Below are 72,089 nucleotides of genomic sequence, written 5' to 3'. Positions count from 1 at the left end.
TGTGATTCAGCCTTCCTGATTATTGAGAAGTATTTTCGCAGGCAGTAATCTATTATGTGTTTGAAGTGAATTAATCAGAATCTCCCGATATGCTTTCCGTTGACACATTTGCCTGCTGGATTTTATGCCGCCCAACTTCAAATTCCGAGATGAAATGTCAAGTGGCAATCTGTTAATATAACAGGGGCACTGCAAAGTAAACAAGAGCACAAAAATCCCCTGAACGCCAGGTGCTTCCTGTTATTGCAACAGAGTAGCAAAACACGCAGAGGCTGTTCTGAGGCTCTGCAGACTAAGAGCTGCTTTTTTATACATTGGGAGTTTGTGTTATTCTTTCTTGATTCCAAGTGACCAGCTTTTATAACATATCCCCTTGCATGTTGAAAAGGGATACAGCTCCTCTCTTCCGGTACGCCTCAACCAAGGTGAAATTTGAGTCTTTCAGCCGAATAATTAATGTGTTTGTGTATTTTGCTTCTCTCCAACAGCCTCACTGAGGGTTCGAATTTCCTCATGTATTTGGCTGGTTGCCCTACCCATATCTGGTGTGTAATGCCGCAGCATTCAGCGAGGAACCGCTTAGACAGTCTGCAGCTGTACATTGGGCAAATAAAGCAAAACTGCACTAGAACATTATTGGTCCCGGTATTGCTGGTAAATATGATAATGGCAATCGAGGAGGCTGCCTTCTGCATTTGACTGGCGGCATTTAGCCAAGTTTGCCACAAAGGAGACAACTTCTAGGAATGACCAAGATTCAATTTGCCAGCCTCTTCAAAGATGTTAATCGATTTTGTTTGTCATTTTCATTACCTTCAGTTGCACCACACCTCTTGATTTATCCATTAAAACACTTTATTTAAAAGGCAAGCTACTTTAGTGCCTGCAAATCTGAAATGTTAACACAAAATGCAGGAACTATTTGACTGACCAAAATTATTTACTGAAAGAGAAATGGCCTTTGACTTTGCACGCCTATGACATCTAGACAAATTGTTGAGTTTTGACAGTGTTTAAGTAAGCGCAGGGGCAGAGAAAGGTCTGGAAGGAGAGGGTGCAGATGGTGAAGGAATTAAAAATATACCGTATAATTCTGCATGAGATGGTTAATAAAATGATGATTAAAGAGTAGGAATAGTAAAACGCAACTTGACAGAATTAAAAGGAGAGCAGTAGATCTGATCTGATTCATTTAAACTCGATGCTGATTTCGGAATTAATTAAATTGCATGAGCGAGAGATGAAGAGCTGTTTCTCCAACTGCCGATGAGCTAAATTCAAAATGTGTTGAAGGCCGTGAATACAGAGATCAGAGTGGCAGAGGGGCAGAGAACTATATCGGAAAGTGCTTGCAAGTTAGGGTGACAGTGGTGTAATTAGCAGAGGATCTCAAAAAAGCCATTTGTGAATGCATGCTTAATGCTTTCACTGAGTTCCATGAAGTCAGAGAAATGAATGCAATATCTGAAATTAAAGCAAGTAGAGGGAAAATACTAGTTTAGTTTGAAGGATTTATAATGGCACCGGCAATTGAAACAGGTGTTGCACCTTTGGCGCTTGCTTGGAAAGTTGGCATTACAAGGGGACTGGATGTTGATGATGGAAGAGGTGCAGAAAATACTTCCTTCGAAATGCTGGAATTGGAGAGGCTGAGAGAATTATTGATGGCATCGCGGCGCTGTAGGTGCCGGACGTGACTGAAATTGATTTATTGAATGTGCAGTGTGGTTACGTGGAATTTTATGCATCTTGGACCTTATCATGCTTAGCAGAAGAATGGGGAGTAGTGAGGTCAGGAATGTGTGCACCTGGATATACAATGTCTAGGTCCCCGACAACCGTGGAGCAAGTGGATCCACAGCGGCCTGAAAAGGAAGGCCTACTAGAAACGCTGGTGTTGAAGGTGACGTTATAAGAATAGAGGGGGAAGAGCTGGAGAATCTGAGAGTTTGGAAGAGAGTTCGTACAACAGCCAGGAGTGTAGAATTATATTCAAGGTACCTTTGGAATCATTTTTTCATTGGCAAATTTTTGCTCAACTTTGAATTGGAGTTACACTTCCAGTTCTTCCTCCAATTTGGTGTCCCATTCTCCCAATGTATCTTTTCCTGTCGCACCTGCCTTGGCGACGTCACCAGTGTATAGATCTTGCCTTGTTCTTCCCTTTCATAATTTTGAAAAGGTATTTTTCTCTGGATCGCTGTGGCCAGTTGCCTGGCATCTCTGTCACCGCTCCCTAGTTCCCTCTGATCATTCTTTTTGCGGAACTGCACTGCCTCTCTGAATGGAACAGCAAACCTGAAGTGAGAAAATGACATTGCTTTACTGAGCTGAGCTCCACTCATTTTCAAATATAAAGAACTAAGTAACAATAGTACAATAATTCGCTGTGCTGCGCACAAAATTTAATCAGTTTCATTACCACATTCAGCTTGCTCATTAAACGCCCCAGTTTGCCCTCAGAAATGCTAGTGATATATTTTAGTAGCTCTGGAGAATTTACTGCAATAATCCCCAAATTACTCATCTTATTTCACTGACGAATATGGCCTCGGATGCTGGAGGAATCGTGCAGTTATATCAAGGTTCGACACAAAATCGAAACCAAATATAAAACATTGTTACCGCAGTATGAAAACATTAGCAGCAGCATTCATTTTTGGTCCCAAATATAGCATATTAGGGACACCTCAAGTAATATCAGTTCTAAAGACAGGATTTAATGTTTTGCAGACTGGTCACAAATGGGCAGATACTGAGCGGACACACGTTATTGTGATTAATGAAGAAGTGATCAAATTTCAGAGAAACGACGTGGTGTGACGTTATTATGTTAATTGTACTATTTATCGAGCATGCAGGACACAGGTACGCGGGGTTAAATGTCTCTCATCCCTTGGAGGAGATAGGGCAAGTTGAGACAGTGCGTGAAATGAAATGTATGCGATTGTTAGTTTGTAAACAGGTACATTGGATGCAAATGTAAGGTAGTCAGGCTACAGCTTTACAATTCAATGTTTATGGGTGTGTCCATGCATTGTGTGTAATTATGTGCACTTTGCTTTTGGATGTATTTCAAGGTCCATGAAATGGGATAGAGGAAGTTTAGAAAGGACATAGCCTTGGCGAGGTAATTCAGTTGCCTACGGAGATTGCAGGAGTTCGTATCCTTCTCCGTCGGTGCAGACAAGCTTGCACGCGATTCACATGATTTATTCCAAATTCAGAGAAGTGCTGTTAGGTCACAATGAGGTAAATTATTGCCTCTCGGATGGGAGCCGGTAACCAGATTTTTTTGGTTTAACATAATTGCGAGAGGTCTAATGATGCGCGTTGGTTCATGCAGGGAATTGTTAAGATTTTGAAAGCCTGACCTTAAAGAGTAACAGCATCATTTTCTCGTGGAAATCTTCAACGGTAATTGAAGATGCATTTGGGGAGTCCTGATAGGCAAGCTTATGGAGAAGATCGGTGTATATGAGATAAATTGGACATCTCCTCCATAAAACTGAATCCAATGCCACCCACACCACCGCTCCCGCCTCCGCACATCCCACCCCCCTCTTCCACCCAGCACACCTACAATCTGTGCCTCTATGATCCTATGATGTTTATGTCATATCGGTGACTCATTTCCAATTCAGACTGTATAACGTCAATAGCTTCTCCGGACAGGGTAGTGGTTGGAAAATTCATTCATTGTATCCATTCATGGTCACATTAATTCTGATTGGTGCATTTTAACGGAACGCAATTCCGTTTTCAATAGTGTCAAATATATTTATTATATGTAAGGAATCACTGTTTTCTGCACTGAGTGATGTCAAGCAATCACATCTACAACATCCGGAGTATCAGAAGGCAGTGGATCGACAGCTCAGTATCTGCGACCATCATCCCGTTAATGTTCACGTCTTTTAGGTGTGACTGGCAGCACAAATGATGCTGCCATCCTTCCTCAGTTTGGTCCTATTCCAGCTTTTGAACTGTGAGTTATGGAATAAATTGAGTTACCTATTAATACGCTGAACTTTAGTCAGCTATGTGCATTAGTAAGATAATTATCAGTCTTTAGCACAGAACAAATTGAGATAATGTGGACCTACACGATGTCTTCTAACGTTTATAGTTCATTTTGTTTAATTCAGTGACATGTTAGAACTTGCCCCTTAATCGCATTCCTCCCACAGCATTTGCACAGATCGTAGTCTGGAGTTAAAATGTGATAGTGCTTTTCAAATTGAGTCTGTTAGAAATAGTGTACGACAGCCGGGGGAAACATGTTGTGCAGGTGCCCGGCGTCAAGTTATTGAAAATGATCGGTTTTATTCAATAATGTAATTCATTACAATCCAATTGTGTTGATATTCTGATGGATTACGTAATTTGCAGGATTTCACCTGATCCATATTTTGAATTCTTAGTTTCATGCTTCAATTGTTCTAACTGCAATTGGGAAATGATCCTCCTTTTCTGTTCAAAGTAACGTGCCTGTATTCATATCTCGGGGCTGCCGAACTCAGTGTTAGCCAAAGAGATTTACTTATTAAATAGGTACATTTTTGAAATACAATCGGTGCTGTGTCTGTATGAACCGCGGCAAAGGATGTACGCACAGCACGGCCCCATGAAGTCCGAGAAGGCGATGGGGCGCCCTCGTAATACATCATTCAAAAGAGACCATGTGCGAAAATGTACCACACCCTCAGCTTTGAAAAGAGAAGTCAGCCTAGGTTTTGTGCCTACGCCTCTGAACACGACTGGAACACACGACCTTAAGGTCAACAGGGGACAATGTTAGAAAGTGTGCCAAACGTGACAGGAAAATTATTTTGGTGAATTAATTGGACGGTTGAATATTTTGCATGTGTTTATACTTTAATATATATTCACCGTTTAGTCGTGTGGCAAATTTGGATATAAAACCGAAAGCAAACAGAAGTGCAGGGGCAGTTAGCTTCATTTTGTCCACTGTCGCTCTCCACAGAAACAGCAGATCAGGACTGTAATTGTCCTTCAAATAGTGGCTGCCAGAAGTAGTGTGTTGTCTTTGTTCGTTAAGCGTGCTTCTGATTCTGAATGTAAGTTAATTCAGTGTGTAGAACATCAGTGAAAGCAATATCGACTACACAACGATCCCGTACACACTTTTATGTCACAAATTCCTCATTGTAAATATTTATAAATTCCTTGTGGTACAGAACATGAGGCCAAAACTATTTTAGGCACTTGGTTCTCATAAAAGCGTTTTAAGTAGCACCTTAGCTAGATCTGGAACATCGTTCCAATGGATATTTCTGATTGTTATTATTATTTGGTCACCTCTTCAGAAGATGCTGTTGTTGAAATTTCCGAATCTATTACGGAATTAGCTCTTAAATGTAACTTAGTTCGAGAAGGCCGACCAAAGTAAGCACTTTAATAATTTTGAACACTTTTTCAATTCAAAGAAACATAGAAAATAGGAGCAGTAGCAGGTCATTCTGACCTTCGATCCCGCTCCGCCATCTAATGGAATCATGACTGATACTCTATCTCAGCTGCTTGCTCCACTTCACTCTCCAAACCTTTTGACACATTTAGAGTCCACACACCTAAGTATTCAGTGAACTGGCCTCCACAGTCTTTTGTGTCAGCGTATTCAACAGGTTCATCATCGTCTGGTTGAAGAATTTTCTCCTCATCTGTCATTTCTTCCATCGACAAATGAGCTTCTGCATATGATGAGGCTTTGTCCCCTTGTCCTCGATCCCTCAGACACAGGAAACATCATCCCTGAGCCCACTCTGTCCAGCCCTGTAAGAATTCATGTGTTTCCAAAAGGTCCCCTCTCCTTCATCGATACTACAATGAATGTAGTTCTATTCGGCCCAATCTCTCCTCATATGACATCCCTACCTTTCCAGGAAGCAGCCGGGTGCACGTTTGCTGCACTGCCCCTGTGGCAATTGTATTTGCCCTAAATTAAGAAGAACAAAACTGCACAAATGCTCCAGATGTGGCCTCAACAATGCTCAGTATTGCTGCGGTATGACATCCTTGATCCTGCACTCAAGTCGTCCCGCAAATCAGGTCGTCATAACATTTGCCGTTCTAACTGCTGGCTGCATCGGCCTGCTTGCTTTCAGTGATAGGCCCAAAAGTTCAACCAGGTCCCTTTGTGCGCCAACATTTCCCAACCTATCATCATTTGAATAATGCTCTGCCTTTCTGTTGTTTTTTAAACCGAAGTTTATAAGCTCACCATTATTTAAGTTATGCCGCATCCGTCGTGTATTTGACCACTCACTCAGACTTTTTAAATCGCCTTGAAACCCCTGAGCCACCACCTCACCAATGAAATACCCAGAAGTTTCATGTTGGCAGCAAACTTTGAAATAAGGCATTTGTTTCTCTCATTCATTTATTTACATGCTGTGAAAAACTGGGGTCCAAGTATTGATACCTGCGGCACTCGACATGTCACAGGCTGCCACCCTGAAAAAAGCCTCATTTAATCCTACCATCTATTTAATGCCTGATAAACAATTCTCACACAATGCCAATATATTGTTCCCAATCCCAGGCACTTTTAATTCACACAACATCCTCTTTTTATGGGAATTCTTCAAAAACCTTCTGAACATCCAAGGGCGCCAGAGCGATACTTTCTCTAGAGCGATACTTTCGCTATTTAGCGAATTATATTTCTATTAGTATCAACCAATTAAGTTGATATTTGAAGGATAATTGAAAAAACGTTCTCCTCGCTTTACATTCAATATATCAAACGGTTTGAGGCAACATTTCTGATGTTAGATATCTGCCATTAAAATGCCCATTTGAGTTCAGTCGGCAGCAGGTGTAGCTTTGGCTGGTGTAGACGCGCTGATTCAACAATCACGCCCGTCTCCAATACTCTCAGACCAACCCCGAGTAGCAGGCTGGATCTAAAGAAACTGCTCCTAATTTCACTTTCTTTCTGCTATGCCTGTACAAAAGCCGCAGAGGATGAAACTAAGCAAGCAGCCGAGGCATGTGCGTTGAATTGCAGTTTAAATCTATGTTTCGTGCCTGTAAGATTAGAATCGTACTTTTAAAATCAAATTTCAGGTATTCCAGTTTAAGGAAACGCTACTGAGAGCGAAATCAATCTTTAAATGTTTCTTGATTGATGTTGATTGATTTTGAAATCAAGGAACTCGAGGCATTTATAAAATGCGAATTATTTAAATTGCATATACCATTCATTTGTTACAGAAAAATATCAAACATTTAATAAAATAAGTATTTTTAAAAATACATTCCTATTGATCTGTTAGCATTGGGGGAGTATTCTGAGAGAGTAATGTAAATGCCGTGATGTATCCCGTAGAAATGCATATTTCGCACTGACTTGACTTTTATTTCCTATCAATGGGTTTGGTGATAAATCGAAATTTACAGCCGAAATGCATGATTTACTCAAATGTAGGATCGTACACAGGGGGTAGTTGAAACACATCGGTATGCAAATTTAACAATGGAACCATAGATTGTGTTATTTTATTTTAGGATCTCCAAATTCACGATGGTAAATACTTTTCATTTATGTTACAGTATATTAAAAATATAGGTTATATTTTATTTTGCCATTAAAATTTAATGAATCATCTTAGGTTATTTTCCTCAAGTTATAATTTATTATTTAAATTGAACTGGACCTATCACAGCGGCTTGTTTTCCATTGTTTGATAAGCCTCTGGATAAGTAGGAACGAAGCAGGCTGATGTCGAATTTTGAACGAGCAGCATTAACCGAGTCTGTTGGAAATACAGGGTGCTCAATGGGCGAATCGGGACTGTCACAGTCAGAACTGTAGAAGGCAATACCTGCACCTTCTACGGATTCAATGCACATTGAGATTTCTTTACGTGCAATTGCTTTGGCAGATATGTCTTGGGAGCAGGAATAGGCCATTCGGCCTTTCGAACCTGCTCCGCCATTCGATAGGATCATGGCTGATCCGGCTGTGGCCTCAAATCCATTTAACCCTGCATCACATAACCCTGGGCTCTCTTGTCATCAAAAAAAAACATCTATGACCAACTGGGTTTCCTGTTTAGTTAAATCCCATTCAGGAAGGTAAATTGCAGCCCAACGATATCCCTAACTTCTTTGCATTTCCTTCGTCTTGGCTGAGATTTTTTAAAATTACCCTCGAAGACACTCACATAAGTGGATGACTAAATTGAATCCTGCGGATGCTGGAAATCTGACATTAAAGAGATAATACTGTAAATACTCAACAGGCCTCTGGGCACCTGCGGAGTGAGTCCGTAGAACAAGATTCATATGGACTCGAGACGTTAGCTCCGTTTCCTTAAGCACAGATGCTGTTAGACCGACATATATAGGTGAATAAGACAAACGTATGCAATGAAATACATTGAAAAGTTGACCAAAATAACAACGGGAGCGGTTTAGAAAACTTGAGGGAAGAAACGGTAGAGAGCAAATTATTTTACATACAAGCGAAAAAAGTAGCTGGAAACATGAAATTAATGATCATTTAACAGAATTAATACAATAAAATTCCGAAGAATAGGCGAATATAAGAGTATCGTTTGTCGATTGTTGATGTTCTTTCAAAAACTTGTGCGTTGTTGCCTTGGCTTGAATTTATTGGCCAACCCTGATTATGTAGATAAGGTAGAGGTGGCTATTATTATTGAAAAACTGAATTCAGTGAAAAGGACCAGAGTGCTTGTTCTGAAAATAATGAAATGTTATCCCCTCTCATCTTGCATTGCGTTCCAGTAAAATGGTGAAAGTGATTTTGCTGAGTTTTAGCAGAGAGAATGTTGAGGCTCCAGAACATTAGCCAGTCACGTAATTTTTAACAATACAGAACCCAGGGCTGAAAGACTTCAATGCTTGTGGAACTGGATATCATTCAGAACTCACGGAAAGCACAGCTGATGACTAGTATCAGTATCCCATTGCATATTAAAAATCACTCGGTGATTGAAGAGGACAACGATAATGTTAAGAGACATTGTCACTAGGGGCAGCACTGAAAGGTCAGCGTTGTCTATTCGCTATAACGCGAAGATTAGAAAAGTACATGGAGATTTGTGAAGGGCTGCCTGGTCAAGGGATTGGGATCCAGTCAGCCTAAAAGCTGCATTTTTGGAAACAAATGTAGCAAAACGTATCCATTAAACGCAGGGATTGTTGATTTAAAAATATCAATATGTAAAAGGATGGAGCACGTCGGTGATGACTGGCTACAATACGATTCGTACGACAGAAAACTAACGACCTAAAGACAGTTCTGTGGATAGTCGTGAACCAATCTTACAGTTTGCTTTGCTTAGGGACTTATGAAATAAAGCCGCCACAAGCAAATCACTGTTATGCGTTCATAGAATCTTTCAATGTCCACCACGAATAATTTGTAGAAAAGGCAAACGCTCCAACATTGATCAAACAAATGCTGAATTTTTAATGTAATGTAAAGCATATTTTAGCATTCCATGATGAAAGTGGCTTCGGTATGCAAGAAATCCCCAAGGAATATCACTGAGAGAGTGATTGCTCTAAAAGACGCAGCAGTTTAAACACGGATTCATAAATATCCACTTCTCAGTGCAGCTACACACGGCTAAAAGACATTCAGATAATCGCCAGCGCACTTTTGATGGGTATGTGGGAAAGGAAGTTGGACTAATTGCACTCATCTTTCAAAGAGGGAGAATAGCCACCATGGACCGAATGGCGTAATTGTCTGTTGTTTCTTCCAAAGCTTCTCCAAAGAAGAGGACGATGGTCAGGGCATTTTTGCGATGGTGAAGCCTGGGTTCCGACGACCTATACAAAAATGGGAAAGTGTACCCAGGCGCCATTGAGTTTTGTGAAAACAATTTGAATAAGTTACTGAATTAGGCATCCTGCAGAAAAAAAATGGCTTATTTTCGCTGTTATAACGGGTGTCGAACTTAGGGTCCAAATGATTCGGAGGAAGTGTTGAATATACTATATCTGCTTAAATATGACAAGGCACCGGGACCGGACGGGATGCATTGAGGTATATTGTCTGAAGTGAGAGAGGAATTTCGGGGCACTGGCCATCATTTTTCTGTCTTCGCTAGACACAGGGAAGGTGCCAGAGGGCGGCCGAATTGCAAACATCATGTCCTTGTTCAAAAAACGCCCAGCATTTACAGACCGGTCAGTTTGATTTCAGTGGCGGGCAAGATTCTAGTAACAATTGTTCGGAACAAAGTTAGTTGTCACATGAAAAAGGATATGGAATGATATGTAGGAGCCAACATGGGTGTTTGAAGGGGAAATGGTCTTTACCAAGCTTGCTGGAGTTTCTTGAGGTATCAATAAAGGAAACATAATAGAATTGCGAGATAAGTTGTTGCTCATAGAATAAAAGTTGGAGGGAAACACGGAAGTAAAATTGCTTCAAAGGTAGGAAGCGGATAACAATGGTCAATGGATTTTTATTTTTCGTGTATAGGAAGGCTTGTAGTGTAGCTTCCAGAGTCTGGCATTTGGGCCATTCCTATTCCTGATATAGATTAATGTGCTGGATCTAGGTTTGCAGGGGATAATTCAAAGTTTGGGAATAATACGAAGCTTGGGAGTGCTGTAAACTGCGAGGAGGACAATTTATAACTTTAATAGGTAATGGACAAAATTGTTGGCATGGGCAGGTAAATAGCAGATGAAGTTTAATGGGCAGAAGCCTGGGAGGGGTGCATTATGGTTGAAGAACACGGACAGTAAAATAAAATAAAAAATATGGAGTGACATTTTGAAGGGGGTGCAGAAGCAGAATGACCTTGCTGTACTTGTACAAACGTCATTGAAGGTGACAGGACAGATGCAGACAGAAGTTAATAAAGAGTGCAGTGTACTGTGTTATATTAATAAGGGCATTGAATATACGTAGAAGGGCGTAATACAGGATTTATATACGACATTGGTTGGAACTGAGCTGAATTATTCTGTACAGTTCATGGCGACAAATTATAGGAAGGATGTGAACGTATTGGAGAGACTGCATAAGATATTTGCACGAATGGTTTTCAGGAGTGAGGAACTTCAGTTACGAAGATAGCTTGAAGAGTTTAGGACTGAGCTCATTGGAAAGCAAAAGCCTAGGAGGAGATTTGATAGATATGTTTAAAAGCATAAGGGGGCTGGACAGAGTGGCAGGTAACAGCTGCTCCCACTCCTAAAATGATCAAGAACGAGGGGTTAGAGATTAAAAATGATTTGCAGAAGAAGCACATGTTATGTAAAATCAAAACAAAAAACAACTATTTCGCACAACGAGTGGTTCTGGGCTGGAATGCAATGTCTGGCAGTGTGGTGGAGGGAGGGTCAATCCAGGCCGTCAAGAGCGCATTAGATGCTTATTTGAATTGAGACAATGTGCAGGGCTATGGGGAAAAGGTATGGCAATGGCGCTATTTCATAATGCTCATCTGGAGAGCTGGTGCAGACACGATGGTCTTATTGGCCCCCTGCCGTGCTATTAAAATTAAAAGGCTCGGTGAAATTGCATGTCACGATATAAACCAAAAAGCGCTCGAAGTTCGCAGCAAATCTGGTAGCATTTGTGGAGATACGCATGCTGTTAATATCTGGAGACCAATTTGAATTATCAGTGGAATTCAAGAGAGGAAGTACGGAGAGGTTTTATGTTGCTGCACACGGTGGTCGGATCATGTGAAGGCAAAAGGCGAGCTGAGGGATAGACTATAGAGCGAGGGAGTTTAAATTTAAAACATTTCAGGAAACGAAAGGCAAAGAGAGAGCGCGAATTGTAGGATTAAGTGAAGAAAGCATTGGTCCAGAGTAGATGCTCATTAGAAAAAAAGGTCAGCGCTACCTGAACGTAAAATATCCGAAAGTGTAAATAGTAGCATAAAGGTCTGTTCTGTTTAAAAACAAAAGATGTAAACAAGGCAGAGGCTGGGACCAGGGCAAAATAAATGGAGAAATAAATTTATGGTTAACAGTAAAATAAATATAAAATACTGAGGGTGCAGAGCTTAACAGTTAAATACTCCGGTAAACTCAAATGTTCAACGTCTCATTTCAGGCGGACCTGGAAACAGTCAGGCACCTGCATCAGGTAATCATCATTTTATTTCATAGGTTCGGCTTTCTCTACGAGTCCATCCTGTTAAATATGAATGCCGGTCAGATTATCAGTGCCTTTTGGGCGCCGGATAATACCAGTTAAAAGATTGCTGCTGTTTTCATAAAATATATATTGCTTGCTCTGAACCGAGATCATTTTATTACGATTTTCCGAGGCGATATATCGGTTCGTTTGGCCAATCTATCCTGAGCCCAATAGACAGCCGATCATTCCTCCGGCGCCCATGTACGGCCTCTGCATTTAAAATATATTGTCGCAACCTGCATTGCGTTGGACCAGTAGCTGTGATGCAATCTTCCCTCTGACTGGGAATTCTGACCCATTCTCTTTTACACCATTTGAAAAATATTAGTCCCATTCTTCTAGCCATTTAAAATAACAGCACTAGGTTTTATTGGAAGTCTGTTTGACAGCAGTTTTCCCTCACATCCCCCCATTTCAATTTGCAATGAGGCATTTGTGAGGCGGGAAACTGTGCGTATGTAATTTTTTGCGCATCTGTCCTGTAAATGTTTGATACATTTTCTGATGTTTTCACAGAGAAAGTGAGGCTGAGACTGGTGAATGGGGGCAGTCGTTGCGCTGGAAGAGTGGAGATTCATTACAAGAAAAAGTGGGGGACAGTGTATGCCGGCAGCTGGGACTTGCAGGATGCCACTGTCGTCTGTCGAGAGCTGGGCTGCGGGCCAGCGGTCTCTGCACCGGGTGGGGCTCACTTTGGTGAAGGCACTGGTCCCGTTGTGTTCCAGGCTGCTCAGTGCACGGGGACCGAAAGCGCCCTGCGGGAGTGTGCTTCATATGCATGGGGTCACCATTCCTGGTCGCATTCTTATGATGCCGGTGTCATCTGCTCAGGTGAAAAAAACCTTTCTGGTTCCTCCCTGCTGACGCCGGATAATCTTCGGGGGGTTCGGGGGAGGGGGTGGTGGGGGGGGGGGGGGGGGGGGGGGCGGGGGGGTACAATGTGGAAGTACAATAATCAGGGAAACTCTGAAGCTGAAAAGTGAAATGATAAATATTCCAGATTTCCTCAGTGATTATTAATATTCCATTAGCAATCGGATCAGGTTATGCCTTAATTGGTATCACTAGAATTTATTTTGATAAACACTATCCACCTGAAGGGGTAAAACACCAGTAATCCGTTAAGCGCCTGGCACTCATTGTATTTAAAATCTGAACATAAGACTGGCTGGGAGATCTGAGATTTTACACGGATTTTGATGCTGAGACTATTGGGGGCGTGGCGGCTGTGCTGCTGTGGGCGGGGTGGGTGACGGTGCCGGAGGGGATGAGGGGAGAGGGAGTGCGTGTTGGCAATACTTGCTCCTCGTGTTCCAGACTAAAAGTATGGATTGCTGGTGCTTGCACGGGCGTAAGTTGCAATCAAAGTTGCCACGGCTGACAGAGTGCCCCATTCGTTTGCAATTTTGACACATTTTAAAACAGCAAATGTGAGGATCTGATGGGAAAATAGTAATGAACTATTTAACAGATGCATGCATTCGGATGGAGCTCATCCAATCCAGCAGCATACATATTTCCTGTACCCCATCATAACAGATTCTTTAGCATATTGCAAAACCTTCTGTTTGTACTTTTTTGCTGATTGCAACATTGATTTTTCGTCGGAAATGTCCGCAATGAGTGGTTTTCACTGTTCCCACGGACTATTTTAGATTAATAATTCATATAAGGGAAGAGACATGTATCACACACTTGAATAATCCCAAGTATCTGATCATTCTGAAAATCCCATAGTCTCCATCGTGAGTTGCCTCAGGTCTTTTTCCATCCTCCCATTGAATTTGCAGAATCTGATGGCTTGGCCATTCCCGCGCCAGTTTACCTGCTCTCACATTTCCGCATTCAGGAGATAAGTCTTTTGCTTCAGCTATAAGTCCAACCTATCCACAATAAATAGACTTGTCTCTTTGTCGTGGCCATTATCATTTGAGTTATTTTTTTTTCCTTATCTATGCACATTATGTTTTGTTCCCTCGAATAAGTTTCCAACCGAAAGCCAGAAAATAGATAGGAGCACTTACAATAATAAACATCTCAAGACACATGACGAGACGATAGAAATTTTTAACAGAATCGAATTTCATACATGTAGCCTTAACATGTTCCCAGTTCTTAATGGGTGTGACCTGACTGGGGCATTTTCTTATAATGAGCTTGCTGAAATTCTCACAATTTCATAAGATAAAGCCGTCACATGCTCACTGCCTATTGAAATATATTTCCCAGAAAGTGCCAAACCCAGATTGATGAATGGAAGCAGTCCCTGTGCGGGGAGGCTGGAGATTTACTCGAGTGGATCTTGGGCAACAGTTTGCGGTGATGGGAAATCCTGGTCGTTACTTGAGGCGGAAGCTGTTTGTAAGTCGCTGGGCTGTGGCGCTGGAGTAGCAGCGCCTCTTAACGCTCACTTTGGAGAAGGTTCCGATCGTGTTATCGGTCCGCCAAGCTGCGGACACCGACGGGATGTTGGAGTAATCTGTTCAGGTACGAACTGCGATCGTTATAGCGACACATAGTTCAGCGTAGATTTTTATGTGTGGCAGCCTCTAGACTGACAGCGCGGATTAGACACGTTCCCATCTTGATACATTTCAGGCATTATGAATGTGGCATTGCCAGATAGAGTAGATGGCGTCCTTATCCATACACGTCCGTTGCGGACAGTAGCGCATATATTTTTATAGGAATTCAGGACACCAAGCTACATTGAGGAAGACAGTGCGAGTAATTTTGAAATTTTATGCAGTGGTCTACATTGGGCGAAAGAGAATATTTACTGTGTTTCATTAAATGTTTTCAAAACTTACATTTCGCTTTGTGGCTGTTTCCAGCTGCTCCAAAAGTTAAATTTCTGGGCGGAGTATCTTTGTTGGATTTCCTTGCTGTGGGAACTGAATTCTGAGACGGGGACGTCTAGTAGATTGCTGGGAAGACCTGAGCTAATTGTGATTTTATGGCATTGGTTCGAACCGTGCCCTCAAAAGCCTTTCTGGTAGTGGCAGAACATTTCATTTTTTTCCACAGTTTATGTATTACAAATCGATAGACAGCTAAGGCCGTCGGCTTTCAGTCAACGTTTTGTGTGGCTTCCTTTTGTCATTTGGATAGAGGTGAGGCAGAGACAAAAAGACAAGTGGTAGTTTTAAGGGATTCTATAATTAGGGGAATTGATAGCTTCCTTTGTAAGCAGGATCGAGAGTCCCGCAACGTATGTTGCCTGCCCGGTGCCAGGGTGCGAGACATCTCTGCCCGGATTGAAAGGCTAGTAAAGAGGAAGGGGGAGGGTCTACTTGTTGTGGTCCACGTCGGGACAAACAACATAGTAAACAGGACTAGGAAAGAGGACGTGTTTGGGGATTATCAAGAACTAAGTAGTAAATTAAAGAACAGGTCCTCAAGGATTATAATCTCCGGATTACTATCCGAGACACGTGCAAATTGGAAAACGGATGTGAGAATAAGGGAAGTATACACGTGGCCAAAGGAGTGGGGCGGGAAAGAGGGGTTCCATTTCGTGGGGCACTAGCATCATTATTCGAGCAGAAGGGATCTGTACTGTTGGGACGTTCTCCACCTGAACCGATCTGGGAACAATGTTCTAGCGAAAACGGTAAATAGGGTGGTCAACAGGACTTTAATCTAGAAAGTAGGGGTGGAGGGAAGGGTTAAACTCCAAGAAATATGACTAATGGGAAACAAAGCAGCAGGTTAGCGTGTGTGTGTGTGGGTGGGGGCGGGGGGGGGCGGGGGGTTTGGGCTGTCGGGGGTGGGGGGGCGGGGGGAGGTGGGTGGGTGGGGGGCGGGGGAGGGGGTGGACTCAACTTTTTGGAAAGTTAAGGAAAAAACTGAAAAGAAAGGAGATCCCAGGGGAGGCTGTTAAAGTCTCCAGAACACAAAATAGGACAGAGTGTTTGGAAAGGGATATGAATCTAATGTTAAGCACATCAGATAATGGGACGACAATGAGAAAGGCGACGGGAAATACAGGACTGAATGTGTTGTATCTAAATGCGCACAGTATATGAAAGAAGGTAAATGAGCGTGTGGCGCAGATTGAAATTGGCAGGTATGATGTGGTGGGCATCGCGGAGACAAGGCTGCAAGGGGATCAGGATGGGGAGGTAAATAGCCAAGGATATACATCCTATCTAAAAGATAGGCAGGTTGGCAGAGGGGGTGGGGTTGCTTTGTTAGGAAGAATTGAAATTAAATCGATAGCAAAAAATGATGCAGGGTCTGATGATGTAGAATCTGTGTGGGTAGAGTTGAGGACCCGCAAAGGGAAAAGAAAAACATAATAGGAGTTATGTACAGTCCTCCGAACAGCAGTCAGGATGTGGGGCACAAGATACACCAGGAGATAGAAAAGGTGTGTAAGAAAGGCAAGGTTACAGTGATCATGGGGGATTTCAATATGCAGGTCGACTGGGAAAATCAGGTTGGTAGTGGATCCCAAGAAAAGGAATTTGTGGAATGTCTATGAGATGGCTTTTTGGAGCAGCTTGTGGTGGAGCTCACTAGGGAACAGGCAATTCTTGATTGAGTGATGTTTAATGAGGCAGATTTGCTAAGGGAGCTTTAGGTGAAGGAACCCTTTGGAGGAAGTGACCATAATATGGTAGAATCTACCCTGCAATTTGAGAGCAAAAAGCTGACATCAGATGAAACGGTATTACAGTTGAATAAAGGCAACTACAGAGGCATGAGGAAGGAGCTGACCAGAATTGAACGGGAGATGAGCCTAGCAGGAAATACAGTAGAACAGCAATGGAAAGAGTTTCTGGGAGTTATTTGGGAGACACAGCAAAAATGCATCGCTAGGAAGAAGTAAAATACTAAAAGGAGGACGAGGCAACCATGGCTGACAAGGGAAGTCAGGGACAGCATAAAAGCTGAAGAGAATACATAAAATGCGGCGAAGAGCAGTGGGAAACCAGGGGATTGGGAAGCCTACAAATACCAACAGAGGACAACTAAAAAAGAATTAAGGTGGGAGAAGATTAAATATGAGGGAAAACTAGCCAGTAATATAAAAGACGATTGCAAGAGGTTTTTTTTAGATACATAAAGTATAAGAGAGAGGAAAAAGTGGACATTGGGCCGCTGGAAAATGACGCTGGAGAAGTCGTAGTGGGGAATAAAGAAATGGCGGAGGAACTGAATAGGAACTTTGTGTCAGTCTTCACAGTGGAAGACTCGACTGACATCCCCAAAGTTCAAGAGAGTCGGGGGAGAGAGGTGAGTATGGTGGTCATTAACAAGGAGAAGGTGCTAGGAAAACTGAAAGGTCTAAAGGTGGATAAATCACCTGGACCAGATGGATTACACCCCAGAGTTCTGAACGAGATAGCTGAAGAGATATTGGAGGCGTTAGCGGTGATTTTTCAGGAATCACTGGAGTCAGGGAGGGTCCCAGAGGACTGGAAACCCACTAATATAACCCCCCCCCCCCCCCCGTTTAAGAAGGGAGTGAATCAAAAGACGGAAAATTACAGGTCGATTAGCCTGACCTTAGTCGTTGGTAAGATTTTATACTGCTTTATTAAGGATGAGATTTCAGAATACTTGGAAGTGCATGGTAAAATCGGGCGAAGTCAGCATGGTTTCATCAAGGGGAGGTCATGCCTGACAAATCTGTTAGAATTGTTTGAGGAGGTAACGTGTAGGTTAGAGAAAGAAGAGCCAATGGACGTTATCTACTTGGACTTCCAGAAGGCCTTTGACAACGTGCCGCACGGAAGGCTGCTCAGTAAGTTAAGAGCCCATGGTGTTAGAAGCAAGGTAGAAGCATGGACAGAAGATTGACTGTCTGGCAGGAGTCAGACAGTTGGGATAAGTGTGTCCTTCTCAGAATGGCTGCCCGTGACCAGTGGAATACCGCAGGGTCAGTGTTGGGACCAGAACTTTTCTCTTTATAAAGTAATGATCAAGATGTAAGAAATGAGGGCTTCCTGGCTATGTTTGCAGATGATATAAAGATAGGTGGGGGGACAGGTAGTAATAAGTAGGCGGGGAGGCTGCAGAAGGATTTGGACAGGTTAGGACAATGGGCCAAGAAGTGGCAGGTGAAATACAACGTTGGGAAGTGTGAGGTTATGCACTTTGGTCGGAAGAATAGAGGCATAGACTATTTTCTAAATGGGGAGAGAATTCTGAAATCTGGAGTGCAAAGGGACTTGGGAGTCCGAGTCCACGATTCTCTTAACGTTAACTTGCAGTTTGAGTCGGTAGTTAGAAGGCAAATGCAATGTTGGCATTTATTTCGAGAGGACGAGAATATAAAAGCAGGGATGTGCTGCTGAGGCTTTATAAGGGTCTGGTCAGACCGTATTTAGCATATTGTGAGCAATTTTGGGCCCCGTATCTCAGGAAGGATGTGCTGGCCCTGGAGCGGGTCCAGAGGAGGTTCACGAGAATGACCCCAGGAATGAAAGGCTTAACATATGAGTAACGTTTGAGGACTCTGGGTCTATACTCGATGGAGTTTAGAAGGATCAGGTGGGATCCGATTGAAACTTACAGAATACTGAAAGGCCTGGATAGAGTGGAAGTGGAGAAGATGTTTCCATTAGTAATGAGACTAGGACCCGAGGACACAGCCTCAGTGAAAAGGGAAGGTATTTTAGAACAGAGATGAGGATAAACGTCCTTAGACTGGGAGTGGTGAATCTCTGGATTTCATTGCCACAAAAGGCTGTGGAGGCCAGGTCATTGAGTGATTTTAAGACCGAGATAGATAGGTTCTTGAGTGGTAAGGGGATCAATGGTTTAGGGGAGAAGGCGGGAGAATGGGGTTGAGAAACTTGTTAGCAATGATTGAATGGCGGAGCAGACTCGATGAGCCGAATGGCCTAGTTTCTGCCACTATGTGTTGTGATCAGAAGGAAACTCAGTTACAAATGTGGCGAAGACCGATGGAAATGTCAAATGTGTTTCATGTGGACGGGGTGAAGATGTTCCATGACCATGACCATGCTAGTCCAATAGATGTAGTCTAGTTTATAGAGAAGGTAGATGGTGGCAATGATAGATATGATGGACTGATTGATAAGGCTGATTTTGAAATTCCCGAATTTAACACCCTGTGCAGAAGCTGGCTAACACAGAGGTATTAGCGGACCTGAATGAGGAGCCACCCCATCTCTATCTTCAAGAGAAGAAATAACTAACTTCCCTATTTAAGGATCATTTATTTACATGTGCAGGCAAGCCCGGGCGAACCACTTGGGGTAGCACCGGGTGGATCAAGCGGAAGATACCCCAATTATAAATAAAATAATTAACCCCAGCTGATTCAATCCCAGTGAACTGGCAAAGCTTGAGGAGGAGTTGAAGTTCACGTTAGCTAATGAATGCTTTGACGATATTTAAAGTCATTTGAACTCTGCTCTTGTACTGGAACGGAAATAAAATAGCTCCGGAAGATTTTGCATTGCTTTTCAGAAAGTTAGTGTTGTAACTAAGTTGGACTCCTATCCTGTACCACAACTTGAGGATTGTGTTATTTGGTTGGGCAACTCTGCTTTCGTTAACAATGCTAATTTGTTCAATGAATATTGGCAAGATCTCTTGGCCAACGACGGCAAAAAACAGCCCTAAGTTTGTAAAAGCAGGCGGTCTACTCCAATGTAAATTCACAAACATTGGTATGAAAAACAAATGCACCATTCTTTATTAATCTATCAGCTGATTGTCGAAATCAGTTCTATGCATTGATCAGAGATCCAGGTGCAGGGAGTCTTGTAGTCATCGTGCCAGACATTTAAGAACTTTGTTTGAAACCCTGGACACAACTAACCGTGTGATAAAACAGCAGAAGCGATATTGCCCAGGCTACCCTTAGTCGACAGGTTTACATTTTTTTGTCGAGGTCAATTGTGGCTTCAATAGCCCAAAGGTTGGGCAATAAGGAACGTTTCTCTCACCAAGACAGTGAAAGAAGTGCGATGAGTCCTCGGGATATGCGTGTTCTAAAGGAGATTTGTCCTGAATTCAGCTCAGTCGTCAGCACATAAACATATTTGCTGGGGCGAGAAAACGTGGTGTTCAAATGTCGCGTGCTCTGCCAAAAGACCTTCGAGACATTTAAGGCCATTAATTAAAATAATCATTTTTCACAACAAGTGGTTTCTGGTTGACATATCGAATGCTTCCAATTGACCTTTGTTCATTTGCAAACGAAAATTTCGAACTGAATTAACGCCTAATTTTCGATGGTCAAGCATTTTCTAAATCTCGATTTGTATAAGCCATTCACGGCGGCCAACTATGACAATACCTCAAGGGGGTAAGGGACAGGAATGCTCCAAGAAGGATATGTCTAAAATTGGAAGACCAGTTAGTGAGTTCGCTGGGAAGGTTAACAAGCGTCAAAAAAGGTGCTGGACCATTGAAAATTAGGTTTTTAGCTTTGCACTGACTCTTCCACTTTTTGAAGTACACGTGGCAAATAATAAAGGAAGGTCTGAGATATGCAAACACAATGCACTTGTTTTCTTCGAAACATTCAGAAGCACAAACCTCGGGATATTCCATAGGTTAACAAAATCTACTCCATAAAATGTGTCACAATAACCTCAAATGCAATGTTTCCTGGGATCTGAAATATCTAAGTTCAGTGACACGAGATTGGCTTAAATATATTCATTACAATTAATGCAAGGATAAGTGTATTCAAATTAGTTGGAGAGAGCGGAGATGCTCAATACAATTTCACAATTTTCAGATAATACAAATAATCATACAGAGCAAAGATTTGATCAAAGAAAATATGACTCTGAATATTCAAGATATTAAATACAACAGGGGATGTTCAGAAGGGAAGTTGAAGAAATAAGTGATAATGCATGTTAGCCCATTTTATAGTTCGCTTATTTTTCATTTCTTCTGAAGTCACAAACGCCAAAGAACAATTTGACCTTTCAACATTTCCGCAAAGATAAATTTAATATCATTGTTTAAAGATATCAAAAGTGTGGGATTGGAGATAAACGGGAGCATGGCATTTAATGGAATATAATTGCAGAACATACTCTGAATTGAGTAGCCGACACTAACATGATGACGGCAGATAATAAGGAATTACAGTCAAAAGTATTGGTAATAATAACATAGTTGACCCAAGATAGATTGACTTAAATGCATAGCAATTTTTCAGGTATGATAATTTCAATTAAATGTATTTAGCAAAAGACTCAGGAGCTCCTAGAAATGCATTACGGGTCATAATTATGTGCGCAAGGACGAGACAGCATTCACAGAATGGTAGAAAGATGGTCTAGACAACGTTGGCGGTCACTTTGATAGCTTAACAGGGTTTCCTTAGGCCAAGGTACCTGTTCCAGGATAATTAACCTGAGAAATTGTCAGTAAAAGAATTACATTAAGAAGAGGCAGGTGTAAATTTGAAATAGAATTGCTAATGAAAATAGTTGAACTACAGGCTAGGTTTCCAACAAGAAGCCCGGCGAGGAGGGTGTGTGTGTGTGTGTGTGGCGGGGGGGAGGGGGGGTTACCTCTTGCAAATTCCGAACTTCGCAGGCGATAGCAGATATATTGAAATGAAATCGATGCCGGAAATGGAAGCTTATAGAATTTGACGTCCGTAAATCTTTCGAAATCCAAGCCAAACGCGATTGGAACAGGAACAAAACGAATAAGGTAATACAAGGGTCAACGTCAAATTGGAAGAATATTGCAGATGCAGCATAAATGTAACCTCAAATATAATTTAAACACTGGTAAAAAGTGAAACGATAATCGAAAACAGTAAGGGGAGAGGGGCAACAACGGAATACACCAGCCAATCAGTCTATTATCGCGGATAGGGTAAAGGTTATGCTGGATAATCCGCCTCAAAATTTAACAAATAAGTAGACGTAAAAAAAAATAATAGTTGTAAAATTAAAGTAAAGGCCCGCACAGAGCAGCTGGAGGTTAATTGCATTTGATTAACTGACTGCCTTCATAAATTACTTGTGAGATCTGATGTGTTTGACTGTTTTTTTGTTTATAGCCTTTCAAATATAATCTTAAGAAAGCATGTTTGAGTGAATAGACTTGCTAGTGAGATTGAAACCCATACGATGAAAAGTGCAGGGCCTGTGTGGGGACAAATTGGCCAAGGGAACAGGACAAGAATTTAACTGCGAAGCTTCTTTGTTTCAAGTGTGGCGCGATGCCTCCCTATGACTGAAATTGCGACAAAAATCATTATTTTGTATATGTTAATGATCTGTAGATGGCACCTTCTCAGGATTTAGCTATGGCAGCAATGTCAGAAATGCAGTAAATAATGACATGGTTAATAATATGCTTTAGGAGGTGATATATGGACAGTTGGAATTGGCGCAGCATATTTCCCAGGGGCTGGTGATTATTGTTGCGGGAAGAATGAGGGGTGGCAATTGAAATGAAAAGCGTTTTATTAAACGGATAAAAAAGACCATCGAGACGGCCGTGTATGCATGCAATTGCTTTTGGATGCGCCAGTTGAGAATTTTGATCTAAAGGCACTTGATAAATAGACTCAAATGGTGTAAAGAGGAATTATGCTAAACAGTGACAAAGCAATGTTTATGCATCAGCTTGCATATTGCAGTCAATCTTGAGCAGGAAATTGTTTGCGAATATATCACAGATCGTTCGGCTCTGGGGGGAGGCTTTCTAAACTATTATTGTGATCCTTTGTAGGGGTGCGGGGGAGGGGGGGGTGGTGGTCGGCGGTGGTGTGTGGGGGGGTTGGGGGGAGAGGAGTGGGTGAGTGGGGGTTTAAAGTGTGGAATATCAGTTATGTCGAGAGACAAGAGGAAATGTGATTAACCTACTTGCATCAGAAAATGTTTTTGATATATTTCAAATAGAGAATAGTCACCTGGAAAGGATTTAAAAAGATAAACAACATTGCACTGTAACAGTGATCAAAGGATTGGCATTGAGAGAACCACAATTAAAGTATTTAGTATAGGGGTTGGGATGTTATGGTGAGGTTGTAAAACACATTGGTGAGGCCAACTTTGGTGTATTGTGTGCAGTTATGGTCTTCTAACTGCAGGAAGGATATCAGTAAGATTGAGAGAGTGCAGAGAAGATTTACATGGATGTTGCCGGGTCTTAAGGAGTTGAGTTACAGGGAAAGATTAAACAGGTTAGGAATTTATTCCTTGGAGCGTAGAAGAATGAAGGGAGATTTGATAGAAGTTTACAAAATTGTGAGGGGTATAGACAGAGTAAATGCGAGTAGGTTCTTTCCACTTAGATTTGGAGAAATAAACACGAGTGGACATGGCTTTAGGCTGAAAGGGGAAAGGATTAGGGGGAACATTAGGAGGAACTTTTTCACTCAGAGAGAGGTGAGAGTGTGGAACGAGCTACCATCTAACGTGGTAAATGCGGGCTCAATCTCTAGTTTTAAGAATAAATTAGATACATACATGGATGGGAGAGGTCTGGAGGGTTATGGACTCGGTGCAGGTCAATGGGACTCGCGGAATAATATTTTGGCACAGACTAGAAGGGCCGAATGGCCTGTTTCCTGTGCTGTAGTGTTCTATGGTTCTAAAGCTATTTGACCAGCAAACTGAAGCAACATGGATAAAAAAAATCCAGTGAGTTCATATGATCTGGAATATATGAGTGGAAATTGTACAAGCAGTTTAAGTAACAATTGGCAATTCTAAAGGATATTGGAGAAATACGTGAAGTTGGTAATTTAGGTGTTAGTCACAAAGAAAAACAGCGCGGACTAATTTGGCTAATTCTTTCAGACAGCCGCCATATGATTGTGGTGCCGAATGATATCTTCCTCCAAACTTTCAGTCATTGATTCTTTTAAACCGTATCGTGCAGGGTTGAATTGTTGCGGGTGTGACAACAACGAGGAAGGAGTTGTTCTTCGGCTAGTGCCCGCAGGGGCTTCCAAGTATAAATAGATCAGATTCCACACCAGAAATCAGCAACTTAAGATAATAGTGCAGTAGTTTGAATGTTACCTTGAAAGAACGTAGAGCATAGGATTTATGGACAATATGAACAATATCAAGGCAGGGCTTGGGGAACTAATGTGTTCATCACAGGCCTGCATGCCGATTCAACTTTTCAAAAATTTAGGTAGTGGCTGAACTGAAGGAATAGAGATTTGATAAGATCTAATTTCCACTTGTCACTAATATATGAGGCGCTGATAATTGTTCCGTAAAGGAGACAGTAACTGCAGTAAGCAGAGATAACACCTTGCACGGGGCATCGAATGAATATTTGTGGGTAGCGTTCAGGAATAAAAAAGGGGCAGGCACATTGTTAGTTGTTTTTTTTAAGACCCCCTGATAGTCAGTGGGAGATTGAGGAGCAATTGTGTGCACAATTGGCGGAGCTTTACAAAAACAATAGCAATAGGCTATATTATATGAGGTGATTGCAACTGTCCTAAACTTAATTTGGATAGGCATAGTGTTAAGGGCTTGGATGGAGTGGATTTCTTGAAATGTGTACAGGAGAACTTCTTAGGCCAATATGTAGAAGGTCCAACAAGGGAAGGCGCAGTACTGCACCTAATGCTGGGGAATGAATCCAAACATTTGGCTGAGGTGGTGGTGGGGGAGCGTTTTAGTGATAGCGACCGCAACGTGGTACAATTTTAGCTTGTTATGGAAAAACAAATCGACAAGTTGCAGAAAAGTGTTTTGGATTGGGGGAGAGTGGATTTTAGTAAAATAAGGCAGGATCTGGCAAAGGTAGAGGCGGAAAAAGCTAATTGTCTGGGGGGCTCAAAAGGACAATGGGGTGGGTAACGGCTCGGCAGATTCCCTCTAGTGTGATAGGAAGCAGTAACAAGCCCAGAGAACACGGATGGCCAGGGATATTCAGGATACGGTTAGAAGGAAATGAGAGGCATTTTACAGGAATCAAGGGAATTAAATCAGCTGAGGCATTATTGGAGCACTGAATGTGCAGGGGGGAGTTTAAGAAAGCAATTAGGACAGCAAAGAGGGGATATGAAAAAGCTCTAGCTGGTAAAAGTAGCGAAAATCACAAGATGTTCTATAAGTTTATCAATGGAAGAGGATAACCAAGGAAAGAGTAGGGGCCATTTTGGATCAAGGGAGCAATTAATTGGTGGAGTCAGAGGGCATCGATACAGTCTTAAACGAATGATTCACATCTGTCTTCACTCAAGAGAATGAGGGTGAGTGTATCGAACTCGTGGAGAGAGAGAGCGAGGTTCTTGAGCAAATTGACCGAGGGAGTGAAAAGGTATTGGAGGTGTTAGCAGGCTTAAGAATGGACAAATCTCCAGGTCTGAATGTTGTGTGTCACAAAATGCTAAGGGAGGCAAGGTGCGAGATCATAGGGGCTCACATCCAAATTTATAATTCCATTGTGGCCACGGGGGAGGTGCCAAAGGACTGAAGAAAAGGTAATGTGTTTCTGCTATTTACGAAGGGTAGTATATTTAAGCCAATGAAATGCAAGCTATTGAGTCTCACTTCAGTGGCAGGGAAAGTATTGGAGAAAATTCCGAAGGACAGAATCTATCTCCACTTGGAGAATTAATGTTTGATCAGCGATACTCAGCATGGCTTTGTCAGAGGCACTTCATGCCTAACAAACTTGATTGTATCTTTTGACAAGGCCACAAGATGTGTCGACGAGGGTAGTGCAGTTGATCTAGTTTATGTAGTTTTCAGCAAATCCTTTGACAAGTTCCCACATGGGAGACTAATAAAGAAGGCAAATGCACATGGGAAATAGGGTCATTTTATAAGGTGGATTAAAATTTTTTTGAGTTGTAGGAGAGAGTGGGTGATGACAAACGGTTGCTTTAGTGACTGGAAGCAGGAGTCCAGTGGCGTACCACAGGGATCTGTGCTGGGTCCTCTATTTTCGTAATTTATCTAAACAACTTAGATGACTCTGTGGGGAATGATTAAAAAGATTGCGGATTACACAGTGTTCAGCCGGGTGGTTAATAGTGAGGTTGCTGTCTTTGGCAACAGGAAGTTATAGATGCGATGGTCAAAGGGGCAGATAAGTGGTAGATGGAATTTAACCCTGAAAAGTGTGAAATGATACCATTTGGAAGGAGTAATTTGACAAGGAGTTATCAATGGACGGATGACACTAGGAAGTAATGAGGAACAAGGGACCTTGGCCTATGTGCTGATAGATCTCTGCAGGCAGAGGGGCATTTTAGTGGGTTGTTGAAAAAGCCAAATGCATTTATCAAACGAAGCATAGGTTACAAAAGTAGCGAGGACATGTTGGAGTTGTATAGAAACTTGCTGAGGCCACAGCTTCAGTATTGCTTGCAGTTCTGGTCGCCACATTATAGGAAGGATCTGGTGCACTGGGAGGCGTGCAGACGGCATTCACCAGGCTGTTGCCTGGGATCAAGCATTTAAGTTATGAATGAAGGTTGGATAGACTTTGGTTGTTTTCACTGTAGCAGAGAAGACTGAGGGACGACCTGATCGAGGTGCACAAGATGATTAGGCCCTGGACAATTTGAATAGGGAGCAACTATTCCTCTTAATTGAAGGGTCAGTCACGAGAGGGCATACATTCAAGGTGAGGGTTAGGAGGTTTAGCGGGAATGTGAGGTAAAATGTTTTTACCCAGAGGGTGGTGACGGTCTAGAGTGCACTGCATGGGAGGGTGGTGCTGACGGGTTGCCTCACGTTCTTTAAAATGTACCTGGACGAGCACTTGGCACGTTATAACATTCAAGGCTTTGGGCCTAGTGCTGGTAAAAGGGATTAGTTAGGTAGGGCAGGAGTTTATCACGTGTCGGTGCAGACTCGATGGGCCGATGGGCCCCTTCTGCACTCTTTGATTCTGTGATACTGTTTAAATGCAAGCATTCCATTCCTATCGGGCAAATACAAAAGCTTATATTTGCGCAAGCCTGGCGTATCTGCAGTTCAACCGAAGTAAGCATGATGAACATCACTCAGAATCAGTGGAGGAGTAAATGGGTTTGCGAGCAACAGTGAGAAGAGCTCAATATCAGCGAAATTTCAACAATGTGAGTTTTTTACTCCGAGCTTGAAAATATGTCACTTATGCAATCGAGCAGTTTACAAGCATAACATGCTTCCGGGAATGGTCACTGATTACTTAGTCTTTCTTGTGCGCAGATCAAGAAAATGGAGCCCAAACTTTAATTGGAAATGGGCCAATCAGTAGTGATAACATGAGGCACATGGATGTCGGGAGAGAGAGCAGTGAACGACAGACATTTTCTCACCAATCTACAGATGTAATTTTGTGAACTGAGCTCCTTGTTTTCCCAGCACATTACATAATGAAGAGATGTAAAGCAAAGATACAAATTCGCAATCGAGGTAGCGATTAACCATGAGATTATTAAATAGTCGTGCCGATTCCTTGGGCTCCACAGTTTGTTTCAGCATCAATTTTCTGGGCAGTAGCAGCATTAGCAGACGAAGGAGGAATAGTATCACGGCCAAGTGTAGCACAGAAATATAATAGGCGCAGCAGCAATAATTGTATTAGCTGCAGTAATGTAATTCGCAGCAATAGAATAACGGTAACAATAGTAAAATATCAGTAATAATAACACTACCAGTAATAATATTAGAATCAGCATTTGTGATGGTGTTAACAATAGTCATGCAAGTAGTAATAGTCATTATCGTAACAGTAATTGCTAATGCTTCTGTTGAAATGGATGGAAATTAAATGAGAATCCGAATTATATTATTTTCGGTTTAACGATGAAAATTGTGATATTATTCGTCGGTGATGATGGACTAATTGTTATCATCACTGTTTAGATCACACAGATCTCAGGCTGTCATCGGGGGCCACCCGATGCTCCGGCCGTCTGGAAACACAACACGGAACTCAGTGGGGTACGCTTTGTGATGTTTACTTTGGTTTGGAAGACGCCGGTGTGGTCTGTGATCACCTTCGCTGCGGGGCAGTGGCTGAAATATTGGGAGGAGCTCACTTTGGGAAGGGAACCGGCCCAGTGTGGAGAGAGAACTACAGATGCCGGGGCAACGAATCCAGCTTTTGGGATTGTCCAGTTTCATCCTGGGATCAAATTCAATGTTCGCATGAAAATGACGTCAGTGTTATCTGCTCAGGTGAGACCTGTCAGTGTATTGATCTGAATTACACCAGCTGTTACTGTTTCTTCGGAATGAATTTAGCCTGTGTTGTTTTTGTCAGGGCAATTTATCTGCAATAGAAAGGGTTTGGTATTGTTCAATTCAAGGTCTCATATAATGCTGATTATCCTCATTTGAATGTATCCAGAACATTTTTTTTCAGAAATCACCAACAAGAGCTGTTGACACAATGTTTAAGCCTCAAAAACCGGACCTCGATTTGCTTTACAAATGCTGTACCTGCCTTTATTTGTACTTGTCCTGTCAAGGAGTGATGATAGATCTTGAAAGGAACGGATTTACTTCCCACCCCAAATGCCCATTGAAATTGTGATGGTCAGCCGACTTCTTGAATGTTCACGGTGCAACCACAGTGCGCTTCGCAAACGAATTCACGTCTTTTAATCCAGATACGATAAAATATAGCTTCAAATCGGGTTTATTTGGAATTTATTGGATCTTGAAAGTAGTGATGGTCTTCCTATGCACTTGCCCTTCTATAAGCTGATATTGCAGACGACTCAGAGAGTTCCTTCAACAGTTCTGGTAGATTGTGTAACCGGCAACGACAGTGTGCAAGTGAAGGATAAAATCAATAATTCTTCAAAGGGTGGTATCAAAAGTGCTGGTGGATCCTGGATGCTCTAGAACCTTTTTTCCTGGTCATTGGAGCTGCATCCATCAAGAAATGGGATATTCCACCAAAGCTTTAATATGTCCAAGTGGGGACATTGGTTCCAGATTAACAGTTCTCACTGTTAGATGAAGAGCAATTTCATCGTCAAAAAGGTTTTTGGATTTTTATTTTACGCACACCACAGAGGAGGCAGCGTCATTAAGTGTTTGAAGCCTCAGTTAGGCAAAGTTTTGTACTGATGAGGCGCCGAGGGTTATGGAGTTCAGTCAGGAAAATTGAGTTAAGACCACAGTCAGATTAGCCATAAAATTATAGAACGATGAAACAGTCTATATTTGTCAAATGGCCTTCTCCTGTTCCTATCACTTACTGATTGACAATTTCCAATGTTGTAGACGTTGGAAAGGTTTATGGGGTGATTCAGTCATCACAGAATATCCAACCTCCCTACTGCTCCTGTAGTTAGAGTCTTTATTTGCCTGCTCCAGTTAGTTTGCTGGACAGTGTCAATGATTCATATTGGCTGGGCTTAGACATTCTCTTCTTGGTGATGCTCATTGCCTGGCAGTTGTGTGTCGCGAATTTCACTTGCTACTCATTAGCCCAAGCTTTGTTTTCATCCAGTTGTTGATACTTGAAGACACGGACTACTTACCTACCTGATGAATGCAGAATTGCACTGAAGACATGTAAATCATTAACGAACATCCACACTTTGAAATGATAGTAGCGAATAGGTAATTGAAAAGGCCTATATAAATGGTTTGTCTTAGGAAACTACCCTGAGGAACTAATGGAGTGCTATGCTTGAATTGAGATGATTAGCCTTCAGTCATCACTACCATTTTTCGTTTCGATAAAGGCTTCTTAATATCGCACTCACTGAAATGATACCATGATGTCAAGGGCAGTTGCTGTCACCTTACCTTTGCAATTAAGCCCTTTTTTCCCCCATGTTTGGGCCAAGGTTGTTATGTGGTCTGAAGCTGAATGTTCCTGACAGAACCCAAAATAAACATCAGCGAGTAGATTATTGTTGATCATGTGCCACTTAAAAATAATATCGAAGACACCTTCAATTCCTTAGCTGATGTTGGAAATTACAATAGAATGCACTAGAGTTCTGCAAAATGTTACTCAAAAGCAGATTCACACGAATAAATAGGGTTGGACAATAAATTCAGATTTTGCTGGCGATACAAAAGCCGAATTAATGCATGACAAAGGAACATCCGGTCCCATAGTGTTGCGTCGTTTAATTACAAATTTATTCCCACGATTCACAAAGTCACATTTGGGCGTAATACGGTCACGGATACGGCCAACAATTACACGGTTTGGAGCGCTGCATTCGCTGTGAGTACACATCAAAAGCTCTCTAAAGCTTCTAAGTGCCTTTGGACGTCAAAGAAAGCTCCCTATCAAATGTAAGTTGTTTGTTGCCCCCTATATTAGTTAAGGAGAACTGTGAATATTCAGAATCCTTATAAGCCCCTGGACTTCGATCAGGGCACATAAAAATCTCTCGGCTTCACGGAAAGTTCACGTTGTGTCCCATAGAAAACCAGAGCCAGCTGCTTGCAAATCATTTAATGTATACTAACTGAGAAAAGGAAATCCTCGGTAACATCAGACTATGTAAATTGTGAGTAATTATATGCTTAAATTCACGCTTAAATCCGATATTAACTGAGCAAAGACGATCCCGGGTGTCTGCTATTTTGGCTAAAATTTAACCATTGGTCTCAATTTCTTGCAATTTATAGGCGATAATTGGTCGCTTAGACTGACAAACGGGGGAAGCCGATGTGATGGGCGAGTTGAAACATACAGCAGCGGAATCTTGGGGCGAGTGCAGGACTCCCTGTGGGACCTGAATGATTCCAAAGTGGTCTGCAGAGAGTTAGGCTGCGGTGACGCGATAGCCGCTTATAACTCTTCAAAGTACGGAGAGAGTGAAGGGCCTGTGTGGGTGAATTATGTCCAGTGCGAAGGAAACGAATTACATCTTCAGAATTGCAGCTCATTTCTGGTTAATTTGTCTCTCACTGACAGCAACGACGTGGGAGTTTTGTGTTCAGGTAACGAATATTTCAATTGACAGATCAAATGGAAATAAAACGCTAATTTGATGAGCAAAGTGCTGAGTTAGGTTACTTACTCAGTGTCGCTGAAAGCAGTGGGGTGAATGCAGAGGGGTGGATGCAGGGAGAAAGGACGCAGGTAGCCCCGAATTGTAACAAGGATGAGAATTTTTGTAGCGCTTTCAATGGAGGGAAAAGCCGAAAGAAACTTAGCTGAAGCGCAATCAGACAGGAAATTGACACAGCGAGGCGTTAGAAAACTCTTGGCGAAAAATTCTTCATAGACGGATATTTCACGAAGGGGTGTCATAAATAGAAAAGGAGGGGTGTTTTGGGAAGAAGCTTTGATCCTACATCGATGACGGCGAGAGACATGACGCGGTTCATGTACTGTATCTGAGAAACTTATGAAAGCAGAGGTCTGGAGAAATAAAAAAAATCGTTAGCGCCAGTGGTGGTCATTGTGATAAGCTGGAAGTGCATGATTGGGAGCGGGTGGGTCAGGGAGTTACTTCCAAATTGGAAGCAGTGGTGGACGGGAAAGCAATGTTTACCCGGCAAACAAAGTAAAAAAGCTGATGCGCGTGAATGTGATCTGCTACGTTTCAGCCAACAGAGTACCGGTTGAAATGAAGTTCTTGGCGGGTGCAGGATAGGAAGCGATTGGTTGCGGTGAGCTGGGCTGGCGTGGGGAAGCGCGAAGTTGTCTAGTGGCATTGAAATCTTCGATTCTGGAGTAGACAAATTCACGCATGCGTCGTTTATCAGCAAATGAGAAGATAATGGTGAAGGTGAACTCTGATGTAGTTGTACCTGCCGACCAATAATGTGTGGAGTTGGGCATTAGTGCAGGCATGACACCTTAATCTGCAGAAATAATTCTGTTCCACTGCGCAGTATAAAAGTAGATAGTGCTCGAGCTCTATTGGTCTAAATTTCATTTGGCAATGCATTAATTTTAACAGAAATGTTATCCTGTTTGAATCTATCATTATGCAGTACTTCAATCTAAACAGAGGCTCACCTGCCGAAACGTTGTGTGCATATTCTGCAGTACGTAGCTATGTGCAGAATTTCTGCCGATGTACTCGAGTGAGATACAACATGTATATACACGCGCAAGGATGGAGTTCTATGCTGATGTAGGAGCACTTACATACTTACACACATTGGAAATTAGACGAGCACAGCCTCAGGCCATCTCCATTCACCTGAGTACTGAATATTGTAAGACAGTTGAATTGAGGCTGTGTGGCTTTCATTCAGCAGTACGCAGATGAAGTTACCAATAGGCCAATAAGAATGTGAATTATATTGATTTGAAGGGATCTAGTGAATTTAACGTCATCCAATGGAAATAAAATGCAATAGGCAGCCAGAATTAATGTAAAACAAAAGTGGCAAATATAGTTAGCATTATTGGATGAGGAACAGATACAGTTGTAAAACGTGTCTAGAAAATCACTGTTTAAACATAACATGACTAGACGTTTTAGTAGGAACAAATACAATTGGGAAAACAAGACGTGCAGAGAATTCCGCACAACAATGGGTGAACTGGAGGCCATAAATACTTTCGTGAGATGTAGGAATATTTGAAGCATTTGGGTGTTATACATTCTTAGTAATAGTTGCGTGTGGAGAGATGTTTTGTCAGAAAACTCAGAAACACATGAGCAAATTATATTCTTTCTCTCTTGTTGCCTAACAGAACACATGCAGATAAGACTGTCCGAAGGTAACAGCCCATGTGCTGGCCGAGTTGAGGTTTATTACGATGGAATCTGGGGATCAGTCTGTGATGATTCCTGGGATGTAGCCAACGCTCACGTTGCTTGCAAACAGCTGGGCTGTGGAAATGCATTGGACATGACGCTTCCTGATTCTTGTGGACCAAGCTCAGGCCCAGTTTGGTTGGATGAGATAAACTGTTCGGGTAACGAATCGTTTCTCTGGGATTGCCCTTCAGCTCCATGGAGTAAACATGACTGTAGTCATAAAGAAGACGTGAGGATCATGTGCTCAGGTTAGAATGCTCTTAATACGCTCATTGTCTGAGGATTCATACGGAGGAATATACAAATGAATCATAAAGAAACCACAACATAAAATAAGGCCTTTCAGGTCAACTGTCGCATTTCTGCTCTCCGGATTATTTCAGCTAGCATTATTTGCTCATCCTTCAATTTAATTTTCCCCGGGGTACATATGTAGCCTCTTTGTAAAGACATGTGTGCTATTTGAGTCAACTGTTACACGTGCTCTAAGTTCCACTTTCAAGCCACTTTCTTGGTAACAACATACAAAAAATTATTCTGTACATCATATTGTATTTACTCATTTGCGTATTTATGGTACCATCATTGCACTTTGCCAGTTTATAGAAGACTGTTATCTCTATATCCCTGGACACCTTTGCCCCTGTACATAATTTACCCTATTATTTTACAAGCAGTTCGGGGTTTCTTTATGTTTCTTATCGAAATTCACCATGCCAGCTTGTTCAATGTTAATATCAAGTCTTATTAGCCCAGCCATTCTGCTGGTATATTAAGGTGTCATTGCATTATTATTATCAGCAGCCTTTCTTAGTATTAACTGCGCAAAGTGATTTTCTGCCTCCGAAATGATATTTCAGTTTATACATCCGATTCCCAAGTTGAAATCGTTGTTGTACATGTTCAGCAGTCGTGACCTCAGTGGCCCGCAGAACATCTTCGCGATTCTGAATAACTATCCTTAGAAGGGACTTGGATTTTGCAGTCAAATTTCTACCCATTTTTATACTGATTCCATAGCGCTATAGCTCTGAGTTCAGTAATGAATTTACTATGAGATATCTTCTCGAAGGCCTTTAGAAAAGTCACGCATAAGAACCCATTCTGCATTGGCCCTGTGTACTCTTTCTGAAACTTCCTCAAATCAATCAATACCGTTTCTCAGCTAAGTGTGACTTAGCCTTCAAAATCCTTTTAATACTTCCTCTTCGTACATTTGGAGTACAGCTGTTTTCTACTACCATTCAGAAGTAATAACTGGCGACAAGGTAACAAGGACGATGCATCTTGTGTTGTCCTACACAATATTAAAGGAGTTATCAAGCTGAGTATTTGTTGCTTCATTGGTAGAATACAAAGAACTGCGGCTGGTGAATGGAAAGCATCGCTGTGAGGGGAGAGTGGAAGTGTTCTACAATGGGACCTGGGGAACAGTGCGCTCTGAAACACTGGATCGCCATGATGCAGAAGTGATCTGTAAACAGCTACAGTGCGGTCACCTCGCTTCTATTGATTATAACGCTCGGTTATTTGGAGAAGGATCCGGACCTATTTGGCTCGATGAGGTGGAATGCATGTCACACGAGTCAACCATTTGGCAGTGTCAGACAGACCAGTGGGGTAAACACAGTTGTCATCACAGGGAAGATGCAGGCGTTATTTGTTCAGGTAACGCAACATACATCTCAATGTGCGGATGTTATTTCAGACATTGTGGTCTAATGCAGTCAGCACATTTCCTTTCTCAACAGGAGGAAACTTGACGAAGGAGCGGTCCCACAGTGCAAATGATTGCGATGGAGAATCAGGTGCTTGCTTGTCTATATTAAACCAACTATTTTTCTAATACTCCTTGATTTTGCTACGGAAACAATAATCACTTATTCCCTTGACAGAGTCGGGTTTAGGTTTGCGCCTGGCTGGAGGTAACAACAGCAACTGCTCCGGAAGAGTGGAGATATTGTTCAACAACAACTGGGCAACGGTGTGTGATGACTCCTGGGGTATGGCCGATGCCAATGTTGTCTGCAGACAGCTGGGTTGCAGTTCCGCTCTTATGGTCACTGGAGGGGCCAGTTTTGGCCAGGGTGAAGGTGATATATGGCTGAATGGAGTGAAGTGCACAGGAGAAGAATCATTTCTGTCCGACTGTCCTTCATCAGCGTCAGTTCAACACGACTGTAATCACAAGGAAGATGCCAGTGTGATTTGTTCGGGTAAGGGTAGTGCAGAGTGGTGGAGACTGAGGCCGGGAAGGAGGTGCTTAGCACTTGATCTCTGAATATAACGGATTAGTTCGTCAATTAAGAACAACAGATGCAATTAAAACAATAATTTCCATATTTACTGCACAGGGCCCTATTTGTCGTCGACGTCTTCTCCGACCACAGCTGCAGGTATTTATTATTAGTATAGTATTCTTGTTAACGTTAAAGATCTTATTCACGAGAAGAGCTAGATATTTCTGACAATCCTTTGCTTTTGTTGATTTCGGAATTCAATTTGAGTTTTACAGAATAATGGAAACATTTAAAATGCAAGATAGCTTGTTTCTCCTTTAAATCTTTCTATAATATTTCATCCAGGACATGATGTAAAAACTACTTCCACCTCTTTTGTGATCTGTATAACACTCGGAGTCCTGATGATCGTCGAGTTAATGGCACTCATGTCATTGATACAGAGAAAGGCAAAGAGAAAAGGTGAGACTCAAGTAGGACCGCCGAATTCACGCTGAATCTCGGAAATTGAACAATACCCTGGCGCGTTTTCACCTCCTCTACCTTTCCCACAGAAGGTCACATGTCATTTAAGAAACGAATGTTAACCGTATTTTTTTTTAATCACTAATTCCGTTCAAACCACTCGACGATTCGGTGAGATACCGAATTTAAATGGCAGAGCCACTTGACTGTCAACGTACATATTCCAAGTTGATCCACCGGTACTGCGACTTCATTTCAATCCAATTGGCACAACAATGGATAAAGAAAATTAATTTAGCTATTTTGGGCTCTGTGTTTCTGTTATTATTTCCAGTAATTCTTTATTTATCCACTCAGTACCTATTCCATTCCTTCAGTTTCTGAGTCTGGTAGCTCAAACCCAAACTCTCTCACCGGAGTCAATCCACCGTATTGAGTCGTGAGGCATTTCTGGGATTTTCGGCATTCATCAATAATTCTTGACCATCCAAACAGGTTGAGAACCTCAGATTCGAAAAAAAACAACACACTAGTGTTCCCTGCACCCTGCAAATAAACTGCTAACACAGATATGATATATCAAGGAACCATGAACACATCGCTCATGTTTCTAAACTGATGCTGTCTGCAGAGAGCAGCCAATTTTCCTTCCAGCTTCTCTTCAACTGTAATCCCCATGGGCATCATGGCCGAGTGAGCAGCTGGAAAACATTTCTCCTGCAATCCGATCATTCCGGCCTTTCTGACCTTAATTAAATTGGGCCTATGCTTGGTGAAGTTGAATAGGTGTCCATGCAGATGTGCAGATACACACACACGTGCGCGCACGCGCGCTCTCACGAGAATGAATGCATGAACCCAATTATGTCCCTCCATGTTCACAATAACTTGCTTTCTCCATTGGCATTAACCATATGTGAAGTGTTTCATTCGCAAATATTGCAGTATTACACCGGTCTCGATTGCAGCAAAATATTAATCCCTCCGCCTTCCCTCGAACAGGGGCTGTCACTGGCGGCATGGAATCGTCCAGCGGTTTCTACCAAGCCCTTTACGAAGAGAATGATGATATTCTGCCTCGCATCGATTCCGCTCTGACCCATGGCTCAGGTTCGTATTTCCCATTGCAAACCCAATCCACACTGTGGAATTCCATTTCCCTTTAACCCTCTCGATAAGTTGTTGCAATGAATGGGCACGACCCCCATTCCAATCACTACCCTCACGTGAAAGTTCCCTTTCTCACGGCCCCTGTGTATACTGCGAGTAGTTGCGAGGTTGTTTTGAATATTCCCACAGCGCTTTATTTTTCAAAGAATGTTATTTTTTGCCCTTTGATTGAGAAAAGCGAACAGAAGCGCTGTCCCCAATTTCCACTGGGCTGCAGGCTGCTTTCGTCAGGTATCTGAGCCGATAAACAGTGCAGATGTTCGAATACATAATACAATCGAGTGACGCCAGTGCTGCTAATCCACAGATCGCCTGATTTCGTGGGAACAGAATAACGATGAAACCTAACAATTAATTATTCTGATCTGTGCTCTGATGAGCTGAATCATTCTGTAACGTGATGACGCAATTCTGACTCTGTTCCTAACAATTGCTCCAACAAACATTTTTTTTCTCTCTCTCCGGCAAACAGTTTCAGATTCCATTGACTCATTCAATCACTTCGAATATTACACTGGTCACAGGTTGAATGGCAAAGATTCTGGGTCAGAAAACATTGAAGGGAACTCCTTCATTAGTCTGTTTGGGTGGAATTTTACTTCCGAGCATCATGCTTTTGTTCTTCATCATTTGGACTGTGTAAAATAGGAAATACCTTCTTCAAGATTATACACCAATATATTACACCGCCCAGGACCCCAGTTATTGCAGAATGATTTCCGCCAACATAAAACTGTGAATATATTTTGAGTATAAAGCAATATCATAGACATTTCACCCAATAATTTCAAGGGTGTAAAACAGATCAAAGGGAAGAACAAACAGTTAATGTGTTTGATCACCAGTCCCTGCAGCTGTGCAATGCACATGCATCTTGATGCGGACACTGGTTAAATGGGAATCGTGTGGCTTTATATCGAAAATAGAGAATTCTGCAAAGCGACTTTATACAATAATCCTCCACCCACTAAACGCACCGACACTGATCACTACAATGTATTTACGTTCCTGACCTTTAATTATTTGGCAGATTGATACGTATAAATATCATTCTAATTATTGATTGTTTACAATTTACTTCAATGAACATCACTTTTTCTCTCAGCTCTAGGCGATTATGAAGATGCCCAGAGTGTAGGCACTGATTCTCCGGGCGGTCACTTGCCTTTGGACAGTGGTCAAGATGATCTCTTCAAAATAGAACGTGCCGACGTTGATCTTTGAGCACTCGGTGAGACAACCACACACACACACACACGCACACGACACACAGACGCCACAAACGCCAGACAAAAACAATATCTCTCCCTCTCTCTCACACACACAGACATTATTCTTCCAAGGCTGCTGGTCTGCATTTTTGCTGACTTGCTTCCACACAGTTCAGATGGCTTCCGAGATCCGTGGTAAGTCTAGTGGGCGATCTGCAGCCTGTCACAAATGTGGCACGCGTTCCTTAAAAGTCGAAAGGTTGTTCAGAGGGTTTTGAGCTCTATGCGGCTTCTGGACTTCGTTTCTGCACATTTCGACACAGTATATCGATGTGTTTGTTGCCATCCAGGATGAGGCTTCTCCATTCTGGGTGTCGTCAAATCATGGCCCCTACTAAGACGACGAGATGTTAGAACTGTTCGCGATGTCCTGGGGCCATCACTAAATTGTTGTTTCTTTGCTCTCCGCCGGGAGCCTGCTGCCTTTGGAGTTGCGAGCAAATTATTAACTCTGATTATTCCTTCACTCACCCTCCCACCTCTGCTCTGAATTTCACTGCAACAGGCCCGGTCAAAAAGCAGCGTTAAATTAAACCTCCTGTTCCATTATATAAAATTAAATTAAACAAAGCATCTGTCAATCTTTAAAAAATAAAATTGTTCTAATACTTTTCACTGTGAATTGCCTCACTTGTTAAGGCCTCAAACGACAGGACCCGTTAGTGATCATATTGGACGACCAGAACCTTCTGAACCTCTTCTGTCATAAAACAAAGCACGGATTATAATAGAGAGCAATTCACTTTGACTCAGGTTTAAACAAAATACAACCACTAATGCTGCTTCCAGACACGCATACGTCACACACACATGCCCCCCACCCCACCCCCCCCCCCCAACCCCCCAACACACACCAACACACACGCACACACAATTACACATATATAAACCATAATTGTTCGCTTCCCATTATTAGCCAAAGCTATGGTCAATTTCACTGTGTATAGCTCTCAGATCAACACTGACCTTGAGTTAAATTTTCAATCCTGATAAAATGACAATGTTCCAAGTGACTCGTTGACAAGCCCGGAACATTCCGTCGCCAATGGGCATTGACAGTTCTGCTCAAATTTCACCACGTATATTTTAAACTGGTAAAGGCACTGCTTTATTAACTTTCCTAATGTTTGTGGCACAATGGTGGAAAGCGTGCAGTTCAAGTCAGTTCCTATGTTATGATAACTTGGAATGTTTCCAATTGTTAATGATACAGAAATGATCAGAGGAAACATTCTTCGTGTTTTCCAGAGAATCAAAGGACTACTTCAATACAGCATAATCTAAAGAGTAAAAAAAAACGACCTTGACTTGTGTAGATATTGGTGGCAATTGTTGTAACTATCTCTCTCAATCCCAATTTTTTATTATCCCTCTTTCAGGAGGAAGTCATGGACCAATCCAGGGTGCGGTCTGGCCAGACGTGTGTCACTCTATTCAAATCTAAGGAAACGCCCCTGAACATTTCCAAAAAATGTAGTCTTATCGAATGTGCCTTAATTACCGAAATAAACTTTGCGTTTTTTTTTTTCATTCAGTAGCACGTTACTTTGTGTTGAGATATACAGATTCGTCTTTTTTCTCCATATTTTGTGTGGCCAATGATTATAAAACATGTAATTTATTTCGAGCATTCGGCTGCCTAAAATAACACTGGTCGCTGCTTCGACGAACCAACCAATTAAGAGTTTGAACAACTGATGAGTATCCATGACAAGCTTCTTAAAACCTCGTCTTGCAGCCGCTTCCTATTATATTTTCTCAAATGCATTCAAAGAAGTTTTACGACAGATAAACAAATCGAAAATCTACTTTAACTCCATTTATTGAACTTGCTGTCCCTAGACCACAATATAGGTGAGGCGCAAAGACTGCTGCATTCTCTTAGCAGCTGTAACCAACACAGTCTGGTTCAACATTACTGCATCCTGCACTCGAGCTATTAAGTGCAGAGGGGAACACGAAGCCGATCACAATTCAATGCGTGTTCGATACTTTAAAACGACAAGATAAAGGTACAGTTATCCAACATAGGCCCACTATGGTGACTTACTCTGGAGAACAACCTCGCTCTGCAGTATCGCACAACAGCTATGAAAATTCTTGGTTGACGAATCAAACAGCCATATCCACCAGCTGAGATGCACTTTTATTATAAATTAAAAGACAAAAAAGTGGGAAAACACTCAAAAAGTAATAAAGCATCCACGGAGAGAGAAGCTGTATGTGTTGTTTCCTGTCTGTGATAGGATGAAGGTGAGGAGTGTACAAGTTAACCCGCGCCTCACTCACTTTGTATCATCTCTCCGTGAATTTGCTCTGTTCCATTCAGGCAGGACACAAACCCCTCAGTGTCAATAAGGCTGGTGACAAAGGAGTCCCGCTTGTTTGGTGACAAACTCCCAGCTGGTTGAACTCAAATGCTAAAAATGTGGCATCACTTCTTGTCTCCCCGTGGATATTGACACCAAGGCTGAACAGCAACCCATGCTTCGCCAGTCTCTAAATCATCCCATGGTTCAAGGTTCTCTGAAAAGAAACCCTCAAACCTTAACAACAACCTTGCAGATATCGTCCCTCACCCTTCCAGTTTTGCACAACAATCAATAAGCTCAAAGCCATCCAGATTAACTGAGGCCACGTATTTGGCGCACCATTTTAGAAATGAATCACACCACCATTGTCAGTGTTGGCATTGTGTATTGTTTCAAAGACGTACTGCATCGAGTAACCAAGGGCACTTCGGCAAATTTGATACCCGCAGCTTCTCCCACAAATCAGGACATTGGAAGCAGAAGCATAAGAGCAATGCCACAAGCAAGTTCCCTTCCAAACCCAACAGTATCCGGGATTGGAGCGACATTGCTGTCCTTTTACTGCTGATAGACCAAAAGTGCTGGAAATCCCTTTCGAACATCAAAATGGGTGTTTCTACACCAGTTGGAATGCAGCAAAACAAGAAGGCGAATCCCACCGTCTTCCCAGGGCCCTGTAACTCCGGACAGGAAATGTTAGACTAGCTAGGGAAACCAGATCACGCAAAAACGTCTACATAAATGGTCCACTTGAACGAAAGTTTATTACCATTTATCCAGGCATCCGATCATATTTATTCCTAGCACTAGTATTCCTATTGGCATTTTCAGTTCTCTTCCAATATCACGCACAATATTTTTAAAAATCCAGTATCGTAGTCTTCACAATCTCTGGTTGACAATGAACTTTCAGTTCCTCTACAAAAATCAAGACAACCTTACTCCACATATGTCAAAGGTCCTTCAATGCCGATGGTTCAATGTCATGGAATTCACTACCTAAAATACTTTAACTATACGTACACTTGGTGGGCTGCGGGCGTTCAGGAAGAAATTCCATTGTCAACTCAAGGACAATGAGGAACGGGTATCAAATGATGTTATTGTCACTAATTCTCACATCCAACGAAAAAATAAAGAAATACTGATATCTCCCTCCCTCAGCAGAACATCCAAATCCTCTGCAACCCCATGCATCACCTCGACACCCAATCTCTTAGCAACTCCATCGCTCAGAAAGGCATTCATTCTTTTCACAACTCCATCCCGGTCGAAGACGTAAAGTCTCTCTAAACCTCCACCGCTCATCAGGATATCCAGTCCCTCTGAACATTTATCCCTCATCGGGGCATCCAGTCCCTCTACAGCTCCATTCCTCACCAGGAAATCCGGTCAATGTGCACCTCCAATCCTCACCAGGTCATCCAGTTCCTCCAGATCTCCATTCTTCTCCAGGAAATCCGGTCAATCCACATCTCCATTCGTCACCAGGGCATCCAAGCCCTCTACCCCTCCAATCCTCACCAGGACATCCAGTTCCTCCAGATCTCCATTCCTCTCCAGGACATCAAGTCCCACTGCATCTCCATTCCTCACCAGGTCACCCAGCACATGTACATCTCCATTCCTCACCAGGGCATCCACTCCCTCCAATTCTCTATCCCTCACCAGGTCAACAAGCGCCTCTATGCCTCCATTCCTCACTGGGACATCCGGTCACTATTCATTTCTATTCCTCACCAGGAAAGCCAACCCTTACACACATGCATCACTCAAGAAGGCACCCAATCTATCTGCAACTTCATCCTTCAGAAATACAGGAAGCGCTGTAAAACTCCATAACTCATCAAAGACACAATGCACTCCAGCACGTCCACTCCTGTCCGTGCAAACAGGTATGGTACCCACCACAACTCTGTCCCAAGATCTCTCAAAGGGAAGTTCATGTACATTATATTTCAATCCATCAATACACCATTATGAAATCCTACACCCCCAGCTCTGAACAGAAACTCCAGCATCACTCAGGTCCAGACATCTATTTATTTATTTGTTTTACTTATCTTGAAGTTGTTGAGTTTGCTGGTATTTTTCAAAGTTCATGTTGTTGTTGAATTTGTGAATGTGTTTTTCAAATTTAAGGACGTTGTTGAATTTGTGGGTGTCTTTCAATGTAGATGTTGTTGATGTAATTGATGGCATTTTTTAAATGTTGCTGTTGTTGTTGAATTTGTTGGTTTTATTCAATGTTGAGATTGTAGTTGAATTATTTGGTGTTAGTAAAAGTTGAGGTTGTTGTTGAATTTGTTGATGTTTTTGAATCTTGTTGCTGTTGTTGAATTTGTTGAGGATTTTAAATGTTGATGTTGTTGAATTTTTTGGAGTTTTTCAATGCTGAGTTTGTACTTAAATGTGTTGGTGATTTTACATTGTGAGGTTGTTGCTGAATTTGTTGGTGTTTTTCAATGTTGATTTTGTTGTTTTAATCGTTGGTGTTTTTCAATTTTGCGGTTCTTCTTGAATTGGTTTGGGTTATTCCACTTTCAGTTTGTGTTTGAATTTGTTGGCTTTTTCAATGTTGAGGTTCTTGTTCAAAAAGTTGGTGTTTTCAATTTTGAAGTGGCTTAAGTTGTTGGTGTTTTTGAAAGTTGAGGTTGCTATTGAATTTGTTGGTGTTTTCAACGTTGAGGTTGCTGAATTTCTTGTTGTTAATCAATGTTGAGGCTGTTGTTGAATTTGTTCAGGATTTTCAAAGTACCATGTGACTTCCCCCCACACCAATCAGAAAGTGGCTCCCATCACACCTAGCACAAAGTCTCCCTCCACGGCAAAACACAAAGTGATTCATCTTTATTAATTCTCCTGCGTATTGTTAAAACATCAAATGGTAACTGAACGGGATAACGGAAGGCAATGCAGGAGCAATATTCAGCATGAATTTTCACAATACCTTTTCTATACCTGTTGCTGCTGGTCCATTGGTTGTTCAGGAGAGCGCCGGTGGGAATGGTGGGGCGGTGACCATCTGCCCGCTCACATTTTCTGCCTGCTCCAATGGCTGAGTGTCATGGGTGGGGCCGGCGGGTGCCCTGCTCCAAACTAGTCCAGCTTACACTGGCCAAGGGAAGCAGGGCACGCCGCTTTCCATTGTGCCTCCATCAAAGGGGCAAGGTCACTGCCCCGTCCAATGGCCCCTTCCAGCCACGCCCGTCTCTGTTACGCCGTCATCATTGGGAGTAGGCCCCAACCCCTGTCCATTGTGCCGTCACAAGGCCCACGCCTCTGCATTATGCGGTCATCATGAGGACCATGTCCTTCCTCCTTTCCATTGTGCATTCAAAGGACACGCCGCTACAATTATTTCGTCGTCATGGGGACCAGGTCACGCCACCCTGTCCATTGTGCCGGCACAAGACCCGGACCTAACGTAGGGCGTTCGTCATGGGCACAAGGTCCCGCCTTCTGTCCATGTTGCCGTCAAACCACTCGCCCCCCCCATTATGCGGTCATCACAGGGACCAGTACGGCCCTCTGCCCATTGTGACTTTTAAAGGCGCCCCTCCCATTATGCCGTCGCCATGGAGACCTGGTCACGCTACTTGTCCGTTGTGATGTTTAGGAGCCGCCACTCCCATGATGCCTTCACCATGAGGATAAGGTCCCACCCCTTTCCCTTTGTTTCGTTTGGGATCCGCTCCTCCCATGATTCCGTCACCATGGGGAACAGGTCCCTCCAGCGCGCCCACTCCCCGGAATCTGTGCTGATCAGGCTCCACACCACAAGCCGGACACCGTGGGAATTAGGTCACGCCCGAATGCCCGCTCCCAAGGACCTGTTGGGATCAGATTCCACACCACAAGCCCGACAACATGGGAAATAGGTCACGCCCGCCCGCCCATTCCCAAGGACCTGTCGGGATCAGATTCCACATCAAAAGCTGGTCACCATGGGGAACAGTTCCCGCCCACCCGACCTCTGGGACATGTGGGGACCAGACTTCACAACAGAAGCCTGACAACATGGGGAACACGTCCCGCCCGCCCACTCCCGGGAACCTGTGGGAATCAGACTCCACACCACAAGCCGGACACAATGGGCAGCAAGTTCCTCTCGCTCGCTCGCCCGACCCGCAGGATTTGTGGGGATCAGGCTCCACACCACAAGACGGTCACCATGGGTTACATGACACTCCAGCCCGCTGCCCGGGACCTGTGCTGGTAAGGCTCCACAACACAAGCCGGTCACCATGGGGAACAGGTCCCTCCCACACTGTCCAATGCCATTGGGGGAGAGATTTAAATGCTCCCACCTCTCAGTCGAAAGGCAACTCCCCCTCCCCATCCCCAAGCCCCCTGCACTCCACTCATTCATTGGGAATGGGAATTAAAATGAGATAAAGCTGGTAACTCCCTGACTCGGCTCCTCTCTCCTTTTTGAATGAATTTTGCAATAGGGCCAAAGGGACATGTCAGCAGATCATTCAAAAACTGCCGGAATTTAGTCGGGACATAAATGCAAGGATGTGCGTAGCAATTCATGAGCCCAATTTCTGCGCAGAAGGATGCAGCAAAATTGACTCATAGCGCAAATTATAAATCCGGACTCATATAGAACACACCATAATCGTGCCCACTACTGGAGGAAACTGGCGAGATAACAAACAGTAAAATGATGGATTTCTATCGACTCTCTATCTCTGGCTCTCTGGCAATCTCCCCACTTCTGTGTTCACGAAGTCTCCTGCGGGCCCTGCTTCTCTCTAAAATGTGTCTGACGGTGAGAACATTGAGCAGCAGAATCAGGATAAATGGGGCTAACGGGTTTAGAATGTAATGGAAAACTTGATTGTTACCCAGACCGTAGAAAAATAAAAATCTAGTATTACAGAACATAACCAGGGTTCGTTCACCAGTTGATACATTCCTGTGAGCATGGAATCCCAGAAAAGGTTCTTTAAAAAGATCAGCACAGTCACTGTCCCAAGAACCACGCCTGTTTTGCCAGTTCATTGCAAAACACCAACTAATTAATTAACAAACTCAACACTGAAAAACACGATAAAATTCAACAATAAGGTTAGCATTGCAAAGCACCAACAAATTCAATAATTGGTTTAAAATTGAAAAACCCAATGAAATTCAACAACAACTTCAACATTAAGAAACACCATCAAATCTACAACAAACACAACATAGACAAATAGGTATACATTCAGCAAAAAACTTCTACATTGTAAATCACCAACAAATTCAGTAACATAATCATTGGAAAACACCCAGAAATCCAACAACAGTAACATTGAAAACACCAAGAAATTCAACAAACTCATGAACATTGAAAAAAACACCAACAAATTCAACCACAACCTCAAAAATGAGAAACACCAACAAATTGAACAACAACCTCAAAATTCCGAAACACCAACAAATTCAATAACAAACCCAACATTGGAAACACCAACAAATTCAGCAACAACTACATTCAAAAACCCCAGCAAATTTATAAAGAAACTCAGTACTGATTATTACCAACATATTCTGCTACAACCTTAACATTGTGAAACAACAAGAAATTCACAAACAACTTCAACATTGAACTACACCAGCAAATTCAAATAGATTGAAATACACCAGTAAATTCAGAAACCACGTCGCCATAGAAAATGAAGAACGAACCGATGAACAACTTCAGCATTGATAAATATCAAAAAATTCGTCAACAACTTCATCAATGAAAAAATCAGCAAATTCAACAAGCTTAACAATGAAAAACATTAACACGTTCAAGAGCAACCTCGTCATTGAAAAACACCTACAAATTCAGGTTAACATTGAAAAACATCTAGAAATTCAACAACAGGGTTGAAAAAACACCAAGTTCATCAAAAACGTCATCAACTAAAAGTGCAAAGATTTTCAAACACAACCTTAACGTTTAACAAACAATTGCTGAATGTGTTGATGGTTCTCAATTGTGAATCTGTTTATGAATTTGATGGTGTTTTACAATCTTTTTAACTTTGCTGCTGTTTTTCAAAGGTGAATTTGTTGTTATGTTTGCTCATTTATTTTTTTCAATGCTGTTGCTGCTGTTGAATATCTTGATGATTTTCAATGTTGAAGTAGTTGTAGAATTTGTCAGTGTTCTACAATATTCAAGTTGTTGTTGAATATGTTGGTGATGTTCAATGTTGACGTTGTTGCATTTGTCGTTTTTGTTCTCAATGTTGAGTCTGTTGTTGAATTTGTTGCTCTTTTTCAATGTTGAGCTTGTTGTTGAATTAGTCGATGTTTTCAATGTTAACGTTATTGAATTTGTTGGTGCTTATTAATGTTGAAGTTGTGGTTCAACTTGTTGCTTTTGATCAAAGCTGAGGTTGTAGTTGAATTTGTTGGGGTTATTCAATGATGACATTGTTTATGTTGTTGATGAGTTTCAATGTTCAGATTGTTGCTGATTTTCAATGTTGAAGTTGTTGATGACTTTGTGAGAGTTTTTACAAAGTTGAGGTTGTTGCTGATTGTGTGCACTATTACAATGTGGAAATTGTTCTGGAATTTCTTGGTGATGCTCAACGTTATAGTTGTTGAATTTGTTTGTGTTTTTCAATGCTAATCTTTTTATTGAACTTCTTGCTGTTTTGCAGTGTTATGTTTGTTAATTAATTATTTGGAGTTTTGCAATGTTGAGGCTCCTGTTGAAATTGTTGGTGGTTTTCAATCTTTTTGACTTTGCTGGTGAGTTTTAAAGTTAAAGTTGTTGGTAAATTTGTTGGTGATTTTCAATCTTGATGTTGCTATTGAACATGTTGATGTTTTATAATGTTGATTTTGTTTAATTTGTTGATGATTTTCAATGCTGAGGTTGTTGTTGAGTATGCAGTTGTGTTTTCATTCAAAAGCTGAGGTTATTGCTGAATTTGTTGGTGTTTTTCAATCTTGAGATTGCTCTTAAATTTGTTGGTGTTTTTTCAATGTTGAAGATATTGTTGAACTTGTTTGTGTTTTTCAGTGTTGATGTTGTTGTTGAATTTGTCGGTGTTTTTCAATGTTGAGGTTGTTGTTGAATTTGTTGCTGTATTTCAAGGTTTGAGGTTGTTGTTGAATTTGTTGGTGTTTTTCAATATAGAGTTTGTTGAATTTGTTGGTATTTTTGAAAGTTGAGGTTGTTGTTCAATTTGTTTCACTTTTTTTCAATGATGAGGTTGTTGTTGAATTTGCCGGCGGTTTTCAATGCTGATTTTATTGTTGAATTTGTTGGTGTTATTCAATGTTGAGTTTGTTGTAGTTGTTGGTGTTTTTCAATCTTGAGGTTGTTGTTGAATTTGTTGTTTTTTTCAATGTTCTGGTTGTTGAATTTGTTGTTATTTTTTAAAAGTCGCAGGCTCGCGGGATGAATGACCTTCTCCTGTTCCCATGAATAAAGTCCCTGTTAGTGGCTGACCGGGGCGCCAGGATTGCTTTCCCCAATGCATAATCAACATCTGGGACAGCTGATGCTCTGGAAGTACGGCGACGACTCTGCAGAATACAGATTGGTTTCTGTCCATGTGCCTGCTCCAGCAGGGGATGCTTTAATGCATCTACTGCCCCTTTTCCATCCGCTCCTGAGCATTCACCTCCCCACAAGGGCTCAGCGACTCAGTGGCCCGTGCCGATTGGAAGTTTGTGGTTAAATAGACCATTTATTGCCGGGAAACCGTATACGCTGCCTCTGGGCTATTTTCAGTTGTTTTGATTCTTCAACAAATGAATATATGATGTTAGCGGATATTTCACTGCATCCGTTAGCTGCTTTCTGAACTTGGACTGAGTCACCGCATAAATAAATGTGTTTGTGCAGCAACTTAAACTCCGCAGCATCATTCCGAATTGTTTACATATATATTCAGAATCTGTGTAATCACTGGGATCTGTTCCCGTAATGGTATAAAATAAGCTATCTATAACATACACAGACCACTGCAGTCCGAAGCTGCCCGAGTTGGTGAAGAGTAAAATCACAGACTTGCTCCTGCTCTCCATCTCTGGGTCACTGCGATTCTCACCCTTGCTCTGACCCCTCAGCCCCTTGCGGACTCGACTGGCCACTAAAATGTGTCTGACTGTCATAGCGTTGAGCAGCAGAATTAAAGCGAATGGGAGCAAGGGGGTTAAAACCGTGTCAAACCAGTCAAATCCCACCCACCCGGGGTTAGTAAAATTGCTTGGCTTTGGATAACAGAACCACATAACATTGTCGATTATCTCTCCATGTTCCTGTGTAAAGTGGTGCGGGATGTTTTTTAAACAGTGCAGAATGCCGGTTGATGCTAGAACCACAGCCGCAGTTTTCTCGGTGCAATATTTTGCTTTAAGCTTCTGCCAACAAATGGCCACAAATCGGTCAAAGGAGAAAGTGACGGTAAACCAGACTGAACAGTCTGTGGCTGCACCAGTCAGGACAGCGAGAACACTACACACTGGGGTGATGAGCAGGAAACTCTGTCCAAAATAATAATAAATTACCCTCCACATGATGACCTCAGTGATAATGACCATTAGGTCCGCCGTTGCCATGGCCACTAGATAGCGGGTGGTGCAGTTGGAGAGTCCACACTTTCCCCGGGTTAAGTCACAATCGCCAATAAATTAACTGTAAGAGAGAGAAGGGTAAAGAGACTGGAAATTAACTGATCAAACATTCACGCTCAATAAGGCCAATATTCAACCAACAAAATAGATCATTCTGGACCCTGCCAGAGGCTAAACTTTGAAATTAAAACTCCAATCCCTCCCCAACCCATCCCCACCCTGTGAAATCCCGAGTTCAGACGGGGAAGCATTAAATATGATTGGTCGGATATAAAGAACAGAAACAGGCCATTCGCCCTAAGCAGCTCATTTCAAAGTTGATGATCCACTGGAGCCTCCGCCCAGATTTCATCAGTTGAATCTGACAACGTAACACTCTATTCCTTTCTCCCTCACATCCTTGTTCATATTCCCTTAAATGAATGTAAAGTATTCACAACAAACACTCTGTGTGGTAGCGAGTTGCACATTCTCACTGCTCTTTGGATTAAACATTTCCCTCTGAACTCCCTATCGGCTTTATTGGTAATTCTCTCAAAACGATGGCCTCCATTTATGCCCTTCCCCACGGGAAGAAATATTCTCTCTGTGTCCACTCTATCAAATCCTTTCTTCATTTTACATTTCTGATTAGCTCACTCCTCAGCCTTCCATTTTCAAGAGATAAAGTCACAGCCTGTCAATCCGTTCCTGGTACTTATACCCACGTATCTTTGATATGATCGATGTACACAGTCTCTCCACCCTCGGCAGTGCCTCCGTACCCTTGGCTATATAATACCTGATCTGAACTTTATCCAGTATTCAATATGTGCTCTGGCTAAGGTTTGATGCAGCTTTATCATAAATGATCTACTTTTGCAATCCTCCTCAGTATTGACAACACCCTGTCTCAAGCTGGTCTCATCTGTAATCATCGACATTGTGCTTTGATTACAAAATTCAACTCATTAATGCATTTTGATGAGCACTGATCAGAGCACTGAACCTTCTGGAACACCACTTCCCACCTTCTGCCACTCTGAATAAAGACCCTTTATTCCTCCTGTCTGCTTTCTGTCCTCAATACAGCTAGCAATCCATTCAGCCACTTCTCCCTTGACGCCACATTTTATGACCTTATTCATTAGTCTGTTTTGCTCTCCCGTTTAACTGACAGTATATATCTCTTTCCAGTGGAGCAGTTGAATCGGCGACAGACCCACATCAATCATTTTCACTGTATACACTTACACTTACACAAGCCACAACAATAATCCACCCATCGTTTTAAGGTGACATCCGTAAAAACAAAAGCGAGAGCTTTCTGAAATGGAGAAACCCGTCACCTTAAACAAGCATTCGCAACCAAAGCAGTTTGTTTAATGGCAGTTATTGAACCAAATTCAGCATAGGTCTAACCTAACAGTTACTCCCGGTAATACATGGTCACTGGGTATCCCCTCCTCAGCTCCTCATTCCACGGGTTAGTGACCCACAGCCTCTGGAGTTTTGCACTAACACAAATTCCCAGTCATCAATAGGCACTGTGGCTGGGTGTTCCGTTTCAGCTAGTTAACCACACTCAGTACAACTGTACACTTACAGATAATGGAACGTTATGTTCCACTGGAGAATATAACTTGATATTACCTTTTCTATGCAAGTTATAAGCAGAACTTGATCTTCAGTGGGGGCAATATAATGAATCGATAGAGATAATTCAGGGTATTTGACAGTAGATAATGCTACGACTGATCGACTGCCCATTTAGATCCACCATATATGTAATATTATGAGTAGCAGAATAAAATCACAAATCAGCTCACGTACATCTTCACAGACATTAAGTGTTTATATTCACTTACCGGGTACACCAATTATTGCCAAGATCAGGTAATATATTTTTCTAAAACTGTTAAACTGCTCAATCATATTCTCACTGAAGTGATTTGTCCCTTCGTCTCGTGTCAATCTCCCTGTATCAAACTGTGGGGCGATATATTCGCAAAGCCTTTAATTAATACTCTGTACGAACACCTCCGGGAATTTGAAGTTGCAGCTTATTTGTTTTAAACTTGAGCAAACAGGTCTTCGAAAGTGAGTTAATTGCCTGCTGTACAGTCTATATTTAGCGCTGGGATTTCACTGGATAATTCTGAACACATCATCAGCTAACAAGTTTCGTTCCCCCAGCATTGACCCTGTTCACTCAAAAATAGGATACATCAGTCCAAAAACAACATCTAAAATTGTCTCCTAAATGCTGATCCCAATGCTGTGGCTATTCAATCATTGAATTGCAATTAATCGAGTCTCTCTCTCTCCCCCTCTCTCCCCTTGTTACACTCTTCTTGTCTGTCCCTCTGTACCTCCATCCCTCTCTCTGTCGCTCTGTCATTGCCTCAATCTCTGCCTTCCTCTTCTTGCCTCTCACTCTTCTCTCTCTCACTCCACGCTCTCTCCTCTCTCTCCCATTCACTATTTCTCTTTCTCTCTCATTACCTCACTCTGTCTCTCACTCTCCATATCTCTCAGTCCCTCTCTCTCTCTCTCACTCACTCACTCTCCCACACCGTCTCTCTTGTCTTTCTCTCCTGCCTTTCTTGTCTCACTTTCTCTCTCTCGCTTTTGTCTCTTCCTCTCTGTATCTCACTCTCTCATTATCTCAGGGGCGTGACTGCCCTCTTTAACTGCCATTATCCTATCAAAGTGTAGAATGCCTCACTAAGGAACAAAGATTTATACATTCGAACATTGAATCATTCACTTAGACTTGGAAAGGAATTAGGGCAGATAGACGGATTAAAAACGGGGATAATAAATGAATCAAATTAAGAAAAGATAAAAATTGGTGGGTAAAAAAGAAAAATTTAGGGAAAGGGTTTAAAATGTGCTGAGGATAGAGGAGAGAGCTCATGGTCTGAAGTTATTGAACTCAACCTAATGTCCGGAAGGACGTAAGGTGCCCAGTCGGAAGATGAGGTGCTGTTCCTCCAGTTTGCATTGGGCTTCACTGGAACATTGCAGCAGGCCGAAGACGGACATGTGGGCTGAGATCAGGATGGAGTGTTGAAATGGCAGGTGGCAAGGAGGTCTGGGTCATGCTTGCAGACAGACCCAATGTGCTCCACAAAGAGGTCACCCAATTCTCTTATAGTCTCCCAATCATAGAGGAGTCCGAATTTGGAGCAGCGAATGCTATGGACAAAATTGAAGGAAGTGCAAGTGAAGCACTGGTTCACCTGAAAGGATTGCTTGAGCCCTAGGAGAGTGAGGAAGGATGAGGACGGTGAGGTAAATGGGCAGGTGTTGCGCCTTGTGCGATTGCATGTGAAGTTGCCGTGGGAAGGGGTGAGGTGTTGGGGGTGATGGAGGCGTGGAACAGAGCGTCCCGGAGGGAGCGGTTACATTGGAATTCTGATGGAGGGATTGAGAGGAAGATGTGTTTGGTGGTGGCATCATGCTGGAATAGGCGGAAATGGTGCTTAATGATCCCTTGAATGCAAAGGTTGTTGGGGTGTAAAATAAGGTCAAGGCGGGCCCAATCATTGTTCGGGGTGGGAGGGAAGCGGGTGAGGGCAGAGGCGGGGGAGATGGGTCAGACATTTTTGATGACCTTGTCAAGCACTGTGGGGGAGGGTGGAAGCCTCGGTTAAGGAAGATGCAAGACATGTCAGAAGCGATTTGTAAACTGGTATCATCCGAACACATGTGAAGGAACTGAGAGAATGAGATGGAGTCCTTACAGGAAGAGGGTTGTGAGGAGCTGTAGTCGAGGCAGCTGTAGGAGCTGGTGAACTTGTAATGAACATTGCTGGGCAGTCCATCAACAGAATTGGAAACAGAGAGCTCAAAGATGGTAAGGGAACTGTCGGAGATTTTCCATATGAAGGTGATAGAGGGGCCCAAATTTCAAGCAGAATTGATACATCTTTCCAGGCCCAGACAAGAGCACAAAGCGCCACCAATTCAGTCATCGATGCACCTAAAAAAGCTTTTTCAGTGGGATGTGGACTGAGTAGGACAGGAACAAGGATTGTTCCACATTACCCATAAATAAACAGGCATAACTAGTGACATTGTGGTTGCCCGTAGCCATCCCTTTTATTTGGAGGGCGAGGGATAAGTTAAAGGAGATTTTTTTCAGTGAGAGAACAAGTACAGCCAGGGGGAGAAGAGAGGTGGTGGATGTTGATTTTTTGGGCCTCTGTTCAAGGAAGAAGCGGAGATCCCTCAGACCAACCTGGTGTTTGGAGGATGTGTAGAGGGATTGGGCGCTCATGGTTACGAGGAGGCGTCATATCAATGTCAACAATTTCCAGTTCCCTGGCCCTAAGCGGCTGGGAAAGGGCTTTGGTAAGATCACAATTGGATTACTTTTTATTGAACATCGAATTTGGAACTGTTCTGAAAATAGGCTCATGCTAATCTGTATCAATGCCATCATGTAAAAATATTACATGTAGAAAGCCACCACCGGACCCTGTAAATTTCAACATACCATGTGGGAGTCGTTGACAAAGTTGCGTCGTCGCCAGACGAGTCATCCAGAGACCCAGGGTAATGATCGGGGGACACGGATTCGGATCTCACTCGAATTTGAATATAATAAAAATCTGGAAATAAACGTCTACAAATCACTGTGAATCCATCGTTGATTGTGGTACAAATCCATCTGTTTAACTAATCCTCTTTTAGGCAAAGGAATCTGAGGTTCTTATCTGTGGGACTTTATCTGACTCCAGATCCACAGCAATGGCACTAAGTTGCTTCAGAACACGAAATATCCCAAAAGGAATGAGACCAGAGAAATCACCAGGCATCGACCAAGGCACTGGAAATGACAACAAGATATCTAATTCTGTCGACCCTGCAATATCCTCATTACTAACATGGGGGCCGGGAGCGAGCTGTCTCACAGGCAGGTCAAGCAACAGCCTGACATAGTCATCCTACCGGAATCATACAGAGAGAAATTGTCCCAGACACCACCATCACCATCCCTGAGTATCCCCTGTTCTACTGGCATGACAGTCCCACCGCAGACGCAGGGCCACAGAGTAAATAGTTAGGAGGGAGTTGCGGTGGGAGAGCTCCACATGAAGTTCGGACCCGATGAAATCTCATGGCATCAGATGAAACATGGGCAAGGAAACATCCTGCTGATTACCACGGACCGCAGTCCCTCAGCTGATGAACCAGTGCTCCTCCATGTTGAATAAGGAGGAAGCACTGATAGTAAAAGGGCGCAGAATTTCCTCTGGGTTGGGGACTTTACTGTTCATCACAAAGAGTGACTCGTTAGTACCTCTACTGACCGAGATGGCCGAATACTAAAGGACATAGCGGTGTCTGCGGTAGGTGGTGAGGGAACCAACAGGAGGGAGAAAATATGTTTCACCTCATCCTCATCAATCTGCCTGCCGCAGACGCATCTGCCCATGGCAGTGTTGGTAGGAGTCACCACCGCACAGTCATTTTGGTGACCAAGTCCCACTTTCACATTGAGGATACCCTCCATCGTGCTGTGTGTCACTACCAACGTGCTGAATGGGATAGATTTCGAACAGATCCAGCAACTTAAGGCTGGGCCTCCATGAAACACTGAGGGCCATCAGCCGCAGCAGAATTGTCCTGGAACACAATCTGTAACCTCACGGCCCGGCATATCCCCCACTCTACCATTACCATCAAGCGAGGGGGTCAACCCTGGTTCAATGAAGAGTGCAGAAGGGCAAACCAGAAGCAGCGGCAGCCATACCTGAAAAAGAGGTGTCAGCCTGGTGACGCTATAACACAGGACTACTTGCATGTCAAACTTGCATAAGCACCAAGTGATAGACAGAGCTAATCGATCTCACATCCAAAGAATTAGATCAAATCTCTGCAGTCATGCCACAAGCATTCGTGAATGGTGTTGGATGAGGGGGCTCCAGAAATATCCCCATCCTCAATGAAGGAGGAGCCCAGCACATCAGTGCAAAACATAAAGCTGAAACATAAGCAACAATCTTCAGCCAGAAGTGCCAAGTGAATTATCTATCTCGACCTCCTCCGGGGTTCCACACCGTTAGTGATGCCAGTTTTCAGCCAAATCGATTTATTCCACGTGATATGAAGAACTGGCTGAAGGCACTATATAATGAAAAGATTATATACCGTGACGGTATTCTGACAATTACACTGCAGACATGAGCTCCAGAACATTCTGCGGCACTAGCCGAACTGTTCCAGTACATGTAAAACACGGACACCTTACTGCCAATGTGCAAACATTCCCAGGTATTTTCTGTGCACAAAAAGCAAGACAAATCCTACCCGGCCAATTACTGCCCCATCAGTCTACTCTCGATCTTCAGTAAAGTAACGGAAGGGGCTATCTTCCTATAGAAGATAGCCCTATACGGCCCTATAATGCCGCACCTACTTAGCGTTAACCTGCTCACTGACGTCCAGTTGGGGTCCTGCCAGGGCCGCTCAGCTCCCGAACCCATTACACTCTTGGTTCAAACATGACACTAGAACTTAATTCAAGATGTGAGATGAGAGTGACTGCCCTTGACATCAAGGCAGCGTTTGACTGAGTGTGAAGTCAAGGGGCCCTAACATAACTGGAGTCATTGGGAATCAGTGAAGAATTCTCTACGCTGGTTGGAGTCATACATAGCACAAAGGAAGATTATTGTAATTGTTAGAGGTCCAACATCTCAGTTCCAGGTCATCATTGCAGGAGATGTTCAGGGTAGAGTCCTCGGCCCAGCATCTTCAGCTGCTCATCAATGACCTTCCCTCCATCATAAGGTCAGAAGTTGCGATGTTCGCTGATGATTGCACAATGTTCAGCACCATTCGCGACTCCTCAGGCACTGAAGCAGCCCATGTCCAAATGCAGCAACACCTGGACAATATCCTAGCTTAGGCAGATTTTAGGAACAAGAGAGTTGAAGTAAGTTATATTTTCATTTGTTGGTTTAGGAAATATTTTTTGCTTTAATTTTCAAGCATGATATTTTTTTCTCGATGTGTGGGTTAAAATGGTGAAACCTGGGATGTCGTTACATTTTTCACAGGCGAGAGCAAGTGTACGCTCGGTTTGTGTGCCTACATTTTTAAAAACTGTTATGATCCTTGCGGTGGAGAGCTGTGTTATCAAGTGGGGTAGTGGTTTAGGGAAGTTTAAGTACAAAAAATTTGATGTTTCCTAGCAATCGGATTCCAGAGAGGGTTGCCACACACAAAAAAACACACATACACACAGACACACACACATATGCACACGTGCACAAACACATAAACACAGGTAAAAACCAAAATCAGTTTGAGTTCATTTGGTGTGGGTGTTCCAAGGCTGAAAGCACTTGCCAGGAGAAGGAACCTTGGCGAGGGGCTGGTAGCAAGTCCGAAAGGAAATTTGAAACCAGCTGGAAGGAGAAGCTGTACAGTAGGGAACTTCAGAAATAGAAGAACAGAGGTCTGATGAAGACCTACTAATCAAAAGAAGCAAACAGGAATCTGGACAAGGTCCTGTTAGATAGTTTTGGGAGTGAGAAGCAGAGAAAGGTTTCAAATTTCAAGGGAGAAGTTTCAGCATGCAGATTTAAAGCAACTTCGGCTTGTAAAAATGCAGAAGATCCAAGGAGACAGCTCGAGTTCTGTAAGGCCTTGCTATAGGCGTGTGAAGCAATGGTGTTCTTTTGGCATAGCTGAGACAGTGAGAGCGAATGCATGGCAGGAATCTTCAATGACGTGGCGATCCTGGAGAGCTCGGAGCCCTGCAGATGGAACATTATGGAAGGCGCCTGAGAGAAAGCCGGGTTTGCGAGGAGATTCCAAATGGTTTCTTCGAGTGTGGAGGTTGGGAAGCCTCGAGCGAAAGACGGACCGTTTGGCTCAAGATTTGACAAGCGATTGGGGGGAGATGTCAGGTATCCATAGCATCTGTTCGGAATGGAAGCAGACACTTGGTTTCAGGTTGTTGTATGCATTACCACAAGTCGCAGATTGTTTTGCATGGACTGTGTAACGACTGTGAACATTAGAGTATATGGTAGATTTCCTAACTTGTGCTTCCTTTGTAAATCTGAATATATCTGGAAAGGCAGAGTTATGGTGAAGGACTATTGTAATATAGTTCATCTTTTCAAGTTTAATAAATGTTTTATTCATTGTTAAAAATCCATCAGCTGTCTCCTGTAACTCTGTTCAGTCGACACTCTCCACGCATTTAAACAAAAAATAAAACTTAAGATCTCTCAAGCTGGGTACCACCCAGGGATCAGACTTTTCCAGTAGGAACATCACCAGGGATCATACCACTGACAACTGGCAAGTGACATTCACGCAACGCATGTGCCAGGCAATGACAATCTCCAAGAAGAGAAAATACAACCATTGCCTCTTGTCATTCAAAGGCGTCCAACACTATCAACATCCTGGGGGTTACCATTGACCAGAAACTGAACTGGACCAGCCATATAAATGCTATGGGTATAACAGCATGTCATACGTTCAGCATTCTGCGGATAGTAACTCACCTCTTGTCTACAGAAGGCCTGTCCACCATCTACAAGGCACAATTCAGGAGTGTGATGGAATACTCTCCACTCGCCAACATAAGTAGAGCTCCAACAACAGTCAGGAAGCTTGAACAAATCTAGGACATAGCAGCGCTCTTGATTGGCACCACATCCACAAACAGTAGCTCCCTCCACCGCCGACCCACAGTAGCAGCAATGTGTACGATGTACAAGGTGCACCGCAGGAACTCAATGAGCCTCGTTAGACAGCACCGTCCAAGCCCACGTCAAGGGGCTTGGGGACAAGGGGAGCAGACACATTGGAACACCACCACCTGGGTGTTCCCCTAAAGTCACTCACATTCCCGTTTTGGAAACTTATCGCTGTTCCTTCCCTGTCGCTGAGGCAATATCCTGGAACTTGCTCCGTAACAGCACTCTGGGTGCCTCTGTACCTCACAAACTCCGGCGGTTCGAGAAGGCTGCTCAGCACCACCTCCTCAAGTGCAATTAGAGTTGGGCAAAAAATGTGGACCTAGAAAGCGACGCCCACATCCAATTAACCAATGTAAACAATAATCTAAAAGGAAACAGTGAATTGGCAGAAATGGGTCTTCTTCTAATTGGCCAGATCTAATGAGTGGTCTAACATGGTGATCAGTGTAGGGCCCGAATTTTTTTACAATTTATATGAACGAATAAATTAAGGTATTTAGTAAATTTGCTGATGACACAAAGATTGGGAGAATAGTAAGTTGTGAAGAGGATATAAGGAGTCTATAAGGCATGTAGATAGGTTAAGTGAGTCGTCAAATACGTGGCTAAAGGAGAATAACGTGGGAAAATGTGAAATGTGAAATATCTTGAATTGGCGGGTTTTCTGATGAGGAAAGATTGGGCAGGCTAATCTTGTATCCATTGGAGTTTAGAAGAGTGAATGAAAGATACAAGATTCTGAGGGATCATGGAATGGTCAATCTGCAGAGGATCCTTCCTGCTATGAGAGAATTGAGAACTGGGGCCCAATGTTTAATAATAAGGCGTCACCCATTGTGGACAGAGGTGAGGAGAGTTTTTATTTCTCTCAGAGGGTCATGAGCCTTTGGAACTCTGTTTCTGAAATGGTGGTTGGTGAAGAGTCTTTGAATTCTTTTAAGGCAGAGGTGGATCGGTCTTTGATAAGCAATGGAGGTAAGAGATTTTCAAGGATAGGCAGGGCTGTGGAGTTGAGTTACAATCAGATCAAACACGATCTGCTGCAGCAGTCTCAAAGTCTTCTGGCTCATGAGATATGGACTAAAACAAGTGAGTCTCAGTTCCCAGGTTAGACATGTATAAGTGGTGCCTGCTTTAACTGCCTGTCACACCTTCCATCACATTGTTGATGACTGAGATCGATCCCGCTTTTCCATACTTTGTGTGTGTAGCGTGTGTACAGGACATATCAGGCCAATTACCCTCTTCTCCCAGAAGGTGCCTGTCATGTAGTTGTCCTACAGCAGCTTGGCTGGAGCTGCGGCTAATTCAGGCACACAAGTCCTCAATGCTCTGGCTGTGATGCAGTCAGCCCCAGGGGCCTTTGCTGTGCCCAGAGACTTCACAAGTACCTTGATATTACCGAAGTGAATCGAGCGGCTTCAGTCTGGCCTCTGTGATTCAGAGGAATTGAGGTGGAGGCCGGGATGGATCATCCATCGGACCTTCCGGCCGAATATGGTTTCAAATCTTGCAGCCGAGTCTTTTGTGCTGACATGCTGTGCGCCCAGGTCATTGAGGATGTGAGTGTTTGCAGAGCCTCTTCCTCCGGTCTGAATATTATGTTTTAATGGAACCAACATTAGATGTTGCAGAAGTGCAGAGCTTTAATCTGATCGTTTGATTGAGGGCTGGCTTATTTCTTCCAGTCGCATTGGACTCCGCTGTTTGGGTTCCTGCATATTAATGTCGTTTTGCCACGTTCGAAACTCATTTTGAGGTGCGACTTGTGCTGATGGAGTAACCCATTGCGGATATTAATAAACATTGAGTGGTTTACATTATTTAAAAACAAATGTTTTCTGCAGATGACAGCTGTTTCCTTGGCAAAAGCATTTGCAGATATTACTGTGTATAACGAGGCATTTAAAAAATGCAACCATACTCTGTTAAAATGGTAACTCGTCCCAGCCTGAAGATTAATTTATCTGCTTGTCTCCCTTCCTCACATTTAATGTACTGACGATAGTGGTTATTTCTCAGGCAAAGTGTGGTCTCTCGAAATGCGTCACTTATTACCTTGTGGCAATGCAAGGGGCAGATAAATTGGTCGTTATCATCGATCTGATTCTGAAGCATCTTCCAATTCGTTATCCTATCGAGTTTATGTTCCTGTTTTTTATTCCGGTGTGTAATATCCATGCTGTTCTGCTTCACACAGTCACAGACTGTTCTGTGTGGTTCACTGTCACTTTTACATTCGATCAATTGTGGCTATTCGTTGCAGTAAGTTAAGAGCAAAATATTGCAACATAAATACTGCATCTGTGGTTCTGGGAACAGTCAGTTTCTTGGGCTGTTTGAAGAATGTGTTCTGGTATTTTATGTATACGGCTCAGTATTGGGGCATGAAATTCCCCTGGTTTTGTTTTGTGACATTGGATGTTCAGAATTCAAGGACATGGTCAGCAATCGAGTTTCTTTATTACATTCTAACGCCGGGAGTCCAATTTTTCCTGGTTTTACTGCTCAATGCTTTAACTGACAGGCATATTTTACTGAGGAGCAATGCCCGCAGGAGACTCCGGGCTCAGAGTAGTGGGGAGAGTCCCAGAGACTCATAGATGGAGAGTCTAAGGAAATCCATCATTTTACTGTTTATTATCTCAGGAAATTTCATCCTGTTATGAGTTTACTTCACGATGTTTTCCCTATGGTGGCGAATGGTAGTTTTGGGCTACACTTACGTAAGACCACCACTTTATATTCGGGAAAGAGGCTTCATGCTGCAGCTCTTGAGCTGCTGCACAAACACTAGTTTGTATGCAGTGACCCAGACTAAGTTCAGAGAGCATCTGAATGCTGGGCTGAAATTCCCCTTTACTCCGATTCTAAAACTCATTCAATGCTGTGCTGAACTGAATGATTTCACAACAAGAACCCGCTCACTCCTCATGCTTTGCCCGACGCAGCTCTCCACAGCAGGTCCAGTGATAGTGATTAATTATAAATCTCTGACTGACACAGGGTGAGCCATCCTCAGCCGCTGTCAGAGATATACTGTGAACGGGGAAAAGACTCTGGCTACCACCTAGATTAGATATTGGGCTTTGGGAATGTGTAGGGTGGGATTATTCTACCTGGAGCCCCTGTTGGAAAAGCACACATATCAGCATCTCACACAAAGTACCATGTAACTGCCCCCCATACCAATCAGAAAGTGGCTCCCATCAACCCCAGCACAAAGTCTCCCTCCACAGCAAAACTCAAATTGATTACTGTGGACAGAAAACCCAACAACAAGCTGGACCTCCACTTCTGAGCAGAATAATTCAACTCACATTAATTCCCACCAGTCAGAAAGATCATGTCCAATAGAAACCTCAGCAGTGATGTTATTCTGTTTCATTGTGTTATCGTTGTGTATTCAGACATCAATGTCACTTCACATGGGCTATATAAGGCTTCCATCCCAATTCGACAATGACTGCCTCAGCCTGGACTCGCATCTTCTGTCAAAGTTTTTGTCTCTTTGGATCATTTGATCAAGGAATGAATTTTAAAAGGGTGAAATCCTCTTGTCAAACCCGTTTCACCGTATTCGGATTAATATGATACAATCCTGCCCTCTGCTGGCCGCTCACCGCCACTACAAGCACAGCTCTTTTCCAGTCTCAGAGAAGTTCAGTTACTGCATGGCAGCATCTTGAAACAGATCGAAGAAGTCTGAATATTGAACAATACTGTAAGGGATTGAAGATTGCTGCAGGATGCATAGTATCACAGTATCACAGTATCATATATCACATCCAATCTGCAACTGCCTCTATACCCAATGGGTTTCCGTTTCCATTACATTTCTAACTAATGACGCCTTTGGCAATACTATCTATATGAGAAGAAACGGACTATCATCATCACTTTCAGCTATTCTGGAAGCGGCCACGATCCAATTCATCAGACATGTTTGCTTTGCTATTAATATTCACATGTCTCTTGTATTCTATGAACCGATACATTGTTTACAGAGCGGTCACTATTTTTGCCCTACATCAAGTCCTGCAGAAATTGAGCCACCAGCGTCATTCGACTACCGGGCTGCAGTTACAGTGTTTGTTCTTTTTTTCAAAGCAGGGTATAACATTTACAAGCATCAAGTCATCGGGCGTCACTCCCGTGATCAAGGAAGAATGAAAGATTATGATCAGTGCCTCCGCTAAGACCACCACCCTTCACTCAGCAACCCTCGGACATCTCTGTTCTGACACAAGAGGGCTGGAATGAAACGGGTTAACTGAAGCTGTTTGTTCGGTGGCTGTAATTAATGTCAGTCTCCATGGAAATTAACTGTGCCTCTGACAATTTGCCCTCTTCTATTTATAAGCGGCACCTTTCAATGCGTAATCCCACAGTATTATCGGGAGCATTCCATCCGCAATATGCCGGGATCATTGGCTTAATAGAGCGGCAGAGGAGAGGACAGAATTTGAGAACAATAGATTGGAATGTTACAACAATGGATCAGAACCTGAGAAGAATACATTGGAATGTTACAACAATGGATCAGGACCTGAGAATAATAAATTGGAATGTTACAACAATGGATCCGAACCAGAGAAGAATAGATTGGAATGTTGCAACAATGAGGGCGAGCTTCACCACGGCTCTTAACTTACTTACTGCAGAAGATCATCGGATAACATTAAAATGGCGCATTTGCTTTGCGCTTTTCGTTATTCAAGGGGTTTACTATCCCATCCTCGCCATTCTCGGTGTCCCTGGTAAGTCTTTCCATTCAGACATTAACTTGTGAAGCATGTTTAACTTCATTACAGTGTTTGTCGGCTAAATTCTGGTAAGACCAGTGTCATTGTGTGGAGTTCTGATCAATAACTCTATTCCTGATCCAGGGACCCCACTCCTCCTATCTGCTCATTTCTAAGGTTCTGGGTCATGGCTGAACTTGAGGGCTCGGTTGGCCCTCCATTCTCTGCATTATCAAGGGGATGTCAGGCTTCGTTCCCGGAGAGTAAATTGAAATTGAGTCACACACACAAACTGCAAGCCAATATGTCCAATTCAGACCACAGGTGAGCAGTTCTGCGCCACAATTTAGTCTCCTCAGTTTCTTCTCTTGACTGACTTTTACCAACAGCCCCCAGCAGACCAGAACGCAAGGCCCATTCCCTTTACACTTTCCATGTCCCTACCTCCACGGCACCCACTGCCCCGGCGCTGCCTCATCCCTGCTTGAGCCCAGCATCCATGGCACGCTGGAGTTGGGGTGTGGGGTGGGTGCAGTTGGGGAAAGAACAACCACAGCTTCTCTAATCTGTCCATGTATCATACATCACTGGATCCACTCTGGTAAATATCACCTATACTCCCTCCCAAACCTTCATATCTTTCTGAAAGTGTGGCGCCCGATGTTTGAAACAACATAAAGGGCGGGATTAAAATAGTGCTTTACGTAGATTTATTTTACCACCGTGCATTGTGTTCCCTCCACCTAAATTAACACTGTGGAGGATGCCATAAGCTCTATTCAGAGCGTTCTTAGCCTGTCCTGACACCGGCAGAGATTTGTGCACAAACAGCCCAGGTCTTTCTGTCCTTGCACTGCCTCTGATTTGGACAATGGAGTTTGTATTCGTTACCTTATACTGGATTGTATCCTGTCCAATATTCTCCCCATCCCAACCTCTCTTTCTTCCTTTTAAAACTTTTTGTAAAGTGTAATTCTGTTTCCTAGCTCTGGTTTAATGGGTCCAATAGCTTCTTCTTCAGTTCGGTGTAGTATGTGGTCTGATATTGCTCCTGTCCAACGCCTAGAAATGTTTGGTTATACTAAAGGTGCTATATTATTGTAAGCTGTCTGTTGTTGTTTTTTAAATGCTCCACATGTCAGGCAGAAACTGCAGCGAGGAAGCAAACGTGATGTTTCAGGTCGCTGAGCCTTGATAATGGAGGGGTTTTGGACCTGTCAGAAACAGCCCAGCCGAAGCCACGTGTTTGAGATCCACTCAAAAATCTGTTGGCCACAGGAGAACCCAGTCAGTAACCCAGGCCAACCAGCTTGTGTGTTACCAGACCCTGGGCGAATAAAGGAGAAGGGCAGCGGAAGGACGATTACACAGCTGGAAGAAAAACACCTGTCCAATCCAAAACTCATAGTTCAGCGTTCAGCATTGTGACAACTCAATTTCACCAGGGATAGTAGGAAGGGGGGAAGGTTGCTTAGATTTGGTTGAGTGTAGAGGGTCAACAGATTTTAAGCCATGCAGGGAAAGTAAAACAGAATTTGCAATAGATTTTATTTCAAATATTACAGTAACAACCGTTTATCGCTTTAATCTCTCCAGCCTTCCAGATCATCACTGGCTTTTCCTTTATTCGTTCAGGCACAATCATATTCACACAGCTCAGGAAAGAAGAGCACAATTCAACATTTCAAGACTTGTTTAATCAAACTGGTCACTTTTGTCCCAAGCTAATTTCTATGCTTATCTTTCTTCCACACAGTTAATTTATTGTCAATTGTCATTCTGTCTCGGGGAAACTGCGGTCTATCTAAATGTGTCTCTCGCTACCTGGTGGCCATGTCAACGGCAGATCTACTGGTCGTTATCCTCGACCTGATCTTGAGACACATTCCAATCGTTTTTGCGGAACAGTTTCGTTTCCTGTATTCTATCCCTGTGTGTAATACCCATGCTGTCTTCCTATATGCCGCCACTGACTGTTCCGTCTGGTTCACTGTCACTTTCACCTTTGATCGATTTGTGGCTATTTGTCTCCACAATCTGAAAATTAAATATTGTACCGAGAAAACAGCGACTGTTGTTCTGGGAACTGTGACTGTGCTGAGCTGTTTAAAGAACATCATCTGGTATTTTACCCTCACAGGTGGGTATTTTCTGAGGAACGGGCCCTGGTTTTGCCGTATATCATTTGCTATTCAATTCTCTACGGTCTGGATGACTATAGAATTTCTCCATCACATTCTTACCCCCTGTGTCCCATTTTTCTTGATTCTGCTGCTCAATGTTCTCACCGTCAGACATATTTTAGTCAGCAGCAGAGCCCGCAGGAGACTCCGGGCTCACAGCAGTGGGGAGAGTCCCAGAGACCCAGAGATGGAGAGTCGGAGGAAATCCATCATTTTACTAGTCGTTATCTCGGCCAATTTCATCCTGTTGTGGGCATTGTTAATATTGTTTTCTATATGGAGCCGGATATCATTCTTGGGGAATATGTATGTTGACCTTGATTATATTGTGATGGAATTGGGCTTCATGCTGCAGCTCCTGAGTTGCTGCACAAACACTGGGATTTACGCCGTGACCCAGACTAAGTTCAGGGAGCAGTTGAAGGATGTGCTGAAATATCCCTTTGCTCCAATTCTTAAATCCATTGAATGACTTAAACACTGACTGAGAATGTCCATTTAATTTCGCATTTCCATTGGTGGCGCGACTGTTACTGTGGCAACAGCAGGCAAAGAGCAGGGTGGTGCTGTTATCTTTATGGTGACAGAGCAAATGGACAGAGTCTGTTCCACATGATGTTGTTTGCTAGCCCTGCACAGAGGCCCATACTGACTGGAGCACAAAGAAATAAAGGGTCGTGTCATCAGTGAGCCCGTCCATTCCTGGTTTTCATATCTACCAGGGCATCGACAAAAGCAGCAACAGCAAGGAGGGATGGCGTCTATCACTGGCCGCGGGAGGGATAAGACAGGTACTTGGGGTTGGCGGGTGTTCCAGGCACACCAGAGTAGGAGGGAAATATAGCACCAACAGTGGGTGAGGCGCCAATTACAGGTGCACCGAGGAAGTAGGGTGATACAACAGGAGCTGCGGGGGATGGTGTATAGTATTCCAGGCTCTCGATTGTGGAAAGGTAATACAACGGGTACACCAGCTGTGGGGGTACGGCGATGTCATAATCCCGGTATAACGGGAGGAAGAATTAATACCTGGTGCACTAGATGTGGCGGTGTAGCGATGTGATATATCAATTATAGAGTGCGAGGAGGGGTTATATAACTGGCTTTTATCTAAGTGCTGACCCTCTGAAAGTGCAGCAGTACCTCAGTATCGACACATGACACTGATCAGTACTGTGATTCTCCGACAATGTATCGCTCCCTCAGTACTCACCCTCCCTCAGTGCCGGCATTCCGTCAACGATGCCTCTCTTACAGTGCACTGCTCCCTCAGTACTGACCCTCTGACAATTCAGCACTGTGATTGTACTGAGCATACATCAATGGAGCAGTCCCTCAGTTCTGACCCTCTATCAGTGCTGCACTGCCGCAGTTCTGACCCTCTGACAGTGCGGCGCTCCTTCCGTGCTGAACCAATGACAGTGCCACACTCGCTCTGCATTGACACTGTGATAGTGCGGCCATACCTCAGTACTGACCTTCCGACAATGCAGCACCGCCTGAGTATTGAACATTCAACAGTGCAGCAATCCCTCACTACTGACTCTCTGACAGTGAAGCAGTCCCTAAACACTGAGCCTCCAGCAGTGCTGCACTCCCTCATTACTGACCCTCCAGCAGTGCAACAATCACTCAGTCCTTACAATATGATCGTGCAGCGCTTCCTCAATGCTCCCCCCGCGGACATTGCGTTGCTCCCTCAGTACTCATCCTCTGCCAGTTCAGCACGCTCTCATTACTGGCCATCCAACAGTGCAGCACTCCCTCAGCATTGAACCACTCACCGTGTGGCGAACCCTCAGTCTGACCCTCCGATAGTACAGTGCTCCTATCTGCCCACCCTCTGACAGTGCAGCACTCCCTCTACACTCATGCTTTGACAGCACAGATTTCCAACAGTACGGCCTCTCCCATAGAGCAGAGCTCCATCAGTACTGACCGTCTCACTGTGCAGCACTCCGAAAATGCTGACGCTCCAACACTGCTGATTCCCCTCTTTACTGACCCACCTTTATATCAGCTCGCACTGTCTATGTCCTCCTAATCAGTGCATCAATGTCTAAATATTGACCCGCCCACTGCGCAGCACTAGCTCAATACTGAACCACTGACAGTGCAGCACCAGATTAATGCATACCATACGACATTGCAGCACTGCCTCATTACGGACTCTCTGACAATGCGGCATTCCCTAAGCACTGACCCTGCGACAGGGCAGCACTCCATCTGTCCTAACGCACCGACTGTGCAGCGCTCTCTAATTTTGCCGCTTCCAATAGTGCATCATTCACCCACCACTGACCGTGCAGCCTGTGATGGAAGATAGAAATAGTGAGTTTGAATATCATTAGGACATTTTACTTTAGAATTGAATCAGAGGTCTCTCTTTGTTAATGCGTAGAAAACGGTTAAAGGCTTCATGCAGGTTACTTTGCACATACAGTTACATCAGAGGACCATTGGAACATTCCCTGATGGTGTGAGAATTCACTGACATTTCAGAAGCCCTTTTCGGAATCCAGTACCAGATATGGGCAATCTCCAGAAAAAATAGACATCAGAATATGTAAATTCTGTCTATGTGATAAAGTTTCACCCTTTAGCAAAGACATGTTAAAACGACAGTAACATTCATTAATGATAAGTTAGTGTGTAATCAAGAGTTATTGAGGTTTTAAGAAAGAATCCTAATAAATTGGTCCAGTGTATCACTAAGCTCTGATAGACTATATTCAATTCGAAGTGAACGTTATCAGATACCTTTATGAAGGGCCGATGCGGCGGGGATATGACCTATTTGGAATATATATATATACTTATATATTATAAGAGCATTCTGTGAAAAGTTTATAAACTAGTTCTCTCAAATACAGATGATGACAGTACTAAAACAAGGTAAACTGGTTGTAAGAGTTGTTATTAGAACATATTACAAAAATTTATTGACCTTATAAACACTCACAGTGACCATATAATGAGACAGTCCTAAACAATTTAACCATTATCAGAATCAGTGAAAAATAGAACCTTAAGAGGATGAATAAAGAGAAAGCAGCTTAGGCAAAGAAGGAACACCACTGTTGCTAAGGGCGATCAGAAGTGACAGATAGGTAGGAAATCAACCATTGAAAAGCCAGCAGCGATGTAATCCTCAAGTTACCGCTTCTCACTACAGCTGTCTGCAAGGCTAGACATTTCGAACTTCATTGCGCTGACCATAATCGGCTCACTCTTCTTGGTACTTAATGTAACAATTTGCTTTATAGCTTGATGCACGATTATAAGTTATTTCTGACTGTAGCATTGAATAATTTTATGTTATGGATTATATATTAGAACTAATATTATGCTTTACATCTTTGTATATCTTTAAAATTTCATGTACTTACCTATTTAAAGTGTCTTGCATTTTCTGGCTCTTGAATAAATGTTTAAATAATGTAGGAAAAATAACGTCTCACTCAGTATTCTGCATAAGATTTCACGGAGCTCAACACTGCACAATCCTAAAGAGGGAAATATTTTTTATAACGAGTGCCACGGACCATTATAATATCCGTGTATTTGTAACATAGCTGAGCATTATATTGTTTTCAAAGGATAGTCTTGATGAAGGGTACGATCGCTGTTGGAATCCTTCACTTAGGGTGAGGCGGATCACTTCTTAAGTCCCCAAGCAAGAGTATGTGAGAGGTGTATATTTTAAACTCAGGTGAGGGTTATTATCAGAGAATAGGTCGTTATCTGGAACAGCCCCTGAAGGATAAAGGTTATAATCCACATCATAACCTTGCGACATTGCAGCACTCCCTCAGCAATGACCCTTCGATAGTTCACTGCCCCTCAGTAAAGACCCTCCGATAGTGCGTCACTCCCTCAGTATTGAGACTCCGATTGTGCAGCACTCTCTCATTACTGACCCTCTAACATTCCCCGCCCCCCTCAATTGGCACTCACCCCCACCTCTACCGCTATTATACAATAAGGTAGTCGTGCATTCAATGGACCGACATGTTCTCACTGTCAAAGGTTTGGACACCTGAAACAATAACAGAATCACAGAATTGTAGAATCGCGACTGAGCAGAAAGAGGCCATTCGGCCCATCGTGTCTAAACCTGCCGCCCGAATGAGCATCATGGCACAGTGCAAACCTCCTGACTTTTCCCTGTAACTTTACACATTGTGTCCATATAAATAATCATGTAATGGCCTCTTGAATGCCTCGATTAAACCTGCACCCACCACACTTCCAGTTAGTCCACTCCAGTCCAGAACCACTTGCTATGTGAATAAGACTTTCATTCCCCTCAACCTAGATTTAACAGGTCGGATTAGAAAAGTAAGAGTCACAAGGCAACGGCACTGAAACAATGGATGATTTCTCTGTGAGCTTCGGTGTGAAGAGATGGGGGTTGCAATCATTTCACTCAGGGCCGGCGGTCAAAATACTTTTTTTTTTAAGTATTGGAGCTACATTAGTTCATGCATCATCAATGAGCATTGAGGGTTTGTAAGGTCCATATGTTTCTTCATATCAGTGAAATATTTTCAATATAAGGATGCGTAAACTAAGGTTTATTTGACAAGAAACCAGAAGATGCCAGGTCACCGTGGAGATGATTGGAGTTTTGGGAGATTCTATGGTTTCAATTGATCTGCCAGGTTGTTGAGATTGTTTAGCTGCAACAGGGACAGGCGCAGTGAGGCAATCCCCAACCAGATTGTGACACAAGTATATTCTTCCTTTAATGTGGGGGCCAGACAGCACCCAATGGAACAGGTGTCTCTTTCCTGAGTGCTGCTATGACTCGAAATATGTATTTTAGAACAATCTTATCAAGGTGCATGTTCACCTTCACAGGTCTGAAACATGGACAGGTTCTGTTTCTGCAACGTTAGGTCGTGTATGTGTTGGCATTAATTTTCCCAAATTTGCTAGATTCTGGAAAGGTCCCATCAGACCGGAAAGCAATAAATTTAACCCCTCTGTTCAAGAAGGGAGGGAGCGGAATCAGGGAACGAGAGGCCAGTTTGCTTAACGCCTGTCGTGGAGAAGGTGTTAGAATTCATCGTTAATGGGGTTCTAGCTGGGCAATTGGAAAAACTCAAGGTAATGGACAAGAGTCAGCATGGTTTTGTGCAGGAGGAATCATGGTTAACCGATTTAATTGATTTGTTTGATGGTGCAACTTGCGCCGTGGATAAAGGGGAACCTGTAGATGTGCTGTGCTTGGGTTTCCAGAAGGCATTTGATAAGCTGCCACATGAAAGGCTATTGCAGAAAACAAAAGCTCAGTTTATAGCGCGTAACACAGTAACACGGATAGAACATTGGCTGGCTAGAACATTGGCAGAGGAGGGGCATGATGCTCCTTTGTCAGAGCGGGGGCGGAACATGTTCCACTGTGAGAGCGGGAGCGAGGCCGGTTGGTCCATTGTCAGAGCTGGCGCGGGTCCATTTGCTCCATTGTCAGAGCGGAGGCCGGGCCTGTTGCTCTTTTGCTAGAGCGGGGTGCGGCCTGTTGGTCCATTGTCAGGTCGGAGGCATGGCCTGTTGCTTCATGGTCGGAGAGGAGGCGGGGCCTGTTGCTTTTTTGCTAGAGCGGGGTGCAGCCTGTTGGGCCATTGTCAGGTCGGAGGCGTGGCCTGTTGCTTCATGGTCGGAGAGGAGGCGGGGCCTGTTGCCCTTTTGCCAGAATGGCGTCGGGGCCAGTTGCTCCATTTTCGGACCTGAAGCGGGACCTGTTGCTTCACTATCAGAGGGGTGGCGGGGCCTGTTGCTCCATTGTCACAGAGGGGGAGGGGCCTGTTGCTCCATTGTTAGAGCGCTGGCGGGGCTTGTTGATGCATTGTCAGCGCTGGGGCTACACCGGATGCACTTTTGTCAGAGCGGAGGCTCTGACAAATGTTACCTCATTGTCATAGCGGGATCGGGACCTGTTGATACGTTGTCAGAGCGGGGGAAGGGCCTGTTACTCCATTGTCAGAGCGTGGGCGGGGCCTGTTACTCCTTTGTCAGAGCGGAGGAGGACTGTGGCTCCATTGTCAGAGCAGACGCGCAGCCTGTTTCTCCAGCGTCAAAGGGGAGGCAGGGACTGTTGCTCCCTTGTCACCACGGGGGCCGGGTGTGTTGCTGTATTTTAAGAGTGGGGACGGGGCCTGTTACTCCATTGTCAGAGCGGGGCCGTGCATGTTAATCCATTGCAATACCGGGGGCGGGGACTGTTACCCTTTTATCATAGCGGAGGCGGGGCCTGTTACCCTGTTTTCATTGCGGAGGCGGGGCCTGTTTCTCTATTGTCAGAGAGGGGGCGGGGCCCGATGCCCCATTGTCAGAGCGGGGGCGTGGCCTGTTGTTACATTGTCAGAGCGGGGGCGTGGCATGTTACTTCACTGTCAGAGCGGGGGCGGTGCCTATGACTCCATCGTCAGTGGAGAGGCGGGGCCTTTTGCCCCAATGTCGGAGCAGAGGCGTGGCCTGTTCTTGCATTGACAGCAGGGGGCGGGGCCTGTTGTTCTATTGTCAGAGTGGGGACAGGATCTATCAATCCATTGACAGGGCGCGGGCATGGCATGTTTCTCCGTTGATATAGCGGGGGTGGGGCCTGTTACTCTGTTTTCAGAGCTGGGGTTTGGACTGTTTCTCCGTTGTCAGAGCGGAAGCGGGGCCTGTTGACAAATTGTCACAGGCGGGGCTGCTCCGATTCTCTTTTGTCAGAGCAGGAGCGGGGCATGATTCTCTTTTGTCAGAGCGCAGGGTCGTCTGTTGCTCCATTGTCAGAGCGGAGGCATGGAACTGTTCCTGCATTGTCAGAGCAGAGGTGGGGACTGTTGCTCCATTGTCAGAGGGGAGACGCGGCCCGTTTCTCCAATGTCAGAGTGGAGGCGGGACCTGTTTCTCCAGGGTCAGAGGGGAGGCGGGGCCCGATGCCCCATTGTCAGAGCGGGGGCGGGTCCTGTTGATGAATTGTCAGGGCGGGGGCGTGGCCTGTTACTTCATTGCCAGAGCGGGGGCGGTGATGTTATTCCATTATCAGAGCGGAGGCAGGGACTGTTGCTCCATTGTCAGAGCGGTAGCGGGGTCTGTTACTCCGTTGTCATAGCGGAGACGGGATCTATTGATCTATTGTGCGACCTATACCTCTTTTTTCAGAGCGGGGGTGGGGAATGTTGATCCACTGAGAGAGCTTGGGCGAGGCCTTTTCCTCCATTGTTAGAGCGGAGGCGGGGCCTATTGCTCCTTTACTAGAGCGGGGCGGGGCATGTTCCTCCATTATCGAGCGGGAGAAGGGCCTATTGCTCCATTGCCATTTCGGACGCATTATACTGCATCTGCCATGTATTTGCCCATTGACGCAACGTCTCCAAATCACACTGAAACATCTCTGCATCCTCCCCAGAGTTCACCCTCCCACTCAGTTTTGTGTTAACTGCAAATTTGGAGATATTGCATTTAGTTCCCTCATCAAAATCATGATTGTAAATTGTGACAACTGGGGACCCAACACCGATCCCAGTGGTACCCCGCTAGTCACAGCCTGCCATTCGGAAATGAAACCCGCTTATTCCTACTCTTTGTTTCCTGTCTGCCATCGAGTTTTCTATCCAG

The 72,089-nt window shown here is 43.4% G+C and overlaps 1 protein-coding gene across 1 annotated transcript; it reads left to right on the top strand.

The window, feature by feature from the left end:
- Positions 1–32,150: 32,150 nt before the first annotated feature.
- Positions 32,151–37,903, top strand: LOC144673716 (antigen WC1.1-like). Its single transcript, XM_078535420.1, has 8 exons — positions 32,151–32,241; positions 32,738–33,052; positions 34,155–34,472; positions 34,556–34,612; positions 34,700–35,020; positions 35,390–35,506; positions 36,512–36,619; positions 37,785–37,903. Exons 1-8 carry the CDS (start codon positions 32,151–32,153, stop codon positions 37,901–37,903), a joined length of 1,446 nt encoding a protein of 481 aa, XP_078391546.1.
- Positions 37,904–72,089: the final 34,186 nt, after the last annotated feature.

This window comes from Cetorhinus maximus, unplaced genomic scaffold (assembly GCF_964194155.1).
Source record: "Cetorhinus maximus unplaced genomic scaffold, sCetMax3.hap1.1 HAP1_SCAFFOLD_447, whole genome shotgun sequence".
Taxonomy (NCBI): Eukaryota; Metazoa; Chordata; class Chondrichthyes; order Lamniformes; family Cetorhinidae; genus Cetorhinus; species Cetorhinus maximus.
Note: the sequence above shows the minus strand (reverse complement) of the source record. Positions and strands in the feature narration are given on the sequence as shown.

Coding starts and splice junctions, on each gene's coding strand:
- LOC144673716 (XM_078535420.1), top strand. CDS start 32,151: ATGGAGTTCTATGCTGATGTAGGAGCACTTACATACTTACACACATTG. Junction 34,473..34,555: donor TGCAGGCGTTATTTGTTCAG/GTAACGCAACAT, acceptor CTTTCTCAACAG/GAGGAAACTTGACGAAGGAG. Junction 36,620..37,784: donor CGCTCTGACCCATGGCTCAG/GTTCGTATTTCC, acceptor TTTTTCTCTCAG/CTCTAGGCGATTATGAAGAT.